Source organism: Crassostrea angulata, chromosome 7, assembly GCF_025612915.1.
Source record: "Crassostrea angulata isolate pt1a10 chromosome 7, ASM2561291v2, whole genome shotgun sequence".
NCBI classification, from domain to species: domain Eukaryota; kingdom Metazoa; phylum Mollusca; class Bivalvia; order Ostreida; family Ostreidae; genus Magallana; species Magallana angulata.
Window position 1 is genome coordinate 29,495,169 of NC_069117.1, and position 60,948 is coordinate 29,556,116.

The 60,948-nt window shown below is 32.1% G+C and overlaps 3 protein-coding genes across 3 annotated transcripts; 2 read left to right on the forward strand and 1 right to left on the reverse strand.

Moving 5' to 3' along the window:
* Positions 1-8,927: 8,927 nt before the first annotated feature.
* On the forward strand, positions 8,928-34,226 carry LOC128191731 (allatotropins-like). The gene is made up of 6 exons (XM_052863965.1): positions 8,928-9,075; positions 23,783-23,860; positions 24,022-24,074; positions 26,783-26,980; positions 33,364-33,455; positions 33,613-34,226. Exons 4-6 carry the CDS (start codon positions 26,790-26,792, stop codon positions 33,657-33,659), a joined length of 330 nt encoding a protein of 109 aa, XP_052719925.1. The 5' UTR covers positions 8,928-9,075; positions 23,783-23,860; positions 24,022-24,074; positions 26,783-26,789; the 3' UTR covers positions 33,660-34,226.
* An 18,555-nt stretch (positions 34,227-52,781) lies between these two features.
* Positions 52,782-53,576, reverse strand: LOC128191730 (NADH dehydrogenase [ubiquinone] 1 alpha subcomplex subunit 5-like). The gene is made up of 2 exons (XM_052863964.1): positions 53,489-53,576; positions 52,782-53,246 (listed from the first exon to the last, which is right to left on the reverse strand). Exon 2 carries the CDS (start codon positions 53,208-53,210, stop codon positions 52,851-52,853), a length of 360 nt encoding a protein of 119 aa, XP_052719924.1. The 5' UTR covers positions 53,211-53,246; positions 53,489-53,576; the 3' UTR covers positions 52,782-52,850.
* A 5-nt stretch (positions 53,577-53,581) lies between these two features.
* LOC128191729 (surfeit locus protein 1-like) lies at positions 53,582-59,110 on the forward strand. The gene is made up of 8 exons (XM_052863963.1): positions 53,582-53,706; positions 54,087-54,311; positions 54,872-54,993; positions 55,636-55,818; positions 56,228-56,348; positions 57,278-57,401; positions 57,898-57,979; positions 58,955-59,110. The coding sequence occupies exons 1-8, from the start codon at positions 53,683-53,685 to the stop codon at positions 59,040-59,042; spliced, it is 969 nt and encodes a 322-aa protein (XP_052719923.1). The 5' UTR covers positions 53,582-53,682; the 3' UTR covers positions 59,043-59,110.
* The last annotated feature ends 1,838 nt before the right edge of the window (positions 59,111-60,948 follow it).

Here is a 60,948-nt window from a genome sequence, read left to right on the forward strand (position 1 = left end):
TCCGCTTTATTTACTCATGCAATTTAAGCCTTGTGCTGAAATGTGTTTATAATTTTGTTATCTAGAATGTGTTTTCCCCCACGAACAAATTTCTCTGGAAAACTTATCTAATTATAGGTTTTAATTATGAATGTTGTGCAATAATGAAAAAAATGAACTTTCATAATCTACAGATTGGTTTCTCAATTTATTAATGGCACAATCATATTTCAAGAAAAATTTGAATTTATATAAGTATCCACTTTGACATAAAACTGTTAAAATACAATAACAATGGATTTCATGTTACATGTATTCAAGTTTTAATGAGTGTACCTATCAAACTATTCTTATTATCATATATTTTGTAAAGCAAACTTTAAAACATTAGTAAAATTAATCTATACACTCTTTGGTTTTGCATTGTTCTATCGTAGACTGCCTCTTAAAAAGATAAGGAAAGAATAGTTCTAATTGTTCTGCGAATTATTAAATAATGAATAGAATATTTTTTATAAATATCTAAATTTTACTTCTTATAACTGTTCAAACTGCACTACATAAGATATAGCATGCGCAGCATTTCCTTTTGAGTAATTTTTTGAATTCCATTTAAATGTCACTATTGCAAACCATAAGCCTCTTATAACATTAACGGAGTCTGATGTATCATCTGTTTTTAATTGAAAAGAAGTCCTAATAAGTTAAATTTTAAGACTGTTGTTCATCCTCCGTGCCAGCTTTTATTTGACAATATGTTGAATTGTCTCTTTGGAGTAAATTATAAATACTTACAAGCTCATGAGAACATCATGTTGTCATTGCACTTTCTGTAAATCAAGTTATACTGAGTTCGAACAATTTGATTTAAAATCGAAACGAATAAAATGAAAAAATTGCATCGCTTAGCGGAATGCGGGCAAAACAAAATGTCATATTATGAAATCATTATGTACAAAAATTCAATGCCCTGACAAAGAATTTTTTCATTTAAACTAACATATGAAATCAAGAATATAATTTGTCCCACGGCGATGAAAAATGAAAATTAGTAGAACAGCATGCGAGGTTATCCCTAACAACAAAAATTAAAGTTTAAGAATATCTAAAATGAGTGTGATAAAACTGTATTGACAAATACTAGTAGCTACAAACAGCCAACATACTGCAGCTTTTTCTTCTATTTGATAATTTGACACTTTAGCTCATCAACAGCGTATCCGAGTAAAAGAAACAGTGTTCAACATTTACGTTGAACAAATGCCAGTGTCCGAGTTTAAAAAAAAAACCCAACTCTGTGGATGCAACTTAACACATACCTTTTTTTTTAAATTGATAAAATTGATTTTTTGGGGGGGTCCAATTTTGAGTCTTCATCACTTATACGTGTATCAAGAAATAAAGAGACAAATGTAGGACTAAAAAAGACCGATATTGTCAACACGTCAGATACTAGTACAAGTACTTGACCAAAAAAAAAATTACATTACAACAAATTATGGGCGGCAAGTCACATGCATTAAAGATAGTGCAAAACGACTAAGAAGTTAGTTTTTTTTAATATTCTTTTTAACTAAACCCACAAATCATCATTCCATCCTCATTTTGGGTTTTTTATTGCCACCAAAACTTGGTTGATGCGTGAATAGGTTGATGGTATTGTAAGGAACGCGTCTTCGTAAAAACAAACTTAAATTTACGATTGGGAGGGGAAAGCTGTCAAAACTATACAACATTTTATGAGACCTGTCCTCGAATATTCTTCAGTTGCTTGAGATGGTTGCACGTTATACGAAAAAAGAAAAAAAATTGAAAATGTTCAGTTCTCGGCAGCAATTGCAAGGATTGTACTCGCTCTCCCCAATGTTTTGACCGTATAGAATCACTTTATTTAGAAACATGCAGAGAACCTTTAAAAAGCGACGATACGAAGCAAAAATGACTATATTTAAGTCATCAGCTATAACTATGTTATAAATTCGCAAAGCCTTCATTCCTGAATTTTTGCGAGAAACTGTTCTGAACAGATACAATATCCGTATTAAAAATCAATATGGTATTACTAGATGCAAATTTGAAGTATTTAAAAAGTTATTAGTACCACTGTGCAACTTTAAAACTTCCACTGAGCGAGTTTGTAATGGTAGAAAAATTGCTCCGAATTGAAGCAAAGACATTTTAAAATACAATACCCGTAACAAAGGTCAATATTATGATATTTCCTAGATGCAAATTTAAATTTAAAGTACATGTATCTTAAAATAAATCATTTGTATATACCAGATGCTGTTTAACTTAAATTCTACTGAAGGGAAAGTGTGATGGTAGGTTTGAGGCGATGTTAGCAAAAATTGTGGGGTCAACTTTTTTTTTTTCAAAACCACCCCCACCAAAAAGGGAGGGAGCATTGATCTACGTCTATATATATGTTTTGACTCTAATCTGACACGGCTGTCAAATTTAATGGACGACAATTAATCAATACAGAGAAAAAATAATTGGTTATACTATTATTGTTTATATCTTTCTGGCGTCTTATGCTGGTCCCCCTGGAACAATTCTATTTCACATAAGCGTAGATTTGCAACAGGGTGCTGTGTGAGAAAATTATTTGTCCAATTCTATGGCTTTTTTTTGTTTACATCTTTTGTAAAAGGCACTGGTTGCCATAGCCTAAATATGTTTTGTTTCAAGAGGAAGTAGTTTGTTTTGGTTAATATCATGTTTTTAATTTTTTTTTATGTCGTTGAGAATTTTTAAAGTATTCTTCTTTTTTTTTTTTTTTGGAAAACTGGCTCTGAAGAATAATAAATTGCCATCAATGTTGTTAAACAACATGAAACGTTCTGCATAAAACTTCTCTTCAAAAAAAATGATATCTTTTAGTAGATACGAATTCAGTGTAACCTTGCGTGAACAAATGGTTTTAATGGTGTTTAAACATGTGTACATATACATGTAAGTACACTACATAATTATGCTGACCAACTTCTGAGAGAGAGAGAGAGAGAAAGAGAGAGAGAGAGAGACTCAAAATTGCAACCAATAGAATACGATTTTTTTTTGCACAAAAGTTAAAATTTAAAAGATTTTTTTATCTGTTTAGATTATTTTAGTAAATTGATAGGCAACACCGGGAAGCAAGGCCAATCCAATCGCCCGGATGTCGAGATTCATTACAAAGGTTATATGCTTTCAGTAAAATTTTTACGTAATATCTCTTGGGAATCATCCGAGACTTTATCGTGAATTCTGTCAATGTAAAACATAACAAATTATAGTCCACCCCACAACAGAACCCAGAAGCAGTAAAGATGATCCCCATCACAGATACATAAAATATGAATTAATCTCGAGTATTATGTCTTTGGTATTGTTCTGTGTAAATACTATGCGCCCTATTATCTGCGAATCAAGATAGCACAGCATTCATCATTAATTGTTGTCTGCCGGGAAACCCACGACGATAGATTTCCTGTGAGGATAATCTTCATCCTCTGCTCTCATACTAGCATGACAATAACGCAAAAAGGGGAAAAAAGAGGATAAGAATTCAAAGCGTTTTTATTTTTCTGTGACACTTAAGGGAATCATATCGCATGCAAAAAACAGATCTCGGTAAACTTACCTGATCTAATCCTTCGGGAAAGATAAACACAGGAAAGCTTATTCCTTTATTATTTTGGATATTATTTATAATCAATTTATTTTATGAGAATTAGGTTTTCCGGATTTATGCACGGCGTCCAAGCCCCCACCCCCCAATATCGTTAAATCCAAGATTTTTAAAATGATCGATATGTCCCCATGTACCTCCTTTTATCTGGAGAAATGGACAAGTACGAAAACCAATTTCATACGATAACTGAACAGACAAACTGACAGTTTCTATATACTTAAAAAAACGTTAAACAGTATGCACACTTTTGTTGATCCTGGTCAGGCTTGGGGTAATTCTAAATGTAATGGTAATGCATTGCAATGCATTACATGTTTTCAAAGTAATGCTAGTAATGTGCAATGCCTCAAAATTAGCATTACAAGTAATGCTAATGTAATGCATTACTTTCCAAAATCTAGTGTAATGCTGGCATTACATGGCAATACTTTGCATTACTATGCATATTTATGCATGTTCACTTTAAAAAATGTGATGAATAAATGAATAGTTGAAATTGAATTTGATTATATTTATTTTTAAAGAAGAAAGAAATAATTCTAATTAAGAAAAAAATGTTTTAATTGTACATGTTTTATTAAAAAAAGTTTTCTAAAATTCATTTTTGAATTGTTTATATTACTTAAGATAACAGCACAATTTCATAACATTTTTAAGAGTGTTGTTATTAAGAGTTGTTAATCATTTAAACAATTTACTCCAATTAGTTTGCACTTCAATAAGAAATGTGTCAACAACACACTTTGCCCCCAGGATAACCTAGGTATCAAAACAATCTACTGTTATAAGAAGGGCTAAACACCCCAATCCCCTTCCCTTCGCTATGTCACAATAGAATAGGACACAGACATGCACATTTAAAAGCAAAATGAATGCACTGTCCATCCATGATGAAAATCAATATCACTTCCAATATTGTAACCCATTTGAAAATAATCTTACTTATTTTCTCTCTCTTTCTCTCTGTCGATCTCTTTGTCTCTCTCTCTCTTGTATATTAATTACACTGTACATTAGTTTGGACTGATAGAAAATACAAGATTTATGTATTTAATCTATTATTGCACTTAAGATATCCTAAGATAAAGATCGTCAAACAGTATTTTCCAGCCCAAGCTTTGACTGCTCCTGCAAAACATTTATTAAGTATAGCCCGGAAGATGGATGCATTTAAAAGATGAACCATTTGAAACTTCGATCATAAGTGCAACAGCAATCTTTTGTCTTAAAGTGTCCTCCGTAAAAAGAAATACAAAATTAAAATATATTAAGAAATATAACTGGGAAAAATCATCTGTTTATAAATTAATAAAATTAAGTGTCCAAAATTATAAAGATTTGTGTAATCTGGGGATATATCTATATTTAGCTTTTAAAAACCGCAACATTATTTCATAAATTGTTTTTTGTTACGCATGTTATCCTGTGTCTCTATTTCATATCTGATATTGTATCATGCCAAATGTCTATAAATATCATTTTACTTATGTAATATGTTGTTCATATTGCCACAATATGATTATATATTGAGCAAATAAAGAATGACTCTTGTTTATTCATTGAATTTGAACCTGATACTAAGCATGAAGCTGTAGATATGTTAAAGAGTGTTGTATATTTGAAACATTTGCAAAAACTTTTTATTAGCTTTACTTTAAAAAAAAAGTAATGGTAATGGTAATGCATTACTTTACTCATGTAATGGTAATGTAATGCATTACTTCAAGAAAATCAAGTAATGGTAATGGTAATTTAATGCCCAAATTCATGAAGTAATGGTAATGTAATGCATTACATTACAATGTAATTCGCCCCAAGCCTGATCCTGGTACTGACTTACATGTCGCCTGCGATGCAAAGTGCCATCAGACTTTTTATTTTTAGCTATGTCCTTCAACCTGGAACGATGGAAAGGTTGTTGAAAAAAAAAAACTTTAATTAATTGATTGAATATAATTTGGACACCGAGATACATGTATTTATAATTTCAAAGAAATAGTTACTAAAAAGGAAAATTGGGTCGGAGTATAAGGAATTGTGACGCATGCGCAACGTATACATTTTAAAAAAAAATCCAAGTAGCTTCACTCCTCGATAACGGGGTTGTTATCGAACATTTAAAAAAAATATTTATTCAAACGCAAATCGCACATTATTTCGTTAAAGTAGTTATCGTCCAATACACCTACAATATGTATGGCAAAACACTAAACTATTACAAGCTTATTCAAAAAAAAAAAAAAAAAAAGAAAAAAAAAGAAAGAAAGAGAAAAATCAATTTTGACGGAAAGGAATTTTACAATTTTAAAAAATCTCTTCATAGTTTATAATATTCATTTTATTTCCGTCTTTTTTTCCAAGTCACTTTACAGTACGTCTTAGAAATGCATCAACAGTACAACACTTCTCGACTATTTTGTGTTTATATATAATATGCATGTTGCTGTGCTAATACAGGGATATACGTTGTAGAATTCCAAATGTTTTTTTTTTCTGTTCACGCAAATCTATAGAAAAGTCAGGTTGTAGCATTCCAAATATTTTTTCTGTTCACGCAATTTTATAGAAAGGTAAGATTGTAGAATTCTAAATGTTTTTTTGTTCACGCAAATCTATTATTAAAAAAAAGTACGCTTAGTACTTCAAGTTTTTCAGGTACAAGTATAACGATATGAGAAATCGACATGGTGAGAAAGAACTGAAATTTTTCATAAAAGTTGATTCCTTGTATGGTTTTAAATTTTTCCCAAAATTCTTTTTTTTTTGTTACTGTGGAATCATTAGATTTCGTGGCGGCTCAATTTTCGTGGAATTCGTGGGAACCTCTCGTCCACGAATAACCATCCTCCACGAATTAATAAATTAGTTATAATTTAATGATTCCTTTTGTAGGTATACGAGATTACATCCACACGAACCTGTGAAATTCAAGCAATCCACGAAAATTGGCCCCCACGAATTTCAATGATTCAACAGAATTCTGAATATTTCTTGCAAAACAAAAATTATGATATTTATATAATAATGGTGAGTTTGCCAATAAAATCATAAAATGGTAATCCATTTTACGGGTGCAATCCCCCTCGGTCGCCCCCCTCCCCCCCCCCCCCCCCCACTGGTCAATAAGTCTTGGGAAATCCACCATTTGGAATGCAAGAAATTATTCATGTTTTTTTAGATACATAATATATATTGTTTTTGTTATGTTGATTTTAAAGCACACGTATCATCGGGGGAAATACTGATGCATTGTTAACATGATACATTGATTCAATGTCATGGCGTTCGCGAAATTTATATGAATGTGCACTAAAAGAGAAAACAGATATGGTACATGTACAGTACATTACGATAATGCTACCATGTGAAGGTACCGCACTGAGTTAAAAGTATATACATCAGATGCATCAGTTGGGAACCATTTTCGCTCATTCATCAACCCAGTTTCATGACTTTGTAATTATGACATAAACCAGAAATTAATTATTAAAGACTATTGACTTTGGTTGCCCGCACGCTTTTTTTTTTCGAATGATTAACACAGATATGCCAATTTAATCCCCATATCGAAGTGAGGGCATTTGATTAGTAATGAGAGGGAGAAAAAGAGTACGTTTATTTGTAATATGGCGAAATACAAGAATTTTAAGTTAAAACAATAGTTGAGTACAGTTTGACATTTAAAATTTTTCATCCAGTGAAAACAATTGTAACCGATGTACGTCGAGGATGACATAAGTTATCTTCAATGTATTCATTAGTCAATTTGCTAAATGCAATAATATACCACAATAATGGTGACTATTCATCTTAAGAGGACAGGACGGTTGTGGCCATTTTTACACTATTTAAATCTCTTTAAAGGGGCATGGTCACGATTTTGGTCAAATTTTATTTTTCTGTTTTTATTATTTACAATGCTTTAGCAATGTATTTTTAATGATCAAATGCAATTTTGGTGCCTATCGATGAGTTTTAAGCAAGATACAGGGCTCACAATTCTTCGTCATGTAAACAATGTTCGTGCCCTGTTTTGATTACATAGGTTCAATATACCTGAAAAAAATCTTTTTTAAGCTGATTTGTCTATCTTCTTAATCATTTTAAGCATAGATAAACAGTTCCTAACGATTAACGCAGGCATTTGAAGTCTAAAACTGGAATTTTCACCTCAACATTCAAAATGTAAACAAACGCTTTGTTTACATAGCGAAGAATTTCAAGCTCTGTAACTCGCTTATAACTCAACAAATGACACTCGAATTTTGGTTGCCTGTTAAAAATGCCTTACTGAAGCACTGAAAACGTTAAAATCGAAAAAAATATTTTTTTTACCAAAATCGTGACCATGCCCCTTTAAAGAGGAGCTTTGTATAAATGTATAACAAAATATTTAAACATCAGTGCTAAAACATATGGATTTTTTCTTTAATAAAAGATATTTTTACGGCCAACGACACCATTTCTAAAATTTAAAGATCTAATGGATAGTTTGTCGACCACTAAGCCTCCATAACCATGCAGTAATAAATAATGGTTCTTTTTTATTCAGAAATGAAATTCTTAAAACACATTATCATAAGAAGGATACTGCAAATCTTTTCACCATAAGGAATTATATGCAGGTTACTAGTAATGGATTCTAGTACATAACGGCATTTGGCACTATTTGTTGCGTTTTCTTAGAAAAACGGTCGGGTTGAATTTAGTAACTTGACATATGTATGTAATTCGAAAACAAAGCATCAAAACTCATTAAAAAAATGAAAATAATATTAATTTATCACATATAAACACCGACAGTAAAAAAAAAATGAGCGCAATGCATTCATTTCTTTCATTGCTTACTCCGCGTGAGAGCGCATGGAATATACATAATTATACACAACGAAACTCAATACATCATGATGCAGAAAAAAACCCAATAAATCGGGGATATTGGGGATTAAGGAACAATTATCTTCAAAGAATCGAAGCTGTCATTCATTTATTGTTTTCTCATACACCTCGGATCTAATTGAAAGATGTATAAAGGAACCATAGTATTGTCAATTAAAGTTTCCCTTTAGTGAGCGTTTCTTTTAATCATGAGTTGTTCAGCTTGCTATCTTGTGAGACTATTGTGCTCACTTAGTGTGACTTGAGCCGGATTATTTAAGAGGCTTAATGCATATAAGCTACAATCGATCTGAAGATTTGTTTAATAAAGCAGAACAAGAAAGAAACGGGAATAAATTGAGCGACAGTTTACCATTTCTCATGGTCAAGGGTCACACTGAGGAGAGAAAGAGAGAGGGGTTTCGGCCAAACGATCAGAGTGATGTTCGAAAACGACGTGTCAAGCCGAGACGCAGCTGTATTTAAAGCACATTATCCAGACATTTTTAGCGAAATTTTTCTGCAACCAAATCTCAGAGGTAAGTTTTTGAACAAAATTACTTTTGTTCTTGAAAATCTTTATAGTCTTTCAATAGTACTTTTGATTCTCGCGAGAGAACCTTTTTTTCATGAGAAGAAAGTGTTTTTATGAAAGCGAGAGAACATAATAGATCTTGCGGAGAGATTATTTAGAAACGAAGTCCCATTGGATAAGCGATTAGGAGTTAATCTAAATATTTTTTAACGTTTATTCTTTTTTTGGGGGGATAAGAAGTTTACAGAATGATAAGAACTAACTGTTTTCTAATAGGTCTATAATTTTTCAAAATAGATCTAGAGAAACTAGTACATTCGTTAGCAAGTCTTATCTCTTTGAAATTCATTGTCAATGCAGCTACTATACCTTGACATGCAATGTGTATGTAAATTGTCACAGTTCACGTTGCGTTTTTTTCACCTTCTACATTTGTCTTAAAATCAGCGCAGTGTGACAGCCTCAACTTAATTGGTGGTCAAATTATTCGAGAAGGCGTAATTATTAACTAGCACAAGTTTATCGGCAATTTACAGAAAAAGTTCTAAGCTTACCGGTTAAATGTCGCTTTTACGACTAGCGCGTCTATCAGGTAAGGAATTTTGTCGATTATGAACAACAGTATTTTGAATAAAAGAACTTCTGAAATAAAATATAAAACAGTATTTGAAAAAAAAATATATTGTAACAATAAATTTTCAAATATAATCAGTTTTCTTAGGTTGTGAATTTGATAAAAAAAAATTATTTATTTGGAAAATAAGCCCTTTTTGGTTCCACAAAAGCGCCCACCTTCTGCTGCATTGTTGATAATTTACTAAATGTATGCAGTCTCACATTTTCATTTTTATATTCAGTATAACTTCATCTGGCATTTTTAATACATGCTCTTCACACAAGCCATAGTTTTTCTTTATCAAGGTAGCAGCAGAACAGAGCTGCAAATGTGCTTCAGGTTCTATTCAACAGTAATAGTAATGTAGGGTTTACAAGGATTTAAGAGCACATAAGCGCTTTTAAGTCTAATGAATGACTGTGGCCCTCTCATAATCAACTTTTTTAAAAGTAAATCTTGCATAACTTAAACGTAACAGAGGTATAGAACGTAGCTGGTTGTGCATTATGGTTATCACCAATCTTGGCATTTGAAATTCAACCGCGACAACTCTCTCTCTCTCTCTCTCTCTCTCTCTCTCTCTCTCTTCAGGCTTTGGCTCAGTGCAGACATTGAATGACCATAGTAAGGTTGCGCAATGCAGACATTGTATGTAAATTCTTGTCATGTCCTTATTTTCCATTGATGAAGGAATTTACAGTCGTCAATGAAGATCTATAATTGAATTTCAAAACTGACAAAGAATAATTTCTAGTTCTACATGTACATTTATAATTTATAACTGATTGATTACGTTTGAAGAAAACATCTGAAAGAAGAGATTGTTCAATCAGTTATGGTTGATGTAACAGAATAGGAACTTTGTGGTCGAGGTTTATTTTGTATTGTCAATTGACTTTGCAAGTCTCTCTCTCTCTCTCTCTCTCTCTCTCTCTCTCTCTCTCTCTCTCTCTCTGTGTGTGTACTACTGTAACCTTTTGATACACTACAAATACAACTCGACTGAAGTATTTAACCATAAGAGAAGTAGCAGCATCCTTTTATTTATCATAACAAGCATAAGCAAACAATAAACAATATACATGTATACGACAGACCCAAATTTATATAGTCCCCCAGAGTCTCTGTTGCTATGTATTCCCTCAAAAGATAAAAATACATGTACAATGTACATCAAATGAAGTTTAACATGGTACACGTTTAAATAAAAGCAACTGATAAAATGTTTGTATTTAAAACCAGACATTGCTAAACTAAGAATTCTGGGTTACCAACAAATTAGATCTACAGTGTACTTTATAATTTAAGAAATTATTTCTTAAACCAAAAACATATATTTTAGTTAGAAAAGACAAATTCAAAATATTTTAGCTTTAAAATTTTATTGTTTTTCTACATCTATATATAGAGCGCTTCTCATTGGTCCATTGTCCACCCAGGTTAGGTGCAATATTGAGCTTATACCTTGACTCGCCTTACTTCGGTCTCTCAATCAACTTTCGTATAACTAACGTGGGTTCTTTCTGTAACAAAACTGTTTTGAAATTGGAACAGCAACACTATTTTTTAATCCGATTTTTATTTTCTGTGTGCTAACAAATTAGTTGAAATTAATATTGCATGCAATATTTAATTGTGGTGGAATGATCGGGGTTTACCTTTACACGTACTTGACAGTGGTGCCAGTTCTGATATAACTTAATAAATGTATATTTCGAATAATATCCTTTTCACAAAAGTTTGCTTAAATCTGTTTTAAATCTTGTGTTTTAATCCGAAATATAGTCAAATAAAATTTCTTAGAAACGAGGCGTTGAAATTTACAAACTGAAAATGACATTTTAATGATCGATGGTATATGGACGAAATTTTGTTTGAACTGTCAAAACCTTCATTATCGGATTATAGTACATGTCCTTGTACATTTTATGAAAACTACAGATCATATGGAAATTTGCACGAAGTGCATTTATTATAGTACAGTCGGATTAGTTTGATATTGTCTGCAATAGGATTGACGTGTACGAATACGTAAAGTCAAACGGTTAAGCTCCGGATGTTCCTAAGAAGTTTTTAATACCGGAACTGCTGTGCATTAGTCAATGCGCATGTTTATTGAAAATAACTGAATAGAGTATATTGCAATAGTTCAATTTCTTGAATGATCCGTAATCTTTGATCACGATGCACGTTCAATTTATTCATATACCAATATGTAAGACACTCCCAGAACATAGAATTGCATAGACAAAGTATTTGTTAAAGCTTGTGCGGCACAGGATCGTTGCACCAAATTACCTCATGAATCTCTCGTTTACTAGTACAAGCTCCCACAGACACACGCGATTACCGTAGACTGTCTGGAGAGTCCATGCCAATTTACACATTTTGTGTCAATTTCTACCGTTCTGCATCTTGTAAACCCCGTTCATCTACAAGTGTATGTGATATCCACACAATTATCCAACGGTTCAGCGATATATCTTTAGTGAATGGTTCTTTTCGAAACAGCTTCAGTCTTTTCCCCAATATGGAAGGGTTGTAATCGGAGTTCAGATACATTGAGATAACGACTTTCTTAATAAGAAAAATCGTTTTTACAAAACAAGGAGATGCGACAAAATTCAGGTTGAACATGATCACATGATTGAGAGCAGAAATTTTATGAAAGCTGTTTTACAACCTTAATGACATTTCAAATTAACTTTTTTGAAAAAGAGAATTGTTCATTCAATAAAAAATATTAATATATATTGCCTTTTTGTCATTTTTAAAAATATTTTGTATACAGAAATATGACCTAAGTAGCTCTTAGAAGCACATGATATTACAAAAACAGGAAACGCCACAAAATTCAGGTTGAACATGATCCCATGATTGAAAGCAAAAATTTTATGAAAGCTGTTTTACAACCTTAATAACATTTAAAATTAACTTTTTTTAAATAAAAAATTGTTCATTAAAAAAAAAATTAAGATATATTGCTTTTTTGTCATTTTTTAAAGTATTTTGTATACAGAAATATGACCTAAGTAGCTCTTAGAAGCACATGATTTTGCTCCATTTATCTAGACTTGTTTTCAAATTGTTTATTACGGACACATTGTATCTGTTCCTCAAGCGCTATATTTTCCTTCAACATAGACTCAGTAAAATAAATAACCAGATAAACCTCTTTGTAAAAAACGATTACGAACATTTTGAAATTAATATAGAGTTTTGTTTTATCGTTTTATCGTAACGAGAATTTAGAAAAGAACTTTTGCTCCTTGGACTTTTTTTCAAAACTAAAGCGAATTGGAAAATAATGACTGTGTTTTGAATAATTGTTAATATATATATATATATATATATATATATATATATACACACACACACACACACACACACACACACACACACACACACACAAAATAAGTCCAATGCTCAAACAACTTTTATCTAGAGCGCTTTCGCCCTACCGGGCTCTTCAGTAGATTTAAAAACACTTTGTTTTTAAATCTACTGAAGAGCCCGGTAGGGCGAAATCGCTATAGATAAAAGTTGTTTGAGCATTGGACTTATTTTTTGTGTTTATTCATCCCCGGTACCAAGAAAAAGGATTTATTGAAAATATATATATATAAATCAGGCTTGGGGTAATGCTAAATGTAATGGTAATGCATTGCAATGCATTACATGTTTTCAAAGTAATGCTAGTAATGTGTAATGCCACAAAATTAGCATTACAAGTAATGGTAATGTAATTCATTACTTTCCAAAATTTAGTGTAATGCTGGCATTACATGGCATTACTTTGCATTACTATGCTTATTTATGAATGTTCACTTTAAAAATTGTGATGAATAAATGAATAGCTGAATTGAATTTTAATAATTTTATTATAAAGAAGAAAGAAATAATTCTTGAAATAAAAATGTTTTAGATGCATTATTAAAAAAGATTTATAAAAATTCATTTTTAAATTGTTCATATTACTAGATATAACAACACAGTTTCCAAACATTTTTATGAGTGTTGTTATTTAGAGTTTTAAATCATTTAAACAATTTACTCCAATTAGTTTGCACTTCAATAAAGATGTGTCAACAACACACTATGCCCCCAGGGTAACCTGTATCAAAACAATCTATTGTTATAAGAAGTGCTTAACACCCCAATCCCCTTCCCTACGCCATGTCCCAATAGAATAGAGGACAGACATGCACCTTTAAGGGCAAAATGAATGCACTGTCCATCCATGATGAAAATCAAAATCACTTCCAATATTACAACCCATTTGAAAATAATTCTCTCTCTCTCTCTCTCTCTCTCTCTCTCTCTCTCTCTCTCTCTCTCTCTCTGTGTGTTATAAATTAAGTACATTAGTTCGGACTGATAGAAAATACAAGATTAATGTATTTTTTTCTATTTTTGCACTTCATATATCCTAAGATAAAGATTATCAAACAATCTTTCAGTCCCAGCTTCCACTGCTCCTGTAGAATGTTTATGTAGTATAGCTGGGAAGATTTTCAAACTAATAGGCCTAGGATGCAGTTAAAAGATGAAACCTTTGAAACTTTGATCATAAAGTGCAACAGCAATCTTTTGTCTTAAAGTGTCCTCAGCATAAAGAAATCCGATTAAAATATATTAAGAAATATCACTTGGAAAACCCCTCTGTTTATAATTTAATACAATTTAGTGTCCAAAATTATAAAGATTTGTATAATCTGGGGAAAAATCTCTATTTAGCTTTTTAATAACGGCAACATTATTCCATAAATTGTTTTCTATTATCCATGAATATGAAATCTGTGTCTCTATATCATATCTGACAGTGTATCATGTCAAATGTCTATAAATATCTTTTTACTTTATGTGTAATATCTTGTTCATAATACCACAAGATGATATATATTGAGCGAATAAAGAATGACTCTTGTATTTATAGTCATTGAATTTGAACCTGATACTGAACATGAACCTGTAGATATGTTAAAGAGTGTATTATATTTGAAACATTTGCAAAAACTATTTATTAGCTTTACTTTTTTAAAACAAAGTAATGGTAATGGTAATGCATTACTTTACTCATGTAATGGTAATGTAATGCATTACTTCAAGAAAATCAAGTAATGGTAATGGTAATTTAATGCCCAAATTCATGAAGTAATGGTAATGTAATGCATTACTTTACAATGTAATTCACCCCAAGCCTGATATATATATATATATATATATATATATATATATATATATATATATATATATATATATATATATATATATATATATATATATATATATATATATATATAAAGGTTCGTGTGGCCATAACAGAACTGCACATAAACATTACCTGCTTTAGCGGCCCTTATATCAAGTGCATAAAAATGATTTATCATTTATGTTATTTGTATTATTGCAATCATATAATTTTAGGCGGGGGGGGGGGGGGGGTGATCTCTTTCATACTGAAAAAAAACAAACAAACAACACGCGGAAATGGCTTAATTAATAAAATGTATAAAAAGAGTTATTGCTTTAATTTGCTATAATTAATATTTTTTAACTTGCAAAATATGATCAGGAAAAAAAACAAAAACAACAAAAACATTACAGACGTACACAATTTTCGCAAATTCGCAACACCAAAAAACTAAGGTATATCCAGTCTGACTGTTTATCATACCGTTTTCTATAAAAAAAAAATCAGTGATTGTTTATATACAGCTGATCTCGTAGTTGATATCCTATTGATTGTCAATACAATGCATGATTTGTATCGGAAGGTGTAAACATACTGTTTGCTCAGAGGTTGCTGTCGATGGCATTCCCTAGTAATGGTATACATGTTTTATGATATAAATCAATTCCTCTTCTGCTAAAAATTACCGTTTGTATCATTTGTATAGAAGTTGATTGTCTTTCACCGCATTTTTGAAAGAAAAAAAAACCATTTCATGTTTTCCATTTCATATGCCTAAACAGTATTTAGGAATCGAAATGTGATGCATATATAATAATGCTCTCGGTTAATTCATCATCTTTACACACCAGACCGTAGGATCATAACACATTTTTAGATTTAAGTCTAAATTTCAATTAGTCATTAAATCATTATATATCATGAAAAATACAGTGTACAAATTTTGACTTAAGTCTAAGACTGCTTCATGAATATGGGCCCATATCATAATTTTTGCAAAACACAATGTTACCGGGTTTAGTCATTTTTTAAATCAAACCAATGTTCATGGAGATAAACGTTGTGACAGAGTGAATATATCGTATTATAAATTTCAAAATCTGTTTACCTTGTTGTTTTCAGACCAAAATTATCCATTATGATTATGATAATATTATAGCTTTGCAATAGAACCTTTCATTCAATGATACATGTAAGGTTTCTTTATACAAAGTGCCGATATATAAACTACACATATCTATAACACCCAATAACCACCACACAGATAATTAATTTCCTATAGATTTGTAGGAGTGATGCTTATTAATATCAATTTGCTTGAAAGGCGTCATTTTGTCTTGTCATAATTGATCAATTTTCGCCTCTTATTATATGTCTGATTGGTACGAAATACTTGGTATGACATAGCGCATTTATTTCGTCCAATACTTTTACCCGTAATGAACCCACCACATGGATTGCGCATATCTAACCTTTTCTATTGTATTCTATACAATGAACTCACCTTTTCCTTTCTCCAAGAATACAATTGTATTTGTATGTTAATTGAATGTCAACACATGTATGACGGCCTCGCATTTTTTAAAATTCTGTTGAACTATGGACAAAAGATAAACCTAATTTCAAATAAAAGTTTGATCTGTAAAATTTAATCTAATACGATATCGATTGATAATTTTATTATTTTAAGAATACTTATATATCGGGCTAATAAAATTCTGTTTTGTTTTAATAAATACTTTTCTGAAGATTCCTTTATTTCTTTATTTTATTTCATTTTTTTATACCAATCTACTAATTATCTTCAATTAATAAGACCTAAACTTTCATTAAAATGGTTGACGTACATTTGTTAAAAAATTAGTGGCCCGTTTCTGTCATCCCACTCTTCCTTACCTGAACTTGTTTTGTATATTTATAGATATTCTTTTGTATCTCATTTACTTTTTGTATGATTTGAGATAAAATCAGCAAACAATAAACAATAGTTTTTTTAAACTGAATTATGGATTAAATTTGTGCATTTGTATGTTTTATTCGAAATGGTCTTGCTTTTTGTAATGCTATAGTAAAGGCATATTACGAAAAACAAATCAAGATTAAGAATAGGGCGATGCATTTTCAAATGCTTTATAACTCCCATTTTCAGAAAGGAAATACAAATCTCAGTACCATATTTGAACTAAAATTCAATTCCACGTTGACAATATTGGATTTTTGGCCAAGATTTGAAAATTACCCATTCCAATTGAACCGTAAAATTGGAGAAAAAAGTAAAAGAAAAGGTTAATCCATGTACTTGATGGCAAAAATTATAAAGACTGTTTCATTTTCAATTATCAAATGCACAAGCTGGCAGAGTCGATCAATGATAAATATTTTTTTTATTAAATTTGAAACACGTGACGGAGTACGAGTATCTTCAGGATCAAACCTTCACAGAAATCCAATTAGACCCGGGTCCAACTAAGTTCGTTATTGGCATTTTCTTATCTATCTTTTATTCTGTTTTGGGTGAAGCTGTATGATTTAAACACTGTTTTATTGGAATGTTTAATCCCAGTTATCTGCAGTGGGACTAGTGGTTTTAGTTTCAAAGGTAGAAAAGAAATATATTGCATGTGATAGTTATTGAGAGCAATTGTCTAGCTGAGGTAAAGTGCAAATTAACCAATACTAGCGGACCAATTACCCTCATGGTTGTTTTATAATTAATTCAACATTGATTTATTTATAAACTTAAATTATTATCTGAAATTAATTCAACGATCTCTTTGTTTGATACATATTTATTTTAACCTAGACAGTCTTTGGTTATGTTCTATAAATACAACCGGTAACGTTATTAATATTTTTAATGGTCCTTATCAATAGGTGTATGGAGTTGTGGATGACACTGAAAGTGGAATCTATAGTGTTAATGTACCTTACAAACATAAATGCTTAATTTTTAAATCAATTGCTAAAAATAACACAAAATGATTTAACCAAGCAGTATTATTAACCATGAAAATTTCTAGATTTACCTCATTAAACCATCTCGAGACATTACCAAAGAAACACACTCTGACGGTCAACTTCTAAGGTACCATCTGCGTCGATAGCTTATTTGACAGAAGGATATTGCTTAAACCAAGATTTTTCTATACTACCTGGTCCTACCCCTAATTTTTGTTTTACAAGTCGGTGTTCGCTCTGCTCCTGCCCCTTTGGACCTTTGATTTTGAACACTGTTTGTTATCACCACATGCCACATGTAAAAAATCGACCTGATAAATCGAACAGATATGTTATAGTATAAGATGTTCAATCGAATTTATCTTTACCAATTCTATGCTGGTCTTTTGATGGACAAAAAAACTTTGCTTTGTTTGCATCAAGATCGAATAATTCAACAAGGTGCAATAGTGTTATAGGGGAGGGGGTCTAAGCATCAGTTTTAGAAACGTTTTTTTCTTCAGGGTATTGACTTCTAAAATACGCTTTTTCAGTATCACAGAAGTATATGTATATGAAGTACAACTGAAAAATACTGAAATTCTGAATTCGTGACACATCAGCGTAATTTGTCAAACATGCTCATTTCTCAACATGAATAAATTGTTTAAAATTCAAAGTAATATTTTTTTAATATACAGACTTTCCATTAAAAGGATAATTCGATCTAATTTAATAGAGTCTTGGTAAAAGGCATGTAATCTGATTATGGATAACGCACTTATTAATGAGAGGTATGCTAAATTTTTAACGATAATTTATAGATTCTTCCTTATTGGCGTGCACTGAAGACGTCATAGAAACCTCGGTTTGCTGTTTTTAAACCACCAGAGAATGTTCGTAGTAGATCTGGATGGGATTGCTTATAACATTTCCATGTATTCAGTGTGATTTAATATTAAAACAAACTTTGATCGATGTGATATGTTTCTGTTTTATAGTAGATTCAGAAAAAGCCTTTTGTTTTATCTGTATTCTTGTAAATTTTGAATTTGATGGGTGGGTGTTTAAAAAACAAGACTTGCAACTTGTTGTCATATTGTAAATTATGTATTTTAACACACACGTAGAATATTATAGATTTTCAATATGATAATAACACTCAGTCTAACAATAAAAACTCTCTCTCTTTCTCTCTCTCTCTCTCTCTCTCTCTCTCTCTCTCTCTTTCCAAATAGTAAAGAAGTGATATGAATGTACTTTAAAGTTTGTTATAGAAATTATGCTTTTGGGCACTATCTTTTATTTGATAAATTAGTATAAATCTTATACTAGGCTATATTTTATAGTTATGGTTTTTCGTACATAGTGATTTCACGATGATGCTTTATTAGTAATCGTTGTTAAATATTGATTTGTAATTTTGAACTTATTTTTTAAATACATTTTATATATCACAGTTATATATGCGTTCTATGCTTGCAGACTATCCATTCGTTAATACATTTACAACAATAAAAATGCTCACTTATGTGCATGTGAATTGGTAAAAGAAAGCAAACCTGTCAATAAATTTTTACCACTTTGGGATTTAAAAAAATGTTTTTGTTAGTTTCATGGCTTTTAAAAGAAATAAGGGAGTATTGTTTAGGAGGAGGATTTTTATGATTCACAAAATGTCTGGAAACAGCTGGAAACAGCTGAAATTTTTAATAAATCTATAAGAATTTCGATATTTCATCACTCTTCTTATGTAAGCTGTATATGTTATTTTAAATAAGTATTTTTAATAGGAACTCAATATTAAAAAATTATTTTATAAAAAGAAAATCAATTATTTTTACCATGTCGGACTAATGAATAACTATTTGAGAATGAATTAGTTAATTTTAACCATTTTCTTCTTTAAATGTTCTTTGGTACCTTTGCTTGTCACACTATTCGAATATTACAAAAAGAACGCTTGAAAATCGCATGGTATTGCGAAACATAATTTACCATATCGAGTATCTAAAAACCTTGCAATAATAGTGGGGGTGGCCTTTACAATTACAAGAAACAATTAAATAGGGAAAAACAAGACCTTGGTATTTAAAGCTGATTGTCTGTATTTCGATTCCAAGGTAGCATGTTTTAGCGCATTATACATTTGTCGTTTCAACGAATAAATTTCTGAAAACAATTTTAAGATCATAATTGGGAGCACTGCCTTTAGCTTTGGAGTACAATTTAAGTAGTTTGAGCCGTTCAATGGGAAAGCATGTAATCAATTTAATTGCTCCTTCGGAATATTAAACTTGGACTATTAACGTACCCTACAGTTTTAGATTTTTTGGTTTGAACTCATCGATATTGACACGAGGAGCAATAAACAAAATTGAAAGTAATTCGAAACGTTATGATACTGATCATTAATTCAAACGACCCAAGCAAAACTTTAGGAAAGCGTAAATCATTATTTATTATAGAAACGCAACCAGATCAATTCAAGCCACTTATAATAATGCATATTTTCCTTGACAAATTACTACATAATTATTTTGAGTGAAGTCGTAAAAACAAAGGAAATAGCGGGATCAAAGACCACCACCCGGTTAAGTACGTAGCGCGCCACCTATAATAAGGCAAGAAAAGTGGACGCTAACCTTAATATCGCAATTATGACGTCATTACCGCGAGTTGCGCTGGCGGTGATACATCTGATAGAGTGGTCATATTTTCATTTTTGCATTTTTGCTGATGATATCTGATGAAACGATTTTTTTGAAAAAAAATACCAACCATAATTATATCTGGAAAAATGAAGAAGAGACGGTCATCTCACAGTTTGTGTAAACAACATTTGATAGTCTCGTGAGAATATTCTTTGATTTTCAATATCGCATTAATAGGATGTGAGAAATTAACACACCTTCAACATTTGTCACGAATGATTAAGTATCACTTCATATTAATTTCTTTTGTAATAGAGGAATTTAAGGATATCACTCCCATGGATCAAATGATGATGTAAAATTTGGTCTTTAATTTCTGAAATAGTTTTATAATGTTGGTAGTGTCATTTTTTTGAGGATGAGGAAAAAAACTGACCTAAAATAAAAAAAATTTAGGAATTTTTATAAATTTACAGCTCAATAAAACTTCAAATGATGTGAGCAATTACAACTTTCTAGGATTGTTCCCTTAAAACAAACTGCGAGTTTAATATACAAAAATAGGTCCTTTTGTTAAGAGTTTCGTTCCTTTATTTTTGTGAAAATGACATATTAGAACAAATATGAAAATCATATTATGTATTTAAAGATATAAAGATGTGCAGTGATAAATAAAACTACGCCTAATTAAACTTTTAAGTGCTATACACAGAGTTACATAATTACATTTGTAACATATTCAGTACCGATGGTATTCTTTTCATTTTCTACCATGTCATATATTCTAAGAAGTTATTAAACAAAATCTGATTTGTAACTTCTTTGAAATTTACAAAATATACAAACTAAATGACGATATTTATTATAGGAAGTCACAAAAAGCAAACTATCCAGTACGAATCTTAGAATATAATTATCTACTAAATTGTCAATTTTTTATTTATATACAGTGAAATGTAGTGGAAAAAACGGGTATTAAAAAAAATTACCCATTACATTGTAATATATTTTCTCAAAAACCGTAATTCAAATAATGTAAAAAAAAATTATCAAAAGATAATCATAGCATAGGTGAGAGCAAATTCAAAGTATTTTCTTCCTTGGTATTTTATAATGCAACGTACTCTGTTTCCTTTTATAACTGTACCATCGTGTAAACTTAGTATAAATTGTACCAAAGTGTATTCAGATTTAGCCGATGCAGCAACTTAAATGACGTAAGTGTGCCTTTTCATATTAACTGTACCGATATTCTTTATGATAGTTCTTACTTTTCATTCAACTTAAATTGCCAAAAATTTTCATATGTTTGCAGTTATATTAGATCTTTTAAGCGTTTTTGACTCTTTAAAGATGTACTGCTTATTAAGTATTATAATGTATTATGCTATTTATTAGTACTTTTTTTACTTACTTTTCTTCTCAAAAGGGCTGGATCATGAAAATTCCATTCTTATGTTTGCATGTTTGTGGGTATGAATAGGGTGGTGGGTTTGTAAATGAAGGTGTAAATGTTTGAAGCATATATGTTAATTAACAAATCATCTTACAATTAATGTATGAAAAAAGTCAAGATTATTATCAAAAATTAAATTATCCCTTGTAATGCTATATTCTGCATATATTTTTTTCTAACTATTGCTTGACTTTGTATTTTGGAGAGGGTTTAGATAGGCATTTGCCATATCCTTTTAAATTATCAATAAAAAATGTTTAAATTAAATTAAATCAATAGAATCGCAAGTGATCAGAACTGATAGAATTTACACAATGCCAAACTGTCATATGATATATGGATCAAAACCAACATTGATAGATTATTAAGACATTGAAGACGATTCTTTAATATTAGCAATATGGAGTGGAGATTTTAGCTATTACACATTACGCGTTATGCGACCATATTGGTCTTTTTTCTTGTGGAATATTTATAAGGAACCATGTACATTACAAAGAATAACTGAAGAAGCGGTTTGAGTGTAAATATGTATAAAAGAAATGACAGGTAAAGTTATGCATTCCGATCTCCGCTCTGATCAGAAAAAAACCTATTCAAATTAAAGAGTGGATAAACGATTTAATCATGAATGATTTGTTACCAAGTTATTAATCTTTACTCTCTGATTTCCCCATGAGCACTTTGGTGATCAAAGGGTGAAATGGAAACCAATAAAAGATGATGTCCGGCATCTCTATGACACAAAGCTTTGGAACAGTTAATATAAAAAAAAACCAGGGCAACTTTATATTGCTTTTGTTCAGTCGTTTGCTGAAACCTGCTTTCGATATTCACTTGTACTGTAAATATCAGCAGGGTTTTACTTGTAAAACTTAGGTAGGAGAAATGAAATTTCCGTTATAATTGTGATATCATAAAAATTTTGGAGAGAGAAAAGCAATAAAATTGATTGTTTTCTCCAGAATCGTTTAAGATTATAAACCTCTGTAGCAAAAGGGCTGCAGGGATACTTGAGTAAATATTTATGGCCCTTTTCCAATGAGACAAATTGGCGTTACAATACTGATGAAATATAGCCTAAAGGTCAAAGCGTCACATTCATACCATGGGAAAGTCCCTTTTGAGCGAGGCTTTATAGATTAAACCTCTTAACTTCGAAGATAATATGGAAAATCTACTGTGATATAATTTTATGATATTTTTTGGGTTGCGATTGATAGTAAAATCAAAAGTAAATTAATTGCATGCTTAAAAAATACTCCCTTTTAATAGAAACATTGATTTATTTTATGAATTTACCTTAGCTTAACAGTAGTTTGAAATTGGCTTTTCCTCCTTAATGATAAAGGTTACTTAGAAAAATGGTCCTGCTTACTTTAGATCATCTGGCGTTAAAAAATGCCTCTTTTTCTTTGGCTTTGAAAAGTCTACTACAAAAAGCTCTTATTATAAATGTAGGTGGTATTGGCAATTACCCGCATAAGTAGAACACGAAACCAAACATGGAGAGAGCCCGAATAACAAGGTAAAGCAAATGTACAAGAATCTCCAATACTGCTCGGGAATTAAAAGCAAGTTATCAAAACATCGCATCGCAACACGGAAAGTCCAATTTCTACGGTGAAACGTCAATTGCTCATCTTTTATCTGATTGGATGAACTCACTGAGAGAGTGATCAAATTTCCATTATCCGAGCCCCCTTTTTACCTGTGCAGGTCCTAATATAGAAATTGTTTTCGAATGGAGAGTTTCGATTATTGGTCATGACAAATTTATGTATTAATTATTCAAATGATCTTTGATTCATCTCTATTTCACGTTGTTGCTACTTTTTGTGTTTTTGTTTCCAGAGTTCTGACTATCAGAGAAAGCAGAGTGTGACGTCACAGATAAACGTGGGAGCAAGACGTTGTGTGGTATAAACCTTGGTACGCTTTGACTCCCAGCATTCTGTCAACTGCTCGGGACAAGGGGCTTCTGGGATGGTTTAAATGCTATAAATAGAAAACACACAAATTTGAGTGAAACAGTTTTCTTAAGCTTTTGGAGAGTACTTGTGTTCAACTTTTTTTTTATATTTTTCACAAAGGAAAACGACACTGAAACAGCTATAACAGAAGACTACCTCAATCCCTATATAAGGTAAGTTTGAATTTGAAATTAATTTAATTCCAATTTGTACTCTTCGTCTGGATTAAATCACTAAATTGCGACAGTGTTTATCATAACCTTATATTAAACATGAATTTTCAAAACGTTTCGGTGTATTAGATGTAAGGGATAAATGAAAGGGTAGTAGTTCCCCTTCTCTGCGATTTCTAGCTTATTTCTAGATATAGCAAGCATTCCTGTGGAACACCCTTTCCATTTATTAAACTTATAAGGTGCATATAGGGGTTTCTAGATCAGAGAGGGTGACCGATCTAGATTATATTAATTTGTAATATTCTTTAGAATAGAGATTCATTGACGACCAAATACAAAGGCATTATGCATTGTATCTGTATATGCATTGACGGAAAACGGCGATAATGGATCAAAACCTGCTAATACCGGTAACGCCTGCAATTCAGCACCTTTGTGTCCGCGCTCTATTCTATAAGGGTATCTGTTATTTCACTCGGAACTATCATTTTGATCATTTGCAAGGTTGGTGGTTTTTTGCTTTTCAAAACGAAACGAAACAAATCTGTGCTGTTATGGTCAGTTTAGGTTCGATTTATCACGTTCATGGCGTTGGGTTAAAACATGACGAATCCCTTTGGCTCCTTTTGAAGAATAAAACATCCGTACTATGCAGACACTAGAGTGTATATAGATATTTACTTCTTTGTTAATTGTCTGATAAACATTTCGTATTTTATTTGCGCGGAAAGAGAAACTTATTATTGTTAAAAATTGAAAAACTATACCAGCCGGTAATTTTTTTTGCTGTGGAGGGTTGATTGTTAATTGTGACCTATTGTGATCATTTAACGCTTTTGGTCTGAGTAACGTGATATTGTCCCGAATTTAAGTTTTTTAAACTGATGCCTCTTAAGAACAGTAAAATTTATGTATTAGAAACTTCTCCATAATAGGAAAAAATAACCATTGGCAACTTTTATTACTGCTATTTTGTTTCGTTTCGTTATACATGTAATTGGTCACTGATATTCATCAAAATTTTAGATTAACAGCATTTCTGCGTATTGTTGAACCTGTAGTTGATAAAGGATCAGGGATGATGTTTCTATACTTGGATATGTTAATGGGTTTTTGTATACAACCCTTTGTTTGTAGTGTATGCAAAAGCTATGTTTAAGATTTTAAAATCTGAAGATTGCAATGAAAAAAAAAATCAAGGCCTTGAAAAAGAAATAAAATATTACACTCTGTCTTCACGCCAACTAGTATTGTACAGTGTGATATTATGATAGCGTGATTCATCAGTTTCACGTGGTGAAAAGTATTATCCCCAGTGGTATATCGCACACGTATAGCTAACTCTGTGTTTGTGAAACGCAAAAAACCATTTACTTATATAAAACAAGAAAGGAAATTCTCAGTTGCTCTATCATTCTTTGAAAATAGCTTTATCAAGAAAGGGATGTCTACCTAAAGACCAATTGAAGGAGACAATTGAAATCAGCTTTGCTTCAATGTATAAAAAAATATGGGTTTTTTTTCCATCAACAAAATATATAGAGTGTCACGCGTGATGACATAGAACAACTAAATTCAATTCCAGTTATGATATTAGTCCTCGGAAACAAGAGAAATTAGTTACATGTAACTGGATTGAATACCGATGATTTGTTAGGGAAGTGTTTTTTGCAATCAGGCAAAGTCGTCAATCAATCAAACTACATGATAACTCTGTCGATTGTCTGGCAAGGTTCGCACCTTCAGAATAAAATATCAACCTCTCCATTGTGTCGTTAGTAGCGCCTGAAGCTTTATTGGTAAAGATCATATTTTATTGCACAATTTATAACCCATTATCTGCTCATCATACAGATTCCTCGTAAACATATAAATGATGGAGATGTTCAATGTTCCAAATGGCGTAAAGCAAGGCCCAACAAAAAAGAGGAGGGAAATATTAATAATTTTGCAAAAATTCTGTATACCACAATCAATAAAAAAGCCAAATACGTCGATATTTGATTTGTAGGGGGTTGGCGAATTTCCTTTTCTTTTAAATTGAAATCTTAATTCAGAATTTCAATTAAAATTACGCATTTAGTATGATTTTTTATTCAGAAATAAGTTTGATAAAAAAAAAAATTAATTCAATTTAACACCATGCAATCAATTCATCAAATACTCACCGTTTGTGTAGTTGTTCTCCATTTACTTGATTCAACAACATTCGTTTAAGTTCCCAATCAAAATATCAAATTTAAACAGACAAGTACATCCTAATTCAAATCGTGTAATGAAATTTCAACATAATACGTAACTAGTACTGAAGGAACGACTCATTTGCATCGCAATGAATATGTTAAAATCGGTACCAATAGCAGCTCATGATAAGTCTGTGACAACACAAGCACAATCAACAAATAAAACTGAATTTTATCATGCGAATTTGATTAATAACAAACAGCATTACAAAGCGGTTATTGACGTTCGTTTGACCAACTCCTTAAATTCCAAAAAGTGTTGCTTTCACGGTTTTGCAAAACAATGTACAATGTAACAATACACAATTTTTTTAAATGCTCAACCAATGGAAATAAAAGGTCAAAAGAAATCTCAAATCCCCTCAAAGACACCCCTCCCCCCCCCCAAAATCCGCTTAAGAATGTGAAGGTAAGTACAACCTTTCTGGGGTGTGTTAAATTTCTCCATTTTTTCTTTTGCAGATATATAATGCAGATGGTGAAAGTAGTGCTGGTGACCGTTTTACTGACATTGTGTGTGATAGTGGACTGCTTACCCCACAGTAGCACAAAGATGCGACAGAAGCGGGGCTTTAGACAGAGCATTGTAGATCGAATGGGCCACGGATTTGGAAAGAGAGCAAATACAGATCTATATGACCCCTATCTCACAAAAACACCGTAAGTGAATCAATCACCTCATTATTTTCCTAAATCCTAGCTCGGTGGCTAATAAAATTCTTTGAATTTATTGAGTTAATATCCGATAAAAGGGTTAAAGCAGCATTGCTACATTGTGAACTATTCTATGCCCTCCAATATTAAGGATTTTGAAACGGATTCGTTTAATGGACATTTATTGAATTAGTAGCATTGAATTGTTAACTAAATGTAAAAACATTGCCATTTGACAAAGAAGTGTCACAAAATGTGGTACGAAAGTTTACAATTTTTAAGTAATTGGTGGTTCGAACATGTTCGATTTTTTTACCGTATTAAAGTTCAAAACATTTAAAACATATAATCAATAACCTCTTCTTTGTAATTTGATGGCAGAATTATTATTTTCCATCCAAGATGAAAGGTTTCAATGCCATAACAATTTCTGATAACAAAGAAACAATTTTCTTGTTATTAAGAAAATTGTTTCCGATCTCCCAAGTTACGCCAAATCCATATTATCTGGGGAAACCATGCTTAAAGGTCCCAATTGCACTTTTTATCCCCCCAAAATTTTAAAGTGCAACGAGATAATTTGTAGTATATATGACATATTACAAAATTTATTCCATAAATCATCGAAGAAGCATTTAAAATGTCCCGGTTACTGTCTACCATCTTGATAAGGTAACGCTATTAGGGTACGCTCGATTTTATGATTGGTAATGTTTTTACGCAAAATTTAATATTCTAATGAACAATCTAACATGGAACGTTTGATCTTTGCTTGTCGGAATTTTTCGTTTTAAATAATTATTAAGATAATGTTCTAAATATAGTCAACAGTCTGATTTTATTGCAGATCCGCATAGATTGATGTTCAATAAAAAGTGACATATTGGGGTATAATTTGCCGGTTCATATTACTTTTTTTTTTTTATAAAACTCTTTTTTCACTGTTCGACGGTTGGTTAGCAATAATTGAAAAGACATATGTATATAGGATGCATGCATCTTATGATTACGCTTGTCGAAAGTTGCATTATCCTTTAAAGCTGATTAACTATATCGTGCGATATTACCGATTTCAAGCTAGTCAAAAGTAAGATGTGGCGGACTTTACGACAGTCACCATTTACTTTGAATAACGTTTATTATAATCTAACTGTAAAAGAAATTATAATTGATTTAGTTTAAATTTGATTAGAGAATTCTCGTACAGTTAAAAAGCATGGTCACAATTTTGGTCAAAAATTATTTTTCTCGATTTTAATGTTTACAATGCTTCGGTAAGGCATTTAAATAGGCAACCAAAATTTGAGTGTCATTTGTTGAGTTATAAGCGAGTTCAAAGCTTACAGTTCTTTAGTATGTTAACAAAGCTTTTGTTTACATTTTGAATGTTGAAGTGAAAATTCCAGTTTTAGACCTAAAATGAATGTGTTAAACGTTAGGAGCTGTTTATTTATGCTGAAAATGAATAAGAACATAGACAAATCAACTTGAAAAAGATTTTTTACTGATATATTGAACCTTCGGAAACCAAAACAGGGCACAAGTCTTGTTTACATGACAAGGAATTGTGTGCCATTTATCTTGCTTATAACTCTACGCCCGACCCTCAAATTTCATTTATCGTTAGAAATGCATTCCTAAAGCATTTTAAATAATAAAAACAGAAAAAAAAGAATTTAATTAACCAAAATCGTACCATGCCCCTTTAACGTTCTTCACAATGGTATGTATGGTTAAAGGGATTTCTTAGTATAGAAATTTGTATCCAATCCGTTTGTATGCATTTGACAATGTTAAGGTTTATATATTCAGTATTTACAGTGTAATAAATATTTTCCCTAACACTATTATGTAAAATGGAACCCAAAGCTTTAATATCGCCTAAATTTATAACAAGTTTTCCTTCCGTTATAATTAATGTACTTCATAAAGCTATTCAATTAAGGTCCATCGGGTCATACCCATGTTACTTACATTGTCAGAGGAAGATTGTATAACCGATAACGATATACTAGTTCTTAAGCGTTCCAAATTTACAAATAGCTGTAATATGATATAGTAGCACCGTATAGAACCTATTGATAAATTCTATTTTTGAATGGGGCCATTGCTATGTATAGGTACTGTGATATGGGTTGGTATATCAAGGGACAAATCTCCATAACATGGTGGTGAAGAAATGTATACACAAGGGTTAAAGAAACCTCTCCTTGTAGGAGTGTGCACCACGGATAAAACCGTAGATGCCCTTCCTTTATCAATTAAACGGTCGGGGTTTTTTTTTTATATTTCTCTCTATAGGGTTGAACCAAACTCTAAGATACTAATTTATTTTAGAATTACTTCGAAATTGGCCACGTCGTACTTTAAGGATTAAATACTCTTGGAGATTAAGTGCGTGGTTGGGAGCAAGCAGCAACAAAATGCTCCTTAATACGGTATGTTATGAGTTGGATGAATTCTTCACAACCATTCGATCCTTTTATACAGAGTTGCGATATCTGACACTTTTTTTAATAAAGAATTCCAATTTTTAATCGGATCTTGCGTTACCTCAATTTTCCATGAAACAGCAAAACAAATATATTAGATATGAAAAATGTGTTATATGTTTTATGGTGGTATTTCCAATAGTTCTGCATTTTTTTCCACACATTTTTTTCCTTCGAGAAGATTACATGTATAATCATGAATTATACAACACTCTATTGTAACGTAAAGTATATGATTTCTGCTGACGGGCGATCGCGTTCGAAGTGTCAAAAGAGCAACCGCAGACCTCAAATCTGTAGAGCAATGTTGGCAACCTATTAATTTGTTTAACTTCATACAAAGCCATCTTATTTCATGATTTTCAATATCTCACTTAAGAGATATTATAAACACGGTATTGATTCGATGTTCTTTCGTATTATTTATTCCGAGATCAGTACTAGCTGATAACGCAGTCGCAATGTTTTAGGTAGCCCATCATCCATTGAGATGCAAATATTTGATTGAAACATCAAACGCACTGAAATAAGTTTTAATATTGGATGAGGGCGGTTATTCAAACGCAATCTGAATTGCAAAGCTGATAAAACCCTGCTTTTTATTCCAAGAATCAATTCAATATGTTATCTCGTTTTCATTCTTTAAGACGAATTGGATCAAGGTCGAGAAAATCCCCCACAACTTTTTTTATTTGAGTGGTTTAAGCAAAGATGTATTAAACTTTGTGATTAATTCAGGTGATCGGCGACTATGCTAAATTGCTTTAATGAAGTAATCAAATTTTCAAAGGTTTTTTATATTATCATTATTCGATCGTTGCGAAGATATCTTTAATTATAGAAAAAAAATCACAATTTTTAAGTTTAAAATATATTTTTCAACCTTTTTCTTAACCCAATAATAGTTTTACTGTCAGAGAAATCATACCTAAAATTATCATTTTTTTTCTCGCGGTTCAATGTTCTTTACACGTTACTTTCAAAGTGATGCCATTCAAATAATTGTACATTGAACTTTTTCTACTCCAGTACGCAAATACAGATACCGATTTCTTGGTGCAATTATGAAAATAGAAGCTAATGTGATTTAAATAAAAAAAAGGAGTTGTGGTCTCATTTTGTAAGAGACACAAGTAAAAAAAAATTTACGTATAGCAATCGTCCAGAATTAAAGATTGCAGAATTCTGGAGACATTTAGAAACATTGACATTGACAGTGTTCAAGTTGCCACCGTTCACTTTTAAGACTCCCTTAGTGACTTATTACTGTAACAAGACAATCCCAGAGTCTTTACTGTTGTCTACGATCTCTGAAGTTCGTGCATTAGGTCAAATCAACTTCATTTTCTCATGGTTTATCTGTAAATATGTAAACGTTAAACAAACTTGTTTGTTTCATTGATCTACAATTGTTTCAAAACTTTGCTAATATAATATGGCTCCAATTCGTATGTGCTGCAAAAAAATAAATCTCGTACATTAAACCGAATTTTAAACTAAGTGAAAGATGGGCTTATCTTAATCTTATACAGGTAACTAAGTAAAGCTGAAAAATAGTATCGATTAATTTTTATATATATTAATTTGAAAATCATCGGCTACTTATTTTTGGGGTCAATTAATAGTTATTTAGTAGCAACAAGTGGGAAACAAGATATATATGGGTCAATTTTCGTGTACATCCACGTTCATTTAAAGGAAAAAAATTACAAACGAGTTTGGGAAGTGGTAATCACTTTTCCAGTTCTGCATGTATAATTAGAGACATTTAAACATCATAAATCTTCGAGATGTTAATTTTAGAAGCACCAAACTTAGCTCTTTGTACTTCAGTAATAAAAAGAAGGAAATACACACACAAAAAATTATCGGTTAACGCAGTTTGTTTTAAGAATCATCAGTCGGTGTTCTCGCATCTTGAACACTTTGAAATAGTTTTTCATAAGATAATGTGTTTTAAGAATAGAGAGAGGGTGGGAGGAAATTGTCCGGAAAATGGGGGGGTGTTCTTCTAAATTCTACAATTGCAATTTGGCAACCCAACTGCACACGTACACTAGTTTCTGAAATTGAGCATAGTTTCTTGCATATTTATTTATTTTGAATTGTAAGATACATTTTTTAGATTTTTATTTTTTTGTTGTCGGGTTGATAATGGATAATGTGTTTATAAAAGGGTGGTTTAATACATTTTATAGGGGTAACAAAGATTTGGGTGGATATTAAAAGGTAATGATAGATTTACAACATGGCTATATACACCATCTGCTAGCAGTAAAAGGATTATATTGCGTTAACGAAGAATAGATTCTATTAATTGTTTGATTGCAAGAAATAAAATAATGCACATAAACACGCAAAAATTAATGTCTCTGAACTTTTATTAACGTATTTAATACATAAATTACTTTATTGAACTTTCTTGATCTTACTGAAGCATCGCTCTCAAACTTCAAACGCATCATTTATTTTTTTTTTAATTCTGAATAGAGAGTCGCGACCATTCTTTACTTCTAAACAAACCAATATAACAATATAACACGTGGGGTTTCAAATCAGGCTTTCTTGGAATGGTCTCAGTGGTATGCCTAATTACCTTCGGTGACTTAATTGTCTTTCCTCGCCATCATGGGGTCGTTAAAACTGACAGGTATGGACATATGATTGAGGTTGATGACAATAAAGATTACAGGCTGGATCAACTGATCTTTGAAGAGAGAAAAACCGAGGTTTCAAATCGAGGAACTGATATTGACAAAAACATACCCTTGCCAGTTCACTTCCGGTGGTGTTTTGCGACCTTGTGACGTCACCGGGAACTTCATGGCGTCCAGTATTCGTTGGATGTTCTTTTGATTGCCATCGCTAAATGAGCCGCTCTCTCTTTCCGTTTTGACTTCGAAAAGAATTACGGTCATGATATTTGACGTCTGAGGTCTTTATTATGGCTGGAAATAGAGAAATTGTTCAAAATCAATTAGATGTAATAAAAGAAACAGAGTAATTCTCATGGGGGATTTTTTTTATACTCAAAAACATAAACGTTTGTTAATCGTGTTCTTTGAAATAAAACAATTTCTAGAAAAACGGACATAAGAGTTATAAAATATCCTTGATAAATAAACACAAATTAAGTTTCTAAATAATTTTCCCCCAGAAATGCGCGGTCGTCATTTGGAAGACACAACGGCTTTATTGCAATCTATACAATCAAACATACAAAGCTAACTTTAAATTCTTTATCAAATTGGTTAGCAAATTAAATGCCGTCATTGTAACGACGTCATCAGGGAATCACACATTGTCTCTGCATGTGGAATTTAGAAATCAGATTGGATGATTGTGCATAGTAAAATATAAGGTTTGATGGAAGACTTTAGTAGGAACAAAATCTAATTCCTCAGAATTGCATGAAAATAATGAATAAGGGTCTGTTGAAATGTAATGAATAACAATTTGTCTAAACAAATCAAGTGCATTTATACTAAATGCGACATGATGTTCGTTTATGATGATTATTTAATGCTTGATTTGTGCATGTGGAATTTAGAAATCAGATTGGATGATTGTGCATAGTAAAATATAAGGTTTGATGGAAGACTTCAGTAGGAACAAAATCTAATTCCTCAGAATTGCATGAAAATAATGAATAAGGGTCTGTTGAAATGTAATGAATGACAATTTGTCTAAACAAATCAAGTGCATTTATACTAAATGCGACATGATGTTCGTTTATGATGATTATTTAATGCATTGTTTTGTTCTTAATCTTTAGTATAATATATGTAACGGTAAAGTGATCTCAACTATTTCAAGCAACAGATGGCTTGTGCATTATATTCATGTAGAGTCTAAAACGGCTAGTTACCAAAGTTTTGTTTTTTTTTCTATTTGCAGAAATCTAATGACAGCTGATGAATTAACGACTAATATTCTAAATAGCGAAGATCTAGCACAGGCCATAGTCAAGAAATTTATCGACTTAGATGGTAAGTTTGTTCTCTCTCTCTCTCTCTCTCTCTCTCTCTCTCTCTCTCTCTCTCTCAAAGTGAAGTTATAAAAATCATTCGGCAAAACGTGTATGTATTTACCACATAATAAAATTCTTTTATATAATAATTATAGATTTATATATATATATTTCAGGAGACGGAATAATATCTACGGCCGAATTATTGCGGACCACCAGCTAACGCTGGCAAGGACCAAATCGAGGTTTTGCTATACTTGCAGTAACCAGATAAAGCAATATAGAGAGCAGCTAGACATTATTAGCTGGCAGAAGAATCAATGCAACCGGCAAACACACACACATACACATATCTACAATTATATCAATCACAAGAACTATATTATGCCATAAAAATTCCAATTATCTACCCCCGAAAATAGCTCGCATTGTTTTGGTTTACTTACATGCAGTATATTTACCCCTTTCAGTAAAAAAAGGGGATCTTTTGTGCTTGATTCGTTAGTATGAAGAGTCTTTAATTCAAACGATGCGAGGAAGTCTTTCTTCAAATACAAAGTTTCATATTTATGTTGATGTTGTTACAGAACATTTCTATTTTATGATTGTTGGTATAAAAGTTTCCATTTGAATGCGAACAAAAAACGGTCCCATGGTTCAATTCGCATTTAAAAAGGAATTTTATTTACAAATCCCCTTGCATAACTATTTATACTTTGCATGTACAATATACACCGATTTCTGTTAGCTATAATGTGAATAAACCTGCAGATGTCTGTATATACTTATAGTTTTTGTTTTTATTTATGATTGAATTCACGGCTGAGGTGAAACAGAAAAAAACTTACCTATCGTTGTTTCATAAGGTCAGGATTCATGAACAAAATTCTAAAACAAAATTAACAACTCGTGTTCACCTCAAATCGCCGAGCCAAAGGAAGGCGAGTTTCACTGAGCGTCCGTTTTCATCTAAAATTTATTTTTAAAGTATATGGAATTTCAATTTTAAAAGAATAATTCTTTAACAATAACAAATTTATAAATGTATGAAACAGAGCAGACTAACAACACTGAATCATAGCCATTGCTTTAAACATTTGATATAAATAACAATATAAAAGCAGTAACTAAAGTTTTACACAAAAATTAACTTTAATTAATTGATACATTTCCATTATTGTTGTCATGGTCTTCAAAGCTATATGGTATCAGGGCATGGCATCATTAATACCGATAATATACAATTACTGTTTTTGAGGTCAATACAGTGACGCATAGTACAAAAAAACATTCGTGAATTACAAAATTCTAGAAGCACTTTTTAAAATAAGTTGCATTAAAACATTTAAAAATGTTAACCATTTTTGTGTTTTAGTTATTTGCAATTTTCTTTTGTTTTTCGTCTCCTCAATTTTTTAAAATCATTAATCGTATGTAAATTGGATTCCTTTTTGAGCTGATCTCATTTTGCATCTCAAATAATGATAAAAAAAATTTAAAAATAGACCAATGCATTTTCAAGATTGCCATGGCCAATTACAAAAAAACATAAGTGCACGATCAAGGCATTCTTTCTTTATTTAGTGTTTATTATGATCGATGACTGGCATTTCTAAAATGGAGGACCCTTGCCAAAGAAGACGAAGTATGAACTCATCACTGAGAGGACATGGGTACAGATCGAGGACAGCCATACCTGTGTACAGTCATTAATTACTCATCATTAACTCTAAAAGACGTTGCAAATAACTGAAACATTCTCGGATGAAAATAAAGATATTGCAACACAAATAGTAAATGTAAATATAAAGAATTCATATGGATGAATTCAGGGACGTTGAATCTTAATACGACAAATCGTATTCGCTGGCCAAGGGTTACCATCCGCTCTCCTTATAATAAGAGGAAACAATTGTCACCTGTGGCTAAAAGGGTGCAAATTTTAAAACTTATTTTAATTAGGGACTGTTTCTCTTATAATATACAAAGAATCTATTGCGAATAACAAAAGAGTTGACCTATAAGGCCAGTGGTGTAGAGCAGTTTTCCTTCATGGGAACTTTACCCCCGAAAAACCTGCTTTATATTAGCCTTTTCCCCGGAGAAAAACTTACTTCGTGTATATAGTAGTTTTTCCCAAATAGTAAGGTTTATAAGAATTAATATGGAAAGCCAACAAGGTATAAAATCAACTAAATGTTTGTACACCCCCAGGTTGCATAGTAGTATATATATATGCATCCCTTTGTAAAGGTTGAGTTTCGTTTTGCCAATTTATCAATTTTATAGACAATGTTGAAAATTGAACATAGGTATCATGTAATACATAGAACTTTATTTAGGTAAAAATTTGATAAATTACCTGGTTTGTATACAGCAAGTCTCTATTGATTGCACCGTATTTGCTCAAGATCTGCCGATTTATTAGGGTCTTCCGTCTTCAGCGGAAGACCCTTCTATTATTCTATTGTTTCTTTTTCACTTTTCTTATTAGGGTCTTCCGTCTTCAGCGGAAGACCCTTCTATTATTCTTCGGTTTCTTTTTCACTTTTCTTATTATTATTAGGGTTTTCCGTTTTTCAACGGAAAACCCTTCTGTTATTCTACTGTTTCTTATTATTATTTTTTTTTTTTTCCCGCAAATTTTGTGCACGAGATTTCTCGAACATTTTTTGTCTGATTGCTATGAAACTTTCAGGGTATGTAGATGATATTAATATCTCTAGACGTTTTTTTCAAATTTTTAAAATTCACTTCCGGTTATGAGTTATTGCCCTTTAATTGAAAATTGGGGGGTCTTTTGTCCAGAGTTGATCTCGGGAACTACAGATGATAGATGCATAAAATTTGGCGAAATTGTCGGTAACATTTTATAATTTTGCTGGCATGAAAATTTTGGTAATTTCTTTGTTAGTTTTTGAGCTATTTGTCGCCAAAGTTTAAGATTTTTTCGGGGCTGAAATTTTGTTGCTTTTTGTATTATAAACTTTAAACTAAAAATATTTTGTTAATACATATAGAACAAAAGTTGTTTAGAATAACGAGAGCTTTCATTTAAAATTAAGAAAAAAGGGCTGGCCCCTATAATTAGGGGTCAGCAGCTCATACACGTATTTTTCTGATAGCAAAAATCGTTATCATTTTATGAAAAAAAATTAATTTAGTTATTGTTAATATATTAAATAATGTCATTTGGTATCAAATTAAACAAGTTTTGTCCTATATTTTTTTTTCAAATTTCATAAAACAAATATGTAAGAATCGTACATGAACGAGTTAATATGTCTACATAGACACACAAGCGAACAAATGCCACATTAAGGCCCAGGCATTTACTGCATTACGTTGTGTTGCGTCTTAGATAAATTGTTGTGGTTCAATTTCATTTTTTTCATCTATATCATTTATGAATTCAATGAACACACATTATTTAAACGTTCTATGTGCAACTATTTGTCGGGGCGCCCCTGTTTGTGACCCCCGCGCGCGCGCGCCGAATGTAAACAGTAACGAACGGCATTGTAGAAAAGAGAGAGCCGTAATGCAGAAGAGAAGTTGTGTATTCTTTCGGTGTACACATGCATTTTCAATTTGCTGTGAAACATATGAACATGCACAGGGAACAATACTACATATTTGTTTAAGGAGGATATTTTTCTCGTGTGAATCGTTTACGAGGAAATTCTGACAGCCACACTTCTGTCGACGATCAGCCGTTGATAAGCTACGAGTAATAAAGGAGAAAAGATGGACATTAAAGTGTGTGATTTATGTGGATGTTACTGAAGAAGGTGAGGCTTTTACTCCTTTTAAAGTTTCTTGTTAACTGGTTAAAATTAAGTATATAGTATAGATGTACATGTAAGTACGTGCACACTGTTGGATGTTTTTGTTATGGTGTGGGTGTTTGTTTACTAACGTGTAATTTTTACATGTTTCATGGGTGTTTAGACTCGCTCGAGGTTCATGGGGGACTGGAAAGGGTAACTGAATTTATCAATTTAAAAAAATAACAGATTGTGAATTTTCAACTCAAAATTCAAAGCAGGGTCTAATTAGAAACATATCATATATTCTTGTGCAGAGAACTCCAAATGTAGTCATGAATACCCTGTAGACATAATTAACTTCAAGTAAATAAAATTGTATACTTCAGACTTCAGAGTTAACATGACTTTAATATCTTTATGATGCCGATCATTGTATCATTAAAGAGGTATAGCAGACCAACGGGTACCCAGTACATGTACTTGTACATGTAGGTTACAAGTTAGAACTATGCCTACCATTCTACCAGTTCACATAATTTTTCTTGTTTAGCAGTTATGATGTGTACTTAAATTGTCCTTGTTAATGTTTTAAATGTAATTTTTTATTCTCTTTTTTTAATCTGACTACTGGCAGTACTGGCGTGCGAGCAGTTCTCGCCGAGGACCATTTCTCGCTGGTGCACTGTTACATCATATTTTCGTATATAATTTTATGTGTTGATAAAATGACGTAACAATACACTGGTGAGAAATGGTACTCGGCGAGAACTGATCGCACACCAATATTGATTAATTATAGACAAAAACTGAAGGTTGCGAGTGTTATTTTTAATTGAACAACATTGTTTAAAATAATTCTTTATATATGTGACGATCAGACCGGTTTGAATACCAGTGCCAGATAGCTCAGTTGGTAGAGCACCTGACTAGAGATTCAGGGGGCCCAGGTTCAAATCCCTTCATTATTTCTCCCATCCTGTTACAATATTGGTGTTGTGACCAACCCCTGGAACTAACAGGGATGATCTTCGAGGGTGAAGATCATTTAAGGGGGAGGAATGTGACGGTCAGACTGGTTTGAATACCGGTGCCAGATACATGTAGCTCAGTTGGTAGAGCACTTGACTAGAGATTCAGAGGGCCAGGTTCGAATCCCACTTTGTTCCGTCGTTATTTCTCCCATCTTTTACATATACATGTATATCAGATATATGACAGATGATTAAGGTCATCACATGTTTTGCAAGATGCAATAAGTGTTAAAAACCTTTACTTTACAACAGAATACATTTAAGTGAATATTTATGTTTCTTGTTATTATTTGGTGTGGTTTTCTTGACAGTGTCGCATAAACAATTTACCCGCTCCTAAAACACAAACTTTCTTTTTGTGGATTCAGCTTACCGCTGATTGGCTGCTGTTGCAGCAGACAAATAAGATATGCACGCACAAAACACAATGAACTTATCAGAGAATGAGTTGAGTTTATTTAAACTGTTGGAATTTGGGTATTTTTTTTTTTAAATGTATACTTGTGACAAAACATATATGTGGTACATACAGCTGTAGCTTTATGAAGAAAATTTTGGTTAGACCATATATACCTATCATGCAAGTAAATGATATTTACAAAAAACTTGCAATTTATGGCGCACGAAATATACGCTAGTTTTATAAAGATTGACATACATGTAATGTACTACATTCTTTGAAAAATATCTATTAAAAATTCTTCATTAAGTTTACTCATACATGTTTTATGCTTATTACACGTAGTATTGTTTTTAAAACATGTAATTTATAAGAAAATAAACAAAAACCCTCGCTAAATTTATTTGCAAACAAAAAATACACAGTAGAATTGATAAAAAATGGTATACCAGAAGCTAATACCAGTACATGTACTTTGACGCTGTTCGGTGGGTAATATTCGTTTGTAATTTACGAATTGAAATATTGACTGTTGCACTACAAGTATGGTAATAAACTCTCTCTCTCTCAAACTCTCTCTCTTTCTCAATTTGATAAGTGTTTATACCTATGAAAATTTTTTAATTTTATATTATGACTTGATATGCAAATTTTTGATCTTGTACTGCCTAAATGTTATGTCATGTATTGGGATATGTCATACTTATTACACTGCATGATCAGTGTATTTTTTACAGAAATACTATGCATATGTTAATGTAAACACAGCTATTACTAGTACATGTCTGTAAACACAGCTAATTATTTTTTTTATTTATTTCAGCTCAAAACAGACTCTTGTTACCACATGGCTTTTACCGGTACCTGTTGATTCTTGTGGGTCAGCTCCTGAGATTAACCTGTCACCTCTATCCACATGCATATTCCTTGTGTTCTACAGACTATTTACTGGTAATTCAAATTAAATCCGATAATGCATGAACAATAATGGAACTTGAAGAAAGCATCATGCCATGTTGTGGTTTGTGTTTGATAAGAAATTATGAAAACAAAATTAAGGCTGTTTAAAGAAATTCATAATTGCTGTGAAAATTTGTTTTTCAATAAAAGTATACAATTATGTTTCCTTTATTTTTTATTTCATAAAGATATTTAGATGTGTTTACATAATTGAACCCCCCCCCCCCCTCTATTTAATTGTCTGCATTAAGATTACATGTAGGATATGTAAATGTACATTTGACTTTGAAATAACATCTGCTATGATAATTACTTTTGAAATGAACAAGAAACAACCTATTTCTACCTTTCTAAGGTATATATGCATAAAAAGTAGAAAAACATGTCAAATTTGAACATTTTTCATTGAAATCAACTCTGTCTCCAGCTACCTGGGTGTGTTTGAATTTAATTCTAATTTAAGGCAGATGTCTAACTTGTAGGTTGTAACTTACTGTTTTAGCATGGTTAGAAGAAGACTAGAAATCAGAATAGATTAGATATTCACTAAATATGATTGTTAGCTTACTTTTTTCATGAAAACAAGAAATCACACGCAGGACAGCTGTCTACCGGTATTTGTTAATTAAAATGGTACAAATCATACAATAAACAAATAAAGATCACATTTTAGAATCATTGATGATTGTTTTCAAATATGTGTGAGAAATGACTCAAGGAAATTGCCACATGTTTCATAAAATTAGGTAAAACATTTCAAACCATGACTTTTTATGAAAATCAAAAGATTGGGGGGTGGGCGGTATACATGTAAGGGTATTTCTAAGTGATGTGAAGCTTTTATCATGATTATATCATGTAGGCATATGTTGTATTGAATAGGGTTTCTTTTTAAAGGTGGTTGAACAAAAGTTGACCTCTAAAAGGTCAGATAAAGATGTTTTACTATGGAGAACCCTGTAAATCTGTGTTTACTAAAGGAAATTGGAAATGGTGGGTTCACTTAAATGGCCATATTTTTATTATACCTCAATGGAATTGGCAATATGTGGTATTCTTTTTCTCAGAATTGCATTAGCTTTCTTATTCTAAGACAAACCGTCTTTTCATAAAAATGTTAGTGTACTAAGTTAAAGATACAAGGAACAGTTTTGGATAAAGTACCGTCAATATTTTTGTAAAATTGAGAGTGACTGTACTTGAAGGTTTATCATTGTTGCGTAGATTCATGAAATGAATTTTAATGATTACCAATAGTTAGAGGGATGTCTCGTTGGAATTGGTAAGCAATATTAAGGCCCCTAATTTTAAGTACATGAGAAGCAGAAATAAATTGTGAAACTTGCGGCTATGACAGATATGTTGACTTTACAGTGAAATTGAAGGTTACAAACGGGAGGTTATATAACATGAAATGTAGGTGGATAGGATATTATATGCCTATTTAGTATTTACTGGGTATGAGGACAATAGCAAGTTTATTGTCCCCCAAGACAGCAAATATTTAATGAGGCAAAGCCAAGGGAAATAGTAGCTGTTGAATGGGACAATAAACTTGCTATTGTCCGAATAGTCAGTTAATTGGTATTTCATTATACAGAAGAAAACTTTATTTGTCAGCGATGCAGAATTTCTTGATGATAAACAAATTAGAGTTAAAATCAAACTTTGTATTTAATGCGGCGATCTTGTTAGGTCAGAGGTGTTCCGAGTTTAAGGTGATATGGTACACTTCCATGTTGTGACGTATTGTTTATCGAAATAAACAATAAAATAAAGTGTAATTATATAAGTACATGTAGTTTCTTCTCAAAAATGGTCACCTAACTCCTTAGCACAGTGGGTTAGAGGGTTTACTAGGAACCTATAAGTCATTAGTTCGAATCCTGCTGGGGTTTTTACAATTTTTACCTTTTCAAATATTTTTAAAAGCTATTTTTTGGTTAAATATTGTAAAATTTGAAAATTCTAAACCGGTGAAAAGTTTTCAATTATATAGTACTTTAATCCACATTAATATCGACAGATGTCCCATACCACCTTAAAAAGGAGGGAAATCAAATTCTGCTAATGAATGGTTTTGATGACTATTCACCATGGGCAGATAGCATGGATACTATTTTAGATAAAAAGGCATGTTTATGCGGACGCCTTCTAGTGATCAATTTGTCGGTCTGTCCATCCGAGATGGCTTGACAGGAGCATAGCTTCTCTCCCCTTGGCCCAATCTGGCTCATACCTCATCCACAGGGTTCCTTTGGTTGAAGGATGTGCAGTGACCTTGAACCATGTTTTTAGGTATAAGGTTAAGGTCATAGCAGAATTATATATTTAAAATCCTTGTCTGGGGCATATCTTTTTTCCCTTTGGTCCAATCTGGCTAATACTCACAGAGTGTCTCTATGGTTAAACGATGTGCAGTGACCTTGCATGAAATTTCTAGGTAACGGGTGAAGATCATATCGGATCATGCAAAAATCCTTTTTTGAGAGCATATATAATTTCTACTAACCCCTATTTGGCTCAGACTTCACATAAGCAGAGCTTTTGAGGAAAGGGTGTGTAGTGACCTTGAACCTATTTTCAGTGAAAAGAAACTGTGAAGGTCATATCAGAATTATATTTTTAAAAATCCTTGTCCGGAGTATATCTTCTCTCCCTTTGCTCCATTCAGCCTCATACTTTACCCACATGATGCCTTTGTTCAAAATATATGCAATGACCTCGAATGATATTTGTAGATGAAGAGTCAAGGTCATATCAGATCACACAAAAATCCATATTTTAAGAGCATAGATATACTCTCCTTTTAGCCCCTATTTGGCTAATATTTTACCTTTACAGAGTTTATTGGTTAATGGCGTGCAGTGACCTTGAACCAAGTTTGTCAATGTGAAGGTCATAGCAGATCTTTTTAAAATTAGTTTTAAATAGTAGATTATTTTCCAAATATGCTTAATCTTGGTCAGATTGAACAAAAATGCATGTATGTTAAGGGGAATGAAATTGAATTAAAAGTTCTATGCCAGCTGGAAAAATTTCAAGTTATAGGTCAAGGTCAAAGCAGAATTCTCTGAAATAACATAAGCGGGGCCCTTTGAAATGTTCACCATTTCAATGTTGTCTGGTTCATAGTAATTTTACATAGAAAATATTCACAGAAGTACAGTAAAGTAAACTTAACATCGATAAGTTTCTGACAATTAATGACGCAACGAGCACACAGTATGAAAGGTCAACCTTTTGAAAAGCAGTGAAGAGGAAAAGTTGCTCAGAATTATGTTTTAAACAAAATTGATTTTTTACATAAATTTTAATTTTGCATTCTGGGTTAAGAAAAAAGATGTTAGTTCAAGGTAAAGTAAACTTGTACCTAAAATGAAGTCAAATTTGTTAAGTCGTACTTAAACACATTGGTTTTTTTGTTAAGTCGTTCTTGAAATGGTTAAGGGTTTTTGGTTAAGTCGTACTTAAAACATTCGGATCATGTTAAGTTGTACCAAGAATCATTCGATTTTTTTTATCTTTTTGTACTTAGGTTTCTTTGTTACTAGATTAAGAACTCTGCTTCTTAGACGTACTTCTAGCGTTGCTTTCGACATTAGCGGAAAACCCACTCGTTGCTTTGCAACGAGCTTTGCTCTAGTTATTATTATTATTCTTTTTTTGTCTTACAAATTTTGTGCAGGCGATTTCTCAGAGATGGGACGATCGATTTCTTTCAAATTTTCAGGACTGAAGCCTCGTTATCTGAAATTTATACCGCTGAAACAGATTTTGAAAATTCACTTCCGGTCGGAAGTTATCGTCCGTTTACGATTTTTAAAAGTCAATTTTGTCTCTCAGGTTTTTCAAAAATGAGCAAAGATAGAGAGCTGAGAATTTCAGAGATGATAGATCTATCGATTTCCTGGTGCACCTCGGTATAAAGAACGTCCGCCGTCACTTCCGGTCGCCACCGGAAGAAATTTTTGAAAAATTGAATTTTTCGACTTTTTTTTTTTTTAACATTTTTCTTTGAATTTTTTACACCTGATAGTGACCCTTTCACTGATTCAGAATATGTATTTTGTTTTAAAATCGATCAAGGCATTCTCCAGCAATTAAGCGTCAAAGTCCTGAAGCGAGAGTCCGAGTAGCTCAGTCGATATAGTCGTGGACATGGCCCAGGCAACCCGGGTTCAAGCCCCGAGTGCCGCAATTTTTTTTTCTCTATTTTTCGCTTAGATCTACGATTTTATCTTTGAATTAATTAGTTTAATCTAATCTATTCAAAAATCAGACGGAAGACCCACTCGTTGCTCGCAACGAGATCGAATCTAGTTAAGGTCTTCCGTTTCCAACGGAAGACCTTATTGTTATTCTTCGGTTTCTTTTTCCCTATTATTTTTATTCTTTTTTTTTCTTCCCATTTTTGTGCACGCGATTTCTCAGAAACGGCTCAACCGATCTCCATCAAATTTTCAGATGTAATAGATAGTGGTCTGAACCTGATAGCAAATTTTTTGCATTGATGACGTCACATCCGTTTTTGAGATATTGAGATTTTTCTAATTTTTATATGGGTATTTTGTCTGCGGCCGTTCTCCTAAACTTTAAGAGATTTTGAGCTCAAATTTCTACGGTTGGTAAAGGAAAGATTGAAGTTTTGCATAATTGTTGTTTTGTATGTTTAGCACTTTTGGCGCCAAAGCTCGCTATGGCTCGAAAATTGACATTAAAAAAGCGTCGTTAATTTTTGTGCTTTTCTCTCTTTATCTCTTTTCTGGAAAATATTTTGTTAAAACATGTAATGTAAAAAAAGTTTATATTTACAAGATCTTCCAGCTGATATCGAGAAAAAGGGGCTGGCCCCTCAAATTAGGGACCTAGAGGGCTCTAAAATCTTTTACCCGTATCTCTTTACCGAGGAATATTTTGTAATAGATTATAGAAGCAAATATGTTTATCTCAATGTTATTTATTCAAGCAATGTAATGGTTTTATTATATATTACGTAATTAAGGGTTTTTAGGGGCCAAAAGTCCAAAATTTCGATCACCCATATCTCAGAAAGGAAAAATATTTTGAAATGCAGTACAGAAGAAAAATTGTTCAAAATGATGTTCTTAACAAAATGCAATCGTCAAAATTTCGTTAAACGGCCCCTAAAAGGAGATAAGGGACCGGCCCCGAAAACCTTCTTTCTCATATATCTCCAGAACGGTAACGAATTTCTAAACATTTGTTGAACCAATTTTGTGTAGAATTAAATAACCTTTCATTTGATATGAAGAAAAAGGGGCTGGCCCCTCAAATTAGGGTACCAAAGGGCTCTAAAGTCTTTAATCTGTAGCCCTTTAGTGAGAGATATTTTGTGAAATGTTATAGAAGCAAATTTGTTTATCTCAATGTTATGTATTCAAACAATGTAATGATTTTATCATGTGTTACGTAATTAAGGGTTTTTAGGGGCCAAAAGTCCAAAATTTTGATCACCCATATCTCAGAAAGGAAAAATATTTTGTAATGCAGTTCAGAAGAAAAGTTGTTTAAAATGATGTTCTCAACAAAATACATTCTTCAAAAATTCGTTAAACGGCCCCTATAAAGAGATAACGGATCGGCCCCCAAAACCTTCTTTCTCATATATCTCTAGAACAGTAACGAATTTCTAAACACTTGTTGACAAAATGTGCTCAGAATTAAATGTCCTTGCATTTGAATCCATAAAAAGGGGGCTTTTCCCTAAAATTAGGGGACCAAAGGGCTCTAAAGTCTTTTATCTAAAACCATTCATAGAGGGATATTTTGTAAAATGTTATAGAAACAAATGTGTTTATCTTATAGTTATGTATCAAAGCAATCTAATGCTTTTATCATGTGTTACGTAATTAAGGGTTTTTAGGGGCCAGAAGTCCAAAATTTTGATCACCCATATCTCAGAAAGGAAATATATTGTGTAATGCAGTACAGAAGAAAAGTTTTTTAAAATGATGTTCTCAACAAAATGCAACCTTCAAAATTTCGTTAAACGGCCCCTATAAGGAGATAGGGGATCGGCCCCTAAAACCTTCTTTCTCATATATCTCCCGAACGGTAACGATTTTCTAAACACTTGTTGAAAAAATGTGTTTAGAATTAAATGTCCTTGCATTTGAATCCATAAAAAGGGGGCTTTTCCCTAAAATTAGGGGACCAAAGGGCTCTAAAGTCTTTTATCTATAACCATTCATGGAAAGATATTTTGTGAAATGTTATAGAAACAAATTTGTTTATCTTATAGTTATGTATCAAAGCAATGTAATGATTTTATCATGTGTTACGTAATTAAGGGTTTTTAGGGGCAAGAAGTCCAAAATTTTGATAACCCATATCTCAGAAAAGAAATATATTTTGTAATGCGGTACAGAAGAAAAGTTGTTTAAAACGATGTTCTCAACAAAATGCAACCTTCAAAATTTCGTTAAACGGCCCCTATAAGGAGATACGGGATCGGCCCCTAAAACCTTCTTTTTGATATATCTCCAGAACGGTAACGAATTTCTAAACACTTGTTGACAAAATGTGTTCAGAATTAAATGTCCTTTCATTTGAATCAAAAAAAGGGACTTGCCCCTTAAATTAGGGGATCAAAGAGCTCTAAAATCTTTTATCTATAGCCCTTTAATGAGAGCCATTTTGTGAAAGGTTATTAAAGCTAGATTAGGTATAATACGTTTATATATCCTAACAATATAATGATTTTCTCTTGCGTTACCCAATCAGGGTTTTTTTTATTGACCAGAGGTAAACAAGTTTGATCTTTTCTATCTTAATTGAAAGAAATGAAAGTATTTAAAAAAGCAAGAGAACTTATAAAAAGCAATACAATAAAGCATAAGTAATTCATTCCTTTTTCCATAACATGTTTTGTTGTCGAAAATCAAAGTTGATGATGTCATATTTCATTCTAAAAATCGAACGGAAGACCTCCTCGTTGCTCGCAACGAGATCGTGTCTAGTTCTTATTATTATTCTTTTTTTTTCTTACCGATTTTGTGCAGACGATTTCTCGGAGATGGCTGGGTCGATTTCGCTCAAATTTTCAATATAAACGTGTTTCCATCTAAACCTGATATATAATTTTTATTTTTTGAAAATACACTTCCGGTCGGAAGTTATCGTCCGTTTACGATTTTAAAAAGTCAATTTTGTCTGTCGGGTTTCTCAAAAACGAGCAAAGATATAGAGCTGAAATTTTCAGAGATGATAGATCTACCGTTTTTCTATTGTACCTCGGTCAAGAGATTGTCCGCCGTCACTTCCGGTCGTCACCGGAAGGTAATTTGAAAAATTGAATTTTTCGACTTTTTTATTTTTTAATATTTTTCTTTGAAATTTTTACACCTTATAGTGACCCTTTTACTGATTAAGAATATGTAATTAGTTTTAAAATCGATCAAGGCATTCTCGAGAAATTAAGCGTCAAAGTTCTGAAGCGGAGTCCGAGTAGCTCAGTCGTTATAGTCGTGGACATGGCCCAGGCGACCCGGGTTCAAGCCTCGAGTGCCGCAAATTTTTTTTTTTTTCGCTTAGATCTACGATTTTATCTTTGAATTGATAAGTTTAATCTTATCTATTCAAAAATTGGACGGAAGACCCACTCGTTGCTCGCAACGAGATCGAATCTAGTTATAGATATTATTTATACGCATGCACTAGGCCATCGTGCTTACTATATATTTATTAAAATTTTACTGTGTTATGTGACATATATGTTTACCACTGCTGGTTATATATGCCTTATCCACATAAGATGTAATGTCCGCTTTAAAGATATATAATAAAATTGCAAGAGCAATATGATAGGTTCAAAAAGCAAATTCGAGAAATTTAGAAATTTCTACGATAAAAAATAACAATTGCTCGGACATAATTCGAAAAATATAAATATAAAACAACTTATCATGGTTCCTAATTTGGAAACATTTATTTTTTGGGGGGAGATGAGATATCATCTACATCGGAGATTTCCAAACTTTATATTTTTCGTAGAAACCACCGGGCAAATATTAATGTTATAGGCACAATATATCATTAGTGATAGGATTGATTTGAACATATTTTTATTGTGTAAGTTACACAAAAGGATTGGAAACAAGTTCTTACAACTTACAAGTTCCTCTCCTAATGATAATACATACAATATATATTCAATTTTCATAGTAATATTACATGTTACTTATACTTATTGACTTTATAATAATTAAATTCATAGACATGCATTTACAAAGTAATTGCGAATATATAGTAGATAACGTTAATATACAGTATAAAAAGCAAACGCAAAAAGGAATTTAATTATTAAATCTTCCAGACTCTTTAATGAATTGTTCAACTGCTGAAAAAAATGCAGTTTGTATTGTAAGACAAATTGTCACTACCCCAAAGAAGCAAATGTGAGTTAATTAAAATTGTTTCTTCAAGCCTATTAAAAAGTAATTCAAAAAGATTGTTTCTTGCATTTACGTAATTCTTGCATACAAAGAAAAAGTGATAAACATCCTCCTTTTGACTACAAATACCATTGGGTGATTCAATAATGTTTTTTCTATACAGATCATAATTTAAAATGCAGTTGTCATGGTTGTGTCTCAACTTGGTATGTAAAATATTAATAGTAAATGAAAAATATTTTGGAGGTTGAGGAATACTTTCAGTAATGTTTTTCTTGAATATGTTGAGAGACGTTGCTTCCCTAACTTCTAATAATTTAAGAGAATTCCATTTCCGAATGGTGTCAGGTACAAAAGATATTTTGTGAAGTTCTAATCTGCTGATTGGAACACTATAATTTTCGCTATTTCTTGTGTGATATATTGAGACATTTTTTGTTACAGGAGGAATAATGTTGCTCAAGTACTCAGGTACTTGATTTGTATGAATTTTAAACATGGTTATTAATTTAGCCTTATTTCGTCGACTGACCAGAGGTTCCCAGCCAGTTTCTGTGTAGAGAGATTCTGTAGATGCTAAAATGGGTAAACCATTAACAATCCCTGCAGCACCTAATTGAACTTTTTCTTATCTCTCCATGTCAAACATATTGCAACCGTCCCATACTACAGAAGCATATTCAAGAACCTAGAGTAAACTTTAGTTTTTTCAAAAGTCCTAATTTTTTGTATGCACTGTTTACTATATTATTAATATATTGATACCAACTTAAATTAGAAAAAAGTAAAACAAGATGTCCGTGGGTTGAAACATAGTCCAGTTGACACCCTTTAAAAAAATAACTTCTACATGTTTCTTTGTGAAAAAACAGCTTTTGTTTTAGACGGATTAAATTTCAATAACCAATTGTCAGAGTCGCTGAGAATTTTCAGATCATGATTCAATACAGTTTCAATGTTTTTAGTATATAAATCACAATGCTGTAATGAATTATCATCAGCATAAAGTCTACAAAATGATTACATATTCGTTGCTACATCATTAATGTAAATAAGGAATAAAAGTGGTCCAAATACTGACCCTTGTGGAACACCAGCATTGATACATAACGTTGATGATAACTTGTTTTTGTACATTACCCTTTGTGTTCTATCACTTAAGTAACTGTTAAACCATTGTAAAAGATGCCCACTTATACCATAAGTTTGAAGTTTAAAAATTAGGGCTTCGTGCCACACCCTGTCAAAAGCTTTCGACAAATCACAAAAAATCATACAACACATTTTCCCATCTTCTATACTTTTGACAGTGCTATGATATGTTTCTAATAGTTGGAATACCGTGGAAGGATTCAAGTATACATTCAAATGCAAGGCCACTCTTTTTTAAAGTTTTAGTAGATTTTAAAATTTAAAAGACTGGGTATCTAACTAAAAATTACATTAAACAAAAACAAATCCTCTAGAAATTCCAGCATCAAAATTTACAATAAATGGTTTCTTAGGAAAGTGGCTTTTTCGAGTTTGTTTAAACCGTGACTCGTGTGGCAATGATTTGGCCTTATAAAGGGTGAAGAATTCTAGTTAGAACCATTTTTTACACTAGACCTTGGACTTTCAGTAGGACGTACATGTAACCAACTACTCCTTGCATCAAAACAATTAAAAATGACGCTGGTTTCAAGCGAAATATGCTCCGATTGCAATTGGTAATCTTAGCTCAAAAGTCAGACACATCTTGTTGATTTCAAAGCTAAGTGGATACTAGTAGGAATGAAATAGACAGGCCTACGTCACATTGCCGTGTTACAACTACCTCAAAGTCGAAGCTCTTGTTAAAATGGTTCTATTTATGAGGAATCTCAGTTTGTGATACTAGTATGCCAACATCCTGATATAGTGATATAGTATAGAATTAGATTAAATGTGGTCCCGAAATCAATGATTGAAGGAAACATGGGGGATGCAATGTTCTAAATAAGAATACTAGTACAAGTATAGTATTATAGGATGTGATCAGTGGAAGTGAATTTACATGAGTTTTTATGCGATGAAGCATGGAAAGAGAGAAGTAAAATTTACTTCACTTGAGAAATTTTTTCTCGGTGAGTGACCTGACCCATAGGCATATGGCTGAATTTGAAAAATATGTCCTTTCTGATATATTTCATTTTATCAAATCAAATATACAACATGACTAAAGTAGTCATGTTGTATATTTGATTTGATAAATATACAAAGCAGAATATCAAATCATCTTACGGTTTCTGTGCGTCGCTCCCTTGATTAATTGTTACTCGTATACATCAGTGCTACAATTAGCAAAGGATTGCAGTTAATATAAAACTGTAGGAGAGTGGTCGTTTCTAGGCACTTCAGCCGCATATCAGATTATCATTCAGTTTTATGGACATTTATAGAAATAGCGTGGTTTTTTGCGCTCAGCTAGACTGGTACACGTCATTGCTAGAGAAGACGAGAGTTCCCTGGGTATTGGTAATTCCACATCCATCCTGAAATTTCCTTAAATTTCAACATCGTTTACTATATTTCATTTTAATTCCATCTGAATATTGATCGAACTGAATATAAAACTGTATCTTAATTCAAACAAAAAATAATAATTATTCGCAAAAACACGGATAGTTCACTTCGTTTTAAAAAATCCAAGAAAGTTTTTCTCCTTGTCACTTCTATATATAGGTCTAAGTGAATATCATGGATCCCCTGTGGGGTAATAATATTTCTGTTCAGATTAAAATTACAGACTAATCTCTGATAGCAAAAATTAAGAAAAAAAAGTTGTCTTTGTACGTCGTTTTAGCTGTCACACTCCGCAAAACTCGTTGATAAAATGATATTTAATTAACTTAGAATGAAGCGAAAATCGCGACCTTGTTTTAGGCGAATATAGGGATCAGCACCTAGTACATGTATGTAGGCACAAAGCGTTGTAAAACATCAGCATTTTGGAGGAAAAAAAATTCATTATCAAGCTATTTTAGCTTTTGCGCGGAATAAACATTCTTGTCAGTCTTTGTCTACAATCCAGATCAAATAAATCTAAAAACAAAGAATTGCATTCAAAACTATTCGTCAGACTTGCATTTAATATACAGGGGGCTCTCTCTCTCTCTCTCTCTCTCTCTGCAGGATGAAGAATATTAAAAGCGACTCGATCAGTATCAACGTCATGTTGAAGTCCACATTATTTCATAAGTTTGATAAATTGTGCATCGAGAATCTCTTTCTCTTGCTTGGATACCTTTTCCAAAACAATTTTTTTAAATTTATTTTAATATTGGAAAGCCATTGCACAATAAAAATCAAAGGTTGAGAGTTCGATCCCGCGTTCTTGGAGTTCGAACGCTGAATTCAAAACGCGTTTAATTCACATAAATGAAGATTTGATATTAATAATGAAACAATTTTTCAAAAGTTTTCAAAATCTAAAACTCATTGTATCTTACGGCGAGATTACGTTAATTGTACGCTTTCAAGATTTAACCAACGTCGGCCTCTTATGACGTTATTTTGTCCGAGTGGCATTTTCACGCATCTCGGGATAAAAACACAACCAAGACTTTTCTACTCACACTACCCTCTTATCTTTTTTCAGGAACCAGATATATTTAGGGATCTGAAAAAAAATTTAGGCTTTGATCTTAAATTTTTTTTCAAACCATGACCTGGTCTTACTGAGTTCGAAAGCGATTTTAAGTGAGTAAAATTATAACAGTACATGGCAATGGCTTAAAAGGTAGAATAAGAAGAAACAGAGTAAATAGATAGAATACATTTACATAGGAAACGACTATAATATGAAAGCGAATTATAGACAGTGAAAAATATAGTATTTTTGATATTATTGTTGAAAATATGGCTACTTCAGAAATTGTTCAAATAAACTGAGCATAAAATGGATATGCATATACCAGCGTTTAGATTGACATATTGTAAAAGTATCTCTTTTTTTTTTGGCAATGAGACTAACTGTTTGTTTGCATCACAGTTAAATGTTTTTACTTATGTGAGTGTTGTACGTGGCCTTTTACCCTCTTTTTATACGTGTAGATAAATGAACTAAGAGTTGTTTTAATTACTGATACACTAGTTCATGTTGTACCCAGCAATAAATTCAACTGAACAAAAACAAATACTGATGGTGGTATTTGTGAGCAGAGAAAACAATGAATTCTTTAAATTGAAGCATTTACACATGCATACTTATGCATTACATAAGCAGTTATATATTTCATAATTATACTTATTTTCACTGTACTGCAAATTGTATTCAATACCAAATATGTACACCTCAAAAGAATTGATGATAAAACTAATTCTTACCGAAGTATAACAGAGAGATATTTTGCCTTTGCTAGGGTGCTCTGGTATACAAATGCAACACTCTAGTAATCAGGCTGGAGGGTTAGCCACTAGCCAGTGTAAGTAGAAACTGGATTGCACTCTGTATCTAGATCTATCATATTTTCCTCCTTCTTTCAAAATAGAGTTATCATTCCACAGAGCCATAGCCCCTGGGGAAAAGTTCTATAAAGACAATCTCTCTCACCCCCACCCCCAAGAATACCCAGTATAGTATTGTGGCTGCCAATTGCCAAATGTAACAGATACAGATATAGCTTCTGCTGAATTAGATCCCCTGGTATACAAACCCAGCATCATAGCAATCAAGATAAAGGGTTAACCCACTTTCCAGAGCTAGTACATATACCATACAGCTAATATTACGACAATACCTAAAAATTTTCTTTTGTATCACTTTTAATTACACAATGTACATACGTCCTTATACAACAAATATTCACAATCATTTTAATTTGGTGGCCAAGTCCACTGATCTTTTGGAGCTTCTTCGTGTAATGGTTCCCATACCCTCCATTTCATCATTTCCCTTGTCAATTGGAGTTCCCTATCAGCTTGATCCAAGGACATCTCAATGTGTACATCCCCCAACAGCTCTTCTAGTTTCTTGACATCCTCCGTTGCCTTAACATGAGCAAGCTTCTCACGATACAATGGCTCAGAATGCTGCCGATATACGCTCTCTGCAGGGAATCTAACAAGTGTTTGAATAATTTTCTCATAGAGAATTGTTAATCTACGATGAGGGTGCTCCACTTTCATCATTCCTGTCAAGCCTGTGCCTAGTTTCCTCATGTAAGGGTACGACATTTTCTGTCTTTTTCAGGCACCACGTACCCTAGTACCCTGTAAAAATACAATGGCAATATTATTATCATTACTAACACAAAACACAGTGTAGCCAGATAAGGATGTGAGGCATATTTATTTCCATATTAAACAAGAAGTAATCAGGTAATAGAAAAACACTGATCACTTGCAATGAAATTCGAATATCTTATCAATTTATGAAATACACTATTTCTTCTAAAGTCAATTTCGCAAAACAAAGCACACAAACAAAAACGAGCGAATAGTGAAATACTCACCAACAATAAATATTTTGGTCAAGGTCTTCGTTCTTCGTCACCAATTTTGTTAGACGTACAGTGATTGGTCATACGGAATGAATTATCCAATCAGATAAAGTCAAAGAAAACTTTGAAGGGATAGACCCAATTTGTTTTTCTAAAACGAAAGAGTTCGCAGTGAACACCGGGACAGTGAGTCTGAGACTGAGAGGATGTCTAGGAATGTGTTTTCAAAAGTAATTTCTTTTATATTGAACAGTTTAATGGTTCTTAATGTGATCTGAAGACAAAACATTTTATATTATATTTATGTAATAATTTCGAATTTCCTCGCTCTATTATTTCGAATTTCCTCGAAAAATCTTTCATTAAATTTCTATCTTGTCTGTGCACGTTTAAAAAAGCTAGAACAATGTTATTCCATTTTTTATGAATTTGTTTGGAAATCCAATTTAATGTTAAATATTTTCTCACCTTGGTATAAATTTTATCTAGAGTCACCAAGTCCTTTCTCATTTGTCAGAACTTACCAGACCCAAAATGACAGACTGACACAGTGAGACTGTCATTACTTATTGAAGTTCTCATTGGTTTAAATTGAATTTAAATTTCACAGGGAATACTCCCACATTGTCAGAAATGCCACCGAGCTTTGAGATGGACCAACCAGATGGAAACATTTGTGACCACAGTCAGAGGTCAGATAAAAATTCCAAAGAGACAGATGTCAGCACACGCTAAACCAGTCCTACAGAAGCCGCCACCAATCAAGTTTAAGTCAGCTCCTCCACCAGAGGCGAAATCAAATGAATTAAGCACACTTTTAAAAGTGGTTTTAGGCGTAAGTGCCTGGTTATACTCTATCATGCACAGATTATTACCATTTTCTAGATTTCTTGCTTATTGATTGTTATCACATATCAATTTAATCATATTATTGCATCTCTTGTTAAAAAAAACCAAAAACCCCACATATTTTGATAAGTTTGAATGTTTTGCAAATGGAAATGCATGGATAAACATCAGTAATAGTTCTAACGTTGATGCATGTGCAGTAATGGTAATTTCAGTTTGTTTTTACTCAACATTTATAATTGTAGAGCATTCAATAAAATCTGTGAATATTGAATACTAGTATTCCAGTTTTAAATTCAGGATCCTAATTAAATACCATCATTCATTGCAATTGAAAAAGTAGAAAATGCAATAAACATGCAATTAATATTTAATTACTTTATTGTTACATTTAATTTTTCATTTTTGATACATTTTATTTCCTTGCAAATGCATGGGTATAATGATGCTCCAATGAAAAAGTATAATTATTAAAATGATTATTTGAAGGAATACAACACATGTACATTAAAATTCTCAGTAGTAATTTTAGTCATTTGTTTTCAGATGTTTCCCCTAACTGCCTATGGACTGGCTTACTGGCAGTGGCAAAGAAGAAAATGGAAGATCAATCTGTTGAAGACCATTGACGAGAGAACAGCAGCTGACCCTGTACCACTCACTGATTTGTGAGTGAAATTCTCCTTTCTTTCCAGATTTCTTTAATATTTCATTGCACTTCTGTATGAATTTAAAGAGATTTGTTCTTCCCTTCAAAACAAGAAGATGTATTTTTTAAATCAATTCTAGTTGATGGTACACTTTGTATAATATTTTATTTTTAAATAACAAAAATTACATTAAGGTGAAAACTTTGTGATAAATAAAATGTACATATAACAATGTGGTATTTTTTTCTAACACAAAACAATGTGCATGTACACATAAAAAAAACTGCTTTTCCAACCTATACAAGTTGTACCCATGGGAGGATCTGGGGTGTGGGAGGTCCAGAAAATTAAAATTGATTAAATTCTCACAGTGAAATTGACAATAGACCTCAGACCCTCCCCCCTTCCTCTGGGGCACCTAGCTATCCTTAGAGACAGGGATTCTTTTGTAGGTAGGGAATACCAGGTAATAGATGTTTATGAATTTCAAAATGAAAATACTTCGATGAGTTGGTCCAAAGTCAGTAAGCATATGCAAGAATAACCATAGGATTTAGACAATGAAATAATCTATTGCAAATCATTAGATGCATAACAATAACATGTATTCTTTTTTTTTTTTATTAACTTAATTATTTTGACTGGTTTCTGTTTTATTAGATTGGACACAGCTGATATGAATGATTTGGACTATACAAAGGTATGGTTGGAGGGTGAATTTGACCACAGTCGGGAGGTCCTGATAGGTTACCGCCCAAACTTCCAGCCTGATAGGACCCCAAAAGGGTTCAAAGCCAACTTTGGTTTGTTGGTTGTGACTCCTTTTAAACTGAAGGACACAGGGTGTGTGAATGTGCATGTCTTCTTTTCTGGTTTCATTGCCTTGATCTTTAGTTATACTGTTAAAGCTGTTTTGAATTGTCTAATGTCTTAGACTAATTTACACTTGATATACACTGTAGATATACATGTATCCCAGCACTGACAAAGACATTTCTCCATGATATATATCCTCATTATTGTGTATCAATTTTCAAGTTCTTGAGCTGGGTCTTCATAAAACATGTAATATGCAGTTAATTTAATATTTTAGCATTGCTCTTGAATACATGTGGTATGTACTGAGTTTAGGAATCAGACTTCTTAATTTTTTATGAAAGAGGCAACAATAAAATAATACAGTGTGATCATTCTTTGAAACAACTTTTTTAAATGTGCATATAGTTTTATAACATGGCAATTTTATTTGTAGACATGAAGTCTTAGTCAATAGAGGCTGGGTTCCTGTGGCATGGGAGAATCCGGAGACCAGAAAAGAAGGGCAGATAACTGGGAAAGTCAAGATATACGGGATGATAAGAGCTCCAGAGAGGGTATGTAAGGGTGTATTACGGTAATTAATGAACAAAAAAAATTGTCTTACTGAAAGGCTTTTACAAAGATAGCTGCAGGTCTGTAGCTCCTGGTCTGAATAAATTCAGATGGAAGACCTGAGAGCTTTCATTACCAGTAGTTCTTTACATGTTAAATGTTGCTATTTATGGTGCTCAAAAACTTGCACTAGTTTTGAACTCATTACCAGATATTTTTATTTCCAAAACATATTCCATACAAATATTTGATTCCAAAATACTTCTTGGACATTTTACTACAGGTATCATTACTTTACTTGCCTCTGATATTCTTTTAAACACCACCACCAGTAAAGTGAAGTGGTGTAGTTTGTTTACCTGTAAAAAATGGTGACTCTTGATCTGCATGTGAATTTAACATAGGGTACTTTATTTTCCAAGATCAGTTAGCATCTTTAAGAGAAAGTCTGAGGCAAATAAAGCAACATAGTCAAAAGTAAATTGTCTGCAAAATTAATGATACTAGTTATTCAACAGAATTTTTGTATAAATAAGGTTAATCAGTCCAAAACTAGTGCAAGTTTTTAGCAAACAAGAAACTGTAGCTCCCAGGTCGCTCATTCAAATTTTTACAGATCTACAGCTATTGCAAAAAAAACAAACCCAAAATAACCCTTGAAGCCATTTCATTTCAAAAGTTGAGAAAGGGGTGTTCTAAGAAAAAATTCTTTTTTATCATTAGGGATATTTTTCCCAGTAAATCTACAGTTCTCTCACAAAAAATGTCATGCTTAATTTAATATCACTTTTGAAATTAAATGCAGTTTAGCCACAGTAACTCACCTGTCAAAGTTATGAAAATTTGAAAAATATATGTGTTTATAATTTGTACCATTTTGTAGTGTGTAGATGTACATAATAATGTATCAGTCGAGTGTGTTTTATTTCAGAGGAATCCTTTAGATGTAAACCCCACCCAGGATCCCAAGAATCCCAGACTCTTCAGTAACAGAGACATTAATGCTATTGCTAGTTACTTAGGAACTGATCCTGTGTTTGTAGACTCTGATTTAAGTAAGTTCATGTAAACGCATAAAAGGGTATTACATGTATTCTGTATATTAAGACAAATGACATGCATCAGTCAATTGCCAAAGTGAAAGAATTCATCAAAAGCTGTTGATGTACGAGTTTCAATAAAGGCAATCAGGGTTAAAAATTTAAAAGCAGAATTATTTAAAAAAAAAAATTGTGGCTTGTACATGATAAACTCAGAAAACTCAGAAGTCTGTGGTAAGATGGATACTGTGGAATCTAAAATTATCAATTTCCGAGGTTTCCTGAGTAGCCCTCATTGACAAATTTACATCCTCAACAAAAAACATATTTTGATTGAGTTAGTTTTCTTACTGAAACTGAAAACCAACGCATCCACAAAATTACAGCTCCCATGAATAAGAAAAAACCTACAATCCACGAAAATTGGACCACTCAAATTTAAATGATTCCACAGTAAGTGTTTAAAAGTGTTTTCTAGTGTACATAATAGTGTTATTTCTGTTATCTTTAGAGAGCAGTGTAGAGGGTGGACCTATAGGGGGACAAACTAATATCAAGTTCAACAACAGACATATGGAGTATGTCCTCACGTGGTAAGTTATGTTATTATACTTTCATGTTAAATACTGAAATCTGTGATTGGTTTAGACGCAGTTGGTAATCCATTCTATAAACCTCAGCGTTAGCAACACACTTGGCAACGGGTAACACAACGAATTGTTACATGCGCGTAAATTTTGCGCATACGGTTCGCAGTAATCTATATAAAAGCAGTAAAATTTTCTTTAAAATTAAGACATTCAGTATAATAAAATAAATAGTGCCTGTTTGGGAGGGTAACAATGGTTGTCTCGGGGTGTCAATTTCAACAGTTACCCTCCCAAACAGGCACTATTTATATATTATTAAGTTACCATCGTAAATAATATATACTTGATGAATAATTTGAATTTTTAAAAATTGTTAGAAATTTTAATTTATGCTGATATATATATGCTTCATAACAGTGTTTTTTGTTTTTAACTAGTATACACATTTTTTAATGGAAAAAAAATATGCATTAGACATAAGTACTTACTACCGGTATATACTGTATTATAAATAATAATTTATAAGACATAGATACTGTCCACACAAAAGTTAAGAATTGCTCTTTTCATCTTATCAATTGAAATAAAAATGTTGGCAATGTTTTCTTGTCATTCTTACAAGTGGAGTGTTAACTAATGTTCTTGTCCCAATGCATATGTTGAATAGAATCATATTCCATTTGAAAACTGTACACATTGTCATATCATACAATTTCATCGATCTTAAAAAATTGTTACTCTATGAATCTTGTTATGGTCAACTTAATAATTTTGTCTTTTGTCAGTTTGCTTAGTTTCTTAATCAAAAATTGTCACTGTATACAGGGTTATTTTCGCCCCGTATAATTTTCGCCCTACTACACTTGCAAACAGTTTCACCCCGTCTTGAATTCACCCAGACACAGTTGTTGTTAAAGAGAGATAATATTGGACATGATTTTTTCACATTTGAACGATACTTTTTTTCTCTATTTGCAGGCTGTCTCTGGCTATTGGTATGTCCGTTCTTTGGAGAAACCAAGCTTTCCCTCGGGCACTTACAAAGAGATACACAAGAACAGTTTGATAATATTTATTTGTCTGTTTTATTATTAAAGTTTTTTTTGTAAAACCCATGTCGTTGATTTGTTTTATTTCCTGTCACAATTTTTATGTGGCAAAATTGTTTTAACACTTTGAAGTACTATTTTTTTCTCTCTGCAGTTTATTTATAAAAGTAATAGTTTTAAAATATTAAACAGTAGGTTTTTATATGGTATAAACCTTTGATGTTATGTCATGCAATATTTAATACTGGTAGGACATCGGTACCTGTTTTCAGTTTTATACGTGTAAATATTGTATAAAAAATGTTAAAAATTAATTCATTTGCCTAATAAATGCCCATACTGTTGGTCATTCAAATGCAGCTACAGGTTTCAGTGAAAGAAAGGACTGATTTTTTTACTCGTACAATCAGATAAGAATCTGATTCTCGATTTTTAATCAGATTGAACAATAGGATTTCTGTAAAATTATAAGTTTTGATAAATTCCACTTGCATAAAGTTATATCTCATTTATGATAATAAATCATGCATGCACTACCTAAATGTCTTCCTTGCACACATATTCCATGATGCATGTAGCTCATTGAGATGAATTTGGGTACGCTATGCTATACCTCCCCACCTGCGTCGCTGCCCATGTCCAGGTTTTGGAGCAGGTCCTGTATCTAAGTTCTTATACTTGTCCTACATTCAACAAACATGCGTCTGGACCCACTTATAGACTTAAAAGACTTCGATAGTCATATATAAGTTACTACTGATCTTAATATCTTCAAACTTGCATAGATAATGAGTTTTATAATAGTAATGCACTTGATAGACTTGAATGCTAAATCTGAGCCATATAGGTTTGGAATGCAGGTTTTTGAAGCAGGTAAAAGTTTTTTGGAGCCCTTTGATGGCCATATCTTAGTTTCTGTTCATCCTATCTTTATGGATGGTGCATCTTAAAATTCTGGTGTACCGGTACTTGACATATTTTTATGCTGCATCTGAGCCATGGGTTTTGAATGCTGGAGAAGGTTAAGTTTTTTGGAGCTGGTTAAACTTTATGGAGCAGGTGCCCTTTGATTGACAAATCTTCTTTATTTCTGGTTCAATCTTTACAGAATTTGAATAGACGATGCATCTTGTGATACTGGTGCAATCCACATGCTTGGATGCTGAATCTGACCCACAAGTAGGGGATGCTGGTGGAGGTTATTAAATTCAGGTCTTTGGAGCAGGTTACATATTTGTGTAAACAATAATTATTCATTACTTCTTCAAACTTGCCTTGATGATACAACTACTGGGTATGTGAATGAATCAAAGAGGTAGCTTCGGATTCTGAGAGTGATCTTGATTATATACATCTTGATGCTAAAAAAAGGCAATTGAAGATTCTAGAACATTTTAAATTGTACGTGTAAGGATCAGAAGTTTGAAATGGTTATAAAAGATGGAAGTAAATTATGTCCATTCCTAGTCTGACTCAAACAGTTAATTTAATCATGGATGTTTAAATAAAGGTAGCTTCAAATGCAGAACTTGATCTGGATTATCTTGTACCTGGAGCAAAATTAATGTAAATTTTCTTATTAGTAAAATGTAGTTGATAGATGTGCATGATCATTGATTTATATAATATATCATATGATTCCTATTCCTAGCTGTACGTGATATTGAATCATATGTGTTTATATCATAAAATGATATTATAAAATATGACGTGATAAAGTATTGTATCTAATAATGTGATATCATATCATATCATCCCTATTTCAAAATATATGATACAATTAGATATTGTATCACATTAAATTGTATGATATTGTTTGATATAAAATTGTAACATATATGATATTGCAAAAATTATGAGATAATATTTTACACGATTATTATATGATATAGATAACGAGTAAGATAGTATCATACATGTATT

Bases quoted from the DNA above. Each gene is read 5' to 3' on its own strand.
- LOC128191731 (XM_052863965.1), top strand. From the start codon at position 26,790: ATGCAGATGGTGAAAGTAGTGCTGGTGACCGTTTTACTGACATTGTGT. The intron at 26,981-33,363 runs GTAAGTGAATCA...TTCTATTTGCAG, and splicing joins CCCTATCTCACAAAAACACC to AAATCTAATGACAGCTGATG. The intron at 33,456-33,612 runs GTAAGTTTGTTC...TATATATTTCAG, and splicing joins GAAATTTATCGACTTAGATG to GAGACGGAATAATATCTACG.
- LOC128191730 (XM_052863964.1), bottom strand. From the start codon at position 53,210: ATGTCGTACCCTTACATGAGGAAACTAGGCACAGGCTTGACAGGAATG.
- LOC128191729 (XM_052863963.1), top strand. From the start codon at position 53,683: ATGTCTAGGAATGTGTTTTCAAAA. The intron at 53,707-54,086 runs GTAATTTCTTTT...TAAATTTCACAG, and splicing joins CTAGGAATGTGTTTTCAAAA to GGAATACTCCCACATTGTCA. The intron at 57,402-57,897 runs GTAAGTTCATGT...TGTTATCTTTAG, and splicing joins GTTTGTAGACTCTGATTTAA to AGAGCAGTGTAGAGGGTGGA.